We start from the raw sequence: 72,089 nt of genomic DNA, 5'->3' as shown, positions 1-72,089 counted from the left end.
TGATCACACTCAATTTAAGCAGGTGTTCAATATTTGTCACTTTGGATCAAGCTGAACAGTTTATCTTCATTGTATCTTGATCAATCAAGTTCAAGATCAATTTTAATCATCACTCGCTGTGTCTAGATCAATCAAGTTCTAGAGCAGTAAGATCTGCTTCTTGATCAATCAAGTTCAAGTTCAGTATCTTTTGTATTCTATCATTCCTAGTTCAACCAAGTTCGGGAATGGTATTGCTTTAATCAGACTTCATTCAGCTTCATCACTTCGAATCAAGCTAAACACCTCGCTTTTCATCTAGTTCGTGATCAATCAAGTTCAGAACTGGTATCTCCTATACATCAACTATTCTTTGAACCAATGCGCTGCTCGCACATTAATTCAAAGAGGGGCAAATGTAATACCCTAAAAATGGTCATCTAAACCATGGGCCCCTAATCTCGACAACATCACCAAGGTCCTAACGAAAGGCAATTAAATCAATCTTAAGCACACAATTAATTCTTTAAATCATCAAATGTCACATGGCAAATCAATCAACCAATATTAATTAAATATTTATTTAATTAATAAGATCATTCCAAGTAAATCATTTTAAACAATTATCTTATTTATTTTAATTGAATAACCTTGCATATTTAATTAAATAAATCAATTTGTCATTAAATCATCAAAAAGAGGAATTTAATTAAATAAATCAATTGAGCACAAATCTTCAAAATGGAAATAAATCAAAACAGGAATTAATTGACAAAAAAAGGAATTAAAAATTTGAGAAAAGAAATCAATTGGAGATAATCTTGAAAAACAAATTACAAATTGATAGATAATCTCAAAGAAAGCAATTAAAACAATTAAATCTTAAAATTGAATTAAATAGAGAATAAATCAGTTTTTTTTAATTTTATCTTAATTTTAGTTCAATTTCTTTTAAAAACTGAGAAAAGCATCCAATCACATCAATTCACCTGGATTGTGCTTCCTCTTGGAAAATCTTGACCGCTCATCATCTTTTGATTGTAGCCATTGGTTTCTTTTTGAATTTTCTATAAATTCAGGCTCATCTCTCATTTCAAGGAGGCTGGAGAATATATTGTTATTATACTATTTTTGATCTAGACTCATTGAGATATATTGCATATTTATTATTTCATATTGATTAAATCATTTAGCTTAATATTGCTTAAATCTTGTTAGATCAAATATTGCATCCATCTAGCATTCATCATGCTCATATAGATAAAATCCTTCGTCTTGATGTTGTCTAGTCACTAGATTGCTTATACAAATCTGAGAGAAATCTTATACTCGCATCTTTTAGAAGGCAATGGGTCGATTTGTTATGGTTTTCATATTCATATTTATATCTGTCTAACCATGCATGTAATGACTTGATTAAAGTGTTGTGTCTTGCAGATACAGATTCTTAGTCCACTTTTCACACACACAGTTACTACAAATGGGCTATATCTACATTGACATCTCAACTAAGCTGAAGCATGAGATAGGAGGAATAAACTAAAACTACAAACATAAAAGTAAATGGATATTTGATTTTAAAAATCTCTGAGAATCCCTAGAATATGCAAGACCAGTGCTTTATCCAAGGGCATAGAGTCATACATCAAACTGCAAACGAAAAACCTCTACTACAAATCCATCTTCATCATTAAATATTCATGCATTAATGCCTTGCATAAAGACATTACTCATCTCATTCACAAAATCATCAGATCTTGAAAATATATTTGATTATTTATGATTGATTATAGAATTTAAATTCTTCCTTGAAGAATACCCACAAACAATCACAACAATCTCCTTGAGATGACAAATTCTAGCCTCCTTGAGGATTTAATTTGTAACAAAGAAATATATATCTAAAGACAATTCTGTGTGAATTTATGCATGCCTTACATACATAAGAACCTACAACAAAAACACCTATAACAAGAAGATATACTCCATTGGCTAAAAAAAGACATTATATTACAAACTTAGAAAAACTCAGAATTGGAAACCAAGATTAAGGAGCCTTGCTCACCAAAATCTGGAACCCCTACAAAATGAGAAGACCTCAGAATAAGAAGGAAGATAGGAGAATTCAGATTTCATTAATGACAAGTCCTACTCCCTCTACCATCAGTTGCTCACACACTTGGCCTGCAGAAAATCTTCTCTAACAAATCCCTCTGAAATCATGAGTAAAATTCTCTTGAGATACTTGACGTGTGTTACAATTCACTACAAAAACAAACTCCTCGAATTGAGAGCTTTCCAATGATATATAACACTTGTATATTCAGGGAAAAAATAACCCCTCAACCATCAATCTCTCTGCAGGTCAGTCATTAATTTCTCTTCCAGATTAGTCAGGCACAATAATCATTTAAATCTTGGCACTTCTATACTATAGTTTGAAACTATATATTTAACTTTGAATTTTGCCTCTACGGCTTCTTTCTGCGCTCTACCACGTGTCACCTCTGGATTGGCTCTGGGGTCCCTGTCTTGCCACCTTAGCATGGCTTGGACTCACTGTCAGAATGAAGCTCCTCTTTGTCATTGGGTCACGAGGAATATTCTTCCAGGCACTCACAACCATGTTACAATGACAGCCGTTGATAGTCCCAAAATTCTCACTTGGACACCACTTGTCTACCACCTTGCCTTGGGCTTTGGCTTGACTTAGTTGCCCTGGTTTGCCTTTGGATCCAACTGGGCCCCACCTTAACCACCATGTCACCCCAGGCAAGACCCACCTTTTGGTCGCCATGTCATGGTGGATAACTGGTTAGCATTTTCCCATCACGGTGTAGCGACCACCATTAGATCTCTCCGCCCGACTATCAGATCTGCTCAACTTGCTCGACCATTACCTCTTCATCCATCCATGTCACGTGTCTCCTCCGGATTGCTTGTGGATCCACCTGTCTTGCCACTTTGACCTGCCACCTAGACATGCCACCTGGGCATGCCACTTGGACCTGCCTTGGTCACCAAGTCGTGATGGAATAACATTTTGGGCACTTTATGTCATGGTACAGCAAGAGCCACTGATAGTCCTGGAATTATACTCCACCATTGATCTTTCTCGGATCTATCATTGGATCTCTTGATTTGTGTGAGCCTTAGCCCTTCTCGCTAGCCTGTCCCAAAATTTGGACACCTTGAGATGTGTGTGCATGTGGGGTCCATTGGGCCACGAGCCACCTCTTGCCAAAATCCCTTAAGCTTTGACACTTAAGAAGTGTGCGGCTTTGTATTTAAATACAAAATACTCCTTTCAGACTACCAATGTAGGTTAAATGTTCTTGCCTGGTGACATTGTTTCTTTTGTAAACCGAATTTGGTGCCCAAGTAGAAATGCCTTACACAGGCCGATTGCATTTGTTTTGAACTTTCTTTTACATTATCTACCATGCAGTGGATTTGGTGATACACTTGCCAAATGAATTTGCCTGAAGGTTTTAATAGCCACGCCATACCATGGGCAAGGAGAATGCAAATGTCTTGTTTGAAATTGGCCTCTCAAATCATTAAAATTTTATAGGTCCCAACAGTGGCTCTAACTGGGGATGGTTGATTGCAAGATCAACACAAGAATTCAAAATCTTTGGTAGAACAAACCACCCAAAAATAGATCATATCTCCTCTTCTCAAAAATAGGGGTTCCTTATTCTACCCAAACAACATGGCACTTTATTGAAAACCACACAACTGAAGCAAAGCAGCTGTACAAAGATACAATTTTATTTACATATGGCCCCAGGCCATAAAAATGGAATCCATTCTTACCTCTATCAAACACATGATTCTAATTTCCATGAATCAAGGGTAAGCTGGAAGTTTCATTTATATTTGCCTGATCATAGATGCTACAACTTCTCATCAGCTCATCACATAAAAGATAGTCAGCATACCGGTAATCATTCTATCTTTGAAAAACAAAACCTGCCTCTAAATGTTGATCATTAAATGACACATAACTATCATATTGCTTACAATTATTTCCCAGTTGAAAAGAAAAGTAATCCAACTTACTCTGAAAGCTGGGAACATCAGGCACATGTTGACCACTAGTTTGCACAAAAGGAAAAAACTCATCCTTAATATTGTCTTGCAAACTAGAGTGGAATATTTCCTCATAAAATGACTGCATTTGATCTTGCTGATCACAATTTCTATCAGCACTTTGCACACATGAAAATACATCATCAAGTAATGGTTCATTAACCACTTGCAAATCTGGGAAAACAACTTTAGATTTGTCTTTCTCTTTAACACCAAGATCAACATAAGATTTAAATTCCAAATTCATATCAGCATATGAATCCACATCATTACATCTATCAATCTTATATGCATTTTCACCTTGTCTACTATACAAATCAACTATAGGGAAAGAATCAATATCATATGTATCATACCTCACACCCTCAAAAATATCATCAATATCAAAACATATACTAGTTGGGTATGAGAGATTGGGGACACTTATGGATGCATACCTCTTAAGATCAATAGCTAAGAGTTCTGAGATTTTTTCACTACTTAGTGAACCTTCTCCTTCATTTTCATTTTCCTTGGCTTTACCTTTTGTGCAGTAAACATTGTCCCAATCTGATGTAGGCATTAAATCTTTTGTGCACATTTATTTTGTCATTACCACAACTTGCATCTGCATCATTACCTTTATCATGCTGATCATAAAGTGATGCTATATGTTGCAACATGGTTTCATAACATTGGATGCAAACACTTTGTGGATTCAACTTAACAACAAGATGATCTACATTATTCAAATCTAAAACCTCAACAAGCTCACGATTATTTGAACAATAACTTCTATTCTCACAATTTTCTTCTTGCTTTGAATACACATCTGCACTATCATGCTAAGAACAAGAGTCATCTTTAGCATCATATCAGACATCTCCACTCATAGATTCATCTCCATCATCGTATCCAATATTATGTGCATTTTTAGATTTATTCATTTCAATCTCATCTATCCACTCTTTAATGTGTGCAACACTTTCTTCCCTCAAGGTTGAAGACCAATTGACTGAGTCAGGCTCATCAAGATCTAAGAATAATTGAATCCAAATAGACTCATGTGTTCTAACATCAACTGGAAGCCCATTTAATGCAGCAATAAATATTTCATAAAAAAACATATGATGACTCTTCCTTTCTCTTCCCTACTTTCCTTCTTAAAAACAAGATGAACTTATCTTGGATTCTTTGAAGATATATTTCAATCTCCCTATCAATTTCTTCCAAATTTGAGAAAAGTTTTTCAAATCTAGGAACCACATCTAGATCCATCAAATTTGAGAAATCTACTGAACCATTACTTGGACAATGGATCTTACTGTTTTACAAACACTTTTCAAAACACATGCAGTCGTTAACTTCAAAACTTGACATACTTCTCACAATATTTTTGACTGAAACTTTTCAAAACAGGAAGTATGTGAAGTGCATATTTATTTTCCTTTATATGGTGACTGTTTCACCGTATAAGGAACAAATAATTATTTCATCAATACTTTGAGGAATACCTAGAGTAAAATTGTTGTGCTGTTCACTCCACTTCTGACAGAAAATTTGAAGAACTTCTCCAAATCTCAAGTTCATTCTTACAGAGTCGTCACCTCCCTGAAGAGGAATGAAATTTAACCACTGATCTTCACTCTGAAACACTTTCAGATTTCTAGGTCTCACACAGCAGAGTCACATAATATTTTTTTTTTTAAAATTTCTCAGCAACAAAACCTTCCAGGGTATACACTTTCAAATCTAAAAATAACTTTCAGATTTGTAAACTTCTAAGACTCTTCTCCAAATTAATTTTGGCCACACTCATGGGTTCCCTAGTAGAGTCGCCATTTTTGTTGGTGACTTGGATGGGATAATCTCAACTATATATTACGCAAATTTTCCTTAACCAGAGATTATCAACAATTCATTCAGTCCCCAGTAGAGTCGTCATTTTTGTTGTTCTAAAAAATGAGCAAACCAATTTCACCTGCAATCTATCTATGAAATAGCCAACTTCATATAATGAAGAACTTCAAGACTTGGACAACATAACAAGGATTCGAATCCTTCTACTCTTCAAGCTCTGCAAAACCTAGGTGGGTGTACCTTTTATGCATTGACTCAGACCCATTACACACATATGATAGTATCAATAAAAGCAGATAGATCTCATAAGGCTTAAACAACTAGGAGGTTACTGTAGATGGGCTAGATCTACATTGACATGTTAACTAAAGTTGAAGAATGAGATAGGTGGAACAAACTAAAACTACAAAAATAAAAGTAAATGGATATTTTATTTTAAAAATCTTTGAGAATCCCCAAAATCTGCAAGACCAGTGCCTTATCCAAGGGCATAGAGTCATACATCAAACTGCAAACAAAAAACCTCTACTACAAATCCATCGTCATCATTAAATATTCCTGCATTAATGCCTTGCATAAATGCATTACTCATCTCATTCAAAAAATCATCATATCTTGAAAATATATTCCATTATTGATGATTAATTATAGAATTTAAATTCTTCCTTTGAAGAATACCCACAAACAATCACAACAATCTCCTTGAGATGACAAATTCCAACCTCCTTGAGGATTTAATTTATAACAAAGAAATATATATCTAGAGACAATTCTCTATGAATTTATGCATGCCTTACATACATAAGAACCTGCAACAAAAACACATACAATAAGAAGATATACTTCATTACTTGAAAAAAGACATTATATTACAAACTTGGAAAAACTCAGAATTGGAAACCAATATTAAGGAGCCTTGCTCACAAAAATATGGAACCCCTACAAAATGAGAATACCTCAGAATAAGAAGGAAGAGAGGAGAATTCAGATTTCATTAATGACAAGTCCAACTCCCTCTACCATCAGCTGCTCACACACTTGGCCTGCAGAAAATATTCTCTGAGAAATTGACAAATCCCTCTGAAATCATGAGGAAACTTCTCTTCAGATACTTAACGTGTGCCACAACTAACTACAGAAAGAAACTCCTCAGATCAAGAGATTTCCAATGATATACAACACTTGTATATTTGGGCAAAAAATAACCCCTCAACCATCAATCTCTTTGCAAGTCATTCATTAATTTCTCTTGCAGATCAATCAGGCACAACAGTCATTTAAATCTTCACACTTCTTTACTATAGTTTGAAACTATATATTTAACTTTGACTTTTACCTCTGCAGCCTCTTTCTGTGCTCTACCATGTGTCACCTCTGGATTGGCTCCGATGTCTTTGTCCTGCCACCTTAGCACGACCTGAACTCATCGCCAGAATGAATCTCCTCTTTGTCGCTGGGTCGCAAGGAATATTCTTCTGGGCACTCACAACCGCGGTACAACGACAGTCATTGATAGTCCCAGAATTCTCACTTAGGCACCACTTGTCCGCCACCTCGCCTTGGGCTTTGGCTTCACTTAGTCACCCTGGTTCGCCTTTAGATCCAACTGGGCCACACCTTAATAGCCACATCACCCTAGGCCAGACCCACCTTTTGGTCACCATGTCACAGTGGATAATTGGTGAGCAGTTTCCCATCGCGGTGTAGTGACCACCATCAGATCTCTTCACCCGACCGTCAGATTTTCTCAACTTTCTTGGCCTTTACCTCTTCATCCATTTGTGCCACGTGTCTCCTCCAACCCATTTGCAGATCCACCTATCTTACCACTTGGACCCACCACCTGGACATGCCACCTAGGCATGCCACGTGGACTTGCCTTGGTCGCCAAGTCATGATGGAATAACATTTTGGGCACTTTATGTCGCAGTACATCGACAACCACTGATAGTCCCAAAATTGTACTCCATCATTGATCTTTCTCGAATCTACTATTGGATCTCTTGAGTTGCACAACCCTTAGCCCTTCTTGCCAGCTTGTCCCAAAATTTGGACACCTTGAGATGCGCGCGTGCACGGGGTCCACTGGGCCATGAGCCACCTCTTGCCAAAAGCCCTTAAGCTTTGACACTTAAGAAGTGTGAGGCTTTGTATTTAAATACAAAATACTCCCTTCTCACAACCAATGTGGGATAAATGTTCATGCCTAGTGACCTTATTTATTTTGTAAACCCAATTTGGTGCCCAAGTAGAAATGCCTTACACAGGTCGATTGCATTTGTTTTCAAGTTTGTTTTACCTTCCATCTGCCACGCAGGGGATTTGGTGATATAGTTGCCAAATAAATTTGGCTGAAGGTTGTAATAGCCACGCCATACCACAGGAAAGGAGAATGCAGATGTCTTATTTGAAATGGGCCTCTCAAATCATCAAAATTTTATAGGTCCCAACAGATTTCTCCAATCTGCAAATCATATCTTTATCATCTATCAATGAAAATCCATCAGAATTCTCAATGTATACTTCTTCCTCAAGTTCACCATTCAAAAATGCACATTTAACATCTGTTTGATAAACCTTATAGTTCTTATAAGCTGCATAGGAAAGAAATAGTCTAACAACATCAATTCTAGCTATAGGTGCAAATGTTTCACCATAATCGATTCCTTCCATTTGAGAACATCCTTTACAAACCAATCTATCCTTGTTTCTCACAACTTGACCATCCACATTCATTTTATTCCTGAAAACCCATTTAGTTCCAATAACATTCTTATTTTTAGGCTAGGGAACTAAAGTCCAATTCTCATTCTTCTCTATTTGGTCTAATTCGTCTTCCATAGCCTTTAACCAATGTTTATCCTTACAAGTTTCAATAATAGATGCCGGTTCAATTTGAGAAATAAGACATACCTCTTCATTTGCCAATCTTCTTCTTGTCATAACTCCCTTGTTCCTATCTCCAATGATTTGATCTTCAGAATGATTTAATCTTACATACCTTGGTGTCTTCTGAACTTCAGGTTCACTGCTATGATCATCAGTCACAGTTGAATTTTATGGTTGTGCCGGTGTAAATGTCTCAGTTTCCTGTATTGGTTGAGGTATTATTGGTTCAGTTATGATTATTTCCACTGCCGGTTCCCTATCATATGATATATATTATTTTATGTACTGCTCATCCACTTTCACATTAGCACTCTGCACAATTTTATGCAATCTTTTGTTATAACATCTATATGCTTTGCTTTGAATTGAATAACCAAGAAATATCCCTTCATCATATCTAGAATCAAACTTTCCAATTGAATCATCTCTTTTGATATATCTTTTACTTCCAAAAATTTCAGAAATATTTAATAGTAGGTGTATGTCCAAACCATAATTCATAAGGGGTCTTACCGGTTTCACCTTTGTGTTAGGCCCAATATGGAAAGCTAATGTACAGAGAGGGGAGGGGTGAATCAGTACTTCAAATCCTTTTATCTACAATATCTCTACTGTTATGCATAAACCAAAAACTGTTGTAACATAACATAAAAGCTAAAACAAATAAGTAACAATCATACATGATTCAGTCCATAACACATATATTTTGGTTACGCAGAAACTCTTGGTTAGAGAGAAAAACTACGGTGGGGATGGCACCCACAACTTCACTACTGCAATAATAAAGAGTGCTCAGTTAGAGCTACATATTTAGCTATTTCTGATAGCTTACCCTGTTAGGAGTAACAAGATCTATTAGATCTACCTTGCTAAAGGATTTTACAACACTTTATATAAATGCTACATGTGGTTAGAGGCTTTACAATTTATAGACTTGAGTAGAGTCTTTTACCCTATTAAAGGTTTCTCTTACAACTTCAAAATATTACAATAAGACTTTACAAATATTTGCAACTTTACATCTGAAATGTTGTAGCAGATTCTATGTGCTCAAAATAAGATTACCTTTCCTATAGCATACCTCTATAACTCATAAAGTAACTCGGTAAACCCTTCTGTTTACTCTGTTCTTTGACTGTTCTCTAAAAACCTTCTCGGTGACCTCTGTGTCTTTGTAACAGTCATAATACTATGTGATTTCTCATGTATCACATAAGTCTTGCTTCATACACATATGCACACACATTTCTATCATTCACTTATGTCTCTAATCCTAAATTCATGATGTATAAATAGATTTCTTATGTCGGTGATCTGACTCATTGCTTCGATCTTACAAACATGATTTCTTGAATGAATAACCATGCAAAATATTTCATTGGTTAGATGACCTCAAAATTATACAAAATCTATATGTGCAATTTCTAATGTGATAATGGTTCTATGTGCCTCGATCTTGTAACATGTTTTCATATGTGTGTCCAAGTTCAATGAATCTGGTAACATGTTTCACTCAGTGTATATCAACTCGGTGTATTATCTTTGCTGCTCGGTAGATAGCTCGGTGTATACTAGGCTTTGTGACTGTTTTCCTTCTGTAACCGACTAGACTGTTCATACCGACTAAATATTTTGGTAGTAGTAACCAACTAGAGTATATAGAATGACTTTGGATATAAAACTAATGGAAATTTGATAAGTAGTAACAATCTCCCCTTTTGACATTAGTTGAGATGTTTGACAAAACTACTTTCAAAGTCATTACTCAAAAATCTGTATACTTTACAAAATTTGACTAAACATACAGTATATAGATTAGTCAATGAAATAGTATAATCAAATATACTCCCCTTATCAATATGCTATACAAAACTCTGATTATGTGTGCTCGGTGATCAATACTCTATAGTCACTTTCTTTCCTCTGTTCACTGCTCGGTTCACTGCTCTTGGATACTCTACTTATTCAGCTCATTCTGCTAAGTATACTCCCCCTGTATACTACACTCTAGTTGTTTGATACTTTGAATACTATACACTCCCCCTGTGTACTTTGATGCTATATATACTCTGATGATATACTCCCCCTTTTTGACAAACATCAAAATTTAGTTACGATTTGGAGGTGGCAACTAATCAAAAATGGATTTGTACTTTGTCTTGGCTTCAATGAGAACGACAGAAAGTGCATCCTTTACACTGTCCATTAAAGAATTTTGTGCATTAATATCAGCCAGTAATGAAATTAAGCCATCTAAAGTGCTTCCCTCTTGTGTAGTAGAGAGGTAAGTGGCTCCATTGAGCTATTCTTGAATGGATGAAAGATGAGGAAGGAATAATGTTTGAAGTGTCATTATGTCCATCCTGATCTTGTATTCTTCATTTCTTAGTTCCAATTGTTGATCCATGAGCTATTGTAGCTTAGTATAAAAATTCTAAACTGAATTGGGCTCGGGGGTCAACTTATTTGAGAGATCGGTGATCTCTTTCTCAATTGCTTCTGTTTTATTTTTAATATCCTTAATGAATAAAGAAAATGTATAGAGTTTCTGAAATAATGAAAGAATGTGCTTGAGTTGAGGGGACAACTCAACAATAAATTTGACAAGTTTTACCTTGCCAACAACAATGGATTTTTGTACTTCCTCTATCATTTTAGTAGTTAGCTCCTTGTCTTTTAGTTTCCTCAAGTATTTGGATGCATATACTCCAGATGTCTCAATCTGATTTAGGAGTTCATCCAATTGAATATGGATGGCTGCATCAGTTGATACTGTAGCTGAAGGTAGCATATCTGATAGTAAGGTCTTTACCTTTTGAAGTACTTTATTCTTCTTTTGTATGGCTAGTTGCTTCTCTTGTTCAGCCTTTTCTTTGCATAGTTCACATAATTCAGTGAGTGCTTGTCCTTTCAATTTGGAGATGTCTACATTGGGAAACACTATCAGTTTCAATAAATCTATTTTGAAACTATGCTTTATCAGCTTCTTCTCTTTACCTTTCATCGGGTGAACCACTACAATAGCTTGAGAGGCTTGAGGACCCTTGGTAGGTTGCTTGGTAGAGACAACACTTTGGTTAGTTTCTTTAGCCTCGGTAGTGTCCTTCGGTGTCTCGGTGCTTGGTGTCTCAGCTATAACATTTTCCGTGCTAGAAGGTGCTTGAGAGGTTTGTTCTTGTGAAGTACCTTTTGCTGTAGACTTTTGACCTTCGGTGCCTTCATCTGTATCCTGAGGAGCTTCAGTTGTAGTACGTTGATTGATCGGTGGGTAAGGCTGAACTTGTTCCAAAATAGATTCACTGGAGACAAGTTTTGCATAAGCATTGCCTTCTATCATTTCTTGTTCAGGTGCCTCTGCATCCATGATATCTTCATCTATTTGAATGGTGTCAACAGGGTCTTGCTCAGTGACATCAGGCTCTTGGTCGGTGACATCGACTATTTCCACTATAGATTTTTCACCAGCATTCTTTCTTCGAAAGATGTCCTACCATTTCTCTTTTGTTTCCTTCTCCACTTCTATATACAGGCCATTCATCAATTTCAAGGCCTTTTGTTTTACTGTAAATTGTGTTTGGCTATTTGTCAGATGTTCTTTTATTTCATCAACCGACATATCAGGAAAGAGATGCACTAGACTTCTTTCTCTGATTTGTTTCTCCGAGTCTAGGGCATATTGCCATTTGGTTTCAATATGTGCATATAATTCCTTAGGAATAGAATTACATACTTCTAATGGGACCACTCAGAATTTTAGAAGTGTGCAAATGATAGCTTCTTCAATTTGCCTCTTTTCAATAGCAGATCTGGATTCATATTTGACAAATCTAAATCCACCAAATCCACCATATTCCTTCAGATTATTACAAAAAATTTCTACACTATGTACATCTACCTTCTTGCTTTTCACAATCTGAAATTTACTTGCGTCTTTAGATTCGGTATCACTCGACTCTTTTGGCAAAATGAGTCTCCAAGCAGATTTCTTGTAAGTTCTAGTTACCTTAGGAATGATAACAGTCTTTTGTTTCTTACTTGGTGATGCAACAGATGCCCTTGTGTTAGGTCTCTTTGTTGGAGGAGTCGATAGGGCCATTGAAGTGTCCTGTTTCTTTCTCTTCAACACTTTTCCCTTAGGCAATTCGGTGCTAAGTATTATGGCTACTTCTTGGGCTTCTGTCTCCTCTTTGGTGATGGCTAGAATGCCTTTGATAGGTGTGGAGGAAGACTCTTCTCCGAATTTCTTAGTTAATGCCTTAATCATCTTTGATGCCTTCCTTGTAGCTTTGGGTACTACAATGCTCATCTTTACTTTTTCTTTCACCTCTTCATAGGTTCCATACCTCAGCTCGGTAGTATGCCTTGGTAGATCCAGAAATGCATCAATTTGCTATTGTGTGATATCAAAATCAATCTCATAACCCATAGGTGACAAAGATTGAATTTTTGATTCCACAGCATTCACATAACAGTAATCGGTGTCGACTTCAAAACATATTTCATCTTTGTATTTTTCTACTAGCTGGGGTGGAATCTGGTACCTGTTATGCATTTTCTCTTGGAACTTGCTAAAGTAATTTTCCATTATATCATTAAAGTTATCACCTAACTTCTTGATGAAGTCATTGATCTGATGGGTGATTGGTCAGTGTAGTTCCCAAACAACTTTACCGACTCTTGGAAAAAACTTCTCAAAGTAGAAAAACATACATACAAGTAGTGATCCAAATTTTAGAGTATTTGCTGAGTTGTTCTTCTTCGGCTTCCTGATTGTGTTCAGATTTTCAGACAAGTTCTTCAACAAAACTTCATACAAGTCAATTTTCATGCCTTTCTTAACAATTTTGTATGCTAAGTCCACTGCTGCATAGGGTACACTATTTTCCCTTGCCGATTGGAAGAAACAGTAACCAATTACTCTAATGGCAAATTTGAGTTCAGGATCAATGACATTGTTCAACTTCAGACCTCTGCAATCAAATTCTACTCCAGTCAAACTGATCAATTCCTTTTGTGATATCATTTTCTGTGCTCGGGCATGATCATAGATAGGATAACTGGTGATCAGATGAATGATTTCTTTAGTGATCTTAAACGGTTGCTCTTGTAGCCACATGAAATCATCATGCACTCAGCTTAGTACAAACTTGACCCACTGGGGTTTGAACACACGGGGATAGGTTAGGGCTTCAGTCAATCCCTTGATTTTGATGTGCTCATACTTGCTATCCATTTTACCATTTGTGCACAATTCATCATATGCATCTTTGATCTCAACATGATCAAGTTCTTCAACATGACATTTGGTGAAGAATCTCAAATCCTCGACTAACAAGACTCGATCCGGGATGAGTGAAAAGGCAGTTTTGTCATCTGGTTCAGATGCAATTTTGGGAGTCAAAGAGTATTTTAGTGAGGGCTTCTCTACATTCTTGACAACAATGGGGTCTTGGATCTTAGGTGCCATTTTGATTTCAGATAAAAATTGACACAGGAACCTTAGGGTTTGAGAACTTAACAAATGGCAGATGATTCACACTCAGCAGATAATAACAACTTAATGAGTTTGGTAAACCAGCTTAGCAATGTGATAGGATTTGATGTAAATACCTTAGATTTTGCTTTGAAGATGGTTTGATCACCTTGATTTGCTCTACTCTGCTTCTTGAAAACTTGGTGAATGAAAATGACCGTGAAAATACCTTTAAGTACTCAAAAATACCTTATCAGGCTCCGTGCAAGTTAGGTCAAATATATTAAATGCACTCAGTTCTACTTAACTTTCTTTCCCTTTTTGCGCTTTAACCAAGTAACCAAATTTCCTTCATATACTGACTTGACAGGCTTCCTGAATTCACCGACTTGATAGATTTCTTGTAAAGTGTTCCAAAAGACTTTGATAGAATTTCAAACTTATTACTACATCTTACTATGCAGATTTTGAATTCAGTACATACTAAAATAGGAACTGTTCAAGATTTAACCTTGTGAGAATGCAGTCCCCTCATACCTTTACCGATTAATTTGGAGTGGGAGCACCTAACTCGGTAGGTAAGGTGCTTTCTTTATTTGACACAATTTCCTTCTTTCTCCAAATCATCTTTAATTTCTCTTTTATTTCCTCAGTGTTTTCTCTAGGTTGATCTCTGCAATCTCCAACCAAGTGTCCAACTTTGTGACAATGAAAACATGCCATACCAGGATTTCTCCATGATCTTCGGTTGTTCATTCCAAACCTTATAAAGCAGTTGGCACTTATATGTCCATATCTTCCACAACATTCACACCATATCCTTGTATTGTAATCCCATGGTACTGCAGAATATTGTCGGTAAGGATCTGTGTGAGTTCGGTAATCTCTAGTATTTGCTCGGTGTACAGACCACATGTGGTTCTTTTGCTTAAACCAACACTTCTCGGTACTATGTCCATATCTATTGCATTTTTTACAAAACCCTTTGAATTTTTCCTTTTGATAATTGTTAATAGACGTTGTCCTACATTGATTAGATGTGTGACCATATTTATTGCAATTGTAACAATAACCATTGGTCTTAGTGGCATTCAGTTGCTTACCTTTTCTGATTTGACACATGTTGGCAGTATGACCTTGATTTCCACAGTAGTGGCAAATAGGCTTCTTTCTTTTGATGTTCTTCTTGATTCCATCTTGCTCTAATGATTCTCCTCTCTCAGTAGTGCAGATTCCCTTCTCGGTAGAGTCTTTTCCTTTGTAACCAAGTCCTCCTTCTTTGTAGGGTCATCTTGTATTTAGTTGCTCATCCAACATCTTTTATGCTTCATAACTCTTCTTCAGTGTTTCCTTGTATTTCTTCTTTGTTTCAAGTTCATTGCTCAACCTTGATACTTCAAGTTTCAATGCTTTATTCTCATCATCTTTCAGATTTGCTTCATGATGTGCATAACCTAGTTGATCTGACAGATTTTGTTGAATCCCAGTCAACCTTAAGATTTCATCATCCTTATCAGATACTAAAGCTTAAAGTTGTTGTTTCTCTCTTTCTAGATCTCTTACTTTGTCCTCGGTTGTCCTCAATGCATCAAGATTTTCAGTCATCTATGTGTTGAAATGTTCATATTCTCTTTTCTTTGCTTTTAGTTGATCAGCCAGTGCTTTGTTCTTTTCTTTCAATTGTCCTATCATTTCTTTAGTCTCTTCAAACATACTATTCTCAGATGATGTCTCAATTTGTTCCACTAACTCTTGAGAGTCCTACAAATCATCAGATAATCTTCTTCTCACTTTTAGAGATTTTTGCATTTGCCTTTGCATGTCTGCAATCACTTGATTAGCATGATCCATTTCTTCTTATAGATACACAATCCTCCGAGATTGTTTGTAGCCTTCCATTGATAAGATCTTTCTCTTTAGGTAGTTAAACCCTTTTCCAAGATTCAAGCTTTGATACCAATTGTTAGGCCCAATATGGAAAGCTAATGTACTGAGAGGGGAGGGGTGAATTAGTACTTCAAATCCTTTTATCAACAATATCTCTATTGTTATGCATAAACCAAAAATTGTTGTAACATAACATAAAGCTAAAACAAATAAGTAACAATCATACATGATTCACTCCATAACACATATATTTTGGTTACGTGGAAACTCTTGGTTAGAGAGAAAAACTATGGTGGGGATGGCACCCACAACTTCACTACTACAATAAAAAAGAGTGCTCGGTTAGAGCTACATATTTAGCTATTTATGATAGCTTACCCTATTAGGAGTAACAAGATCTATTAGATCTACCTTGCTAAAGGATTTTACAACACTTTATATAAATGCTACACCTGGTTAGAGGCTTTACAATTTATAGACTTGATAAGAGTCTTTTACCTTGTTAAAGGTTTCTCTTACAACTTTAAAATATTACAATAAAACTTTACAAATATCTGCAACTTTACATCTAAAATGTTGTAGCAGATTCTATGTGCTCAAAATAAGATTACCTTTCCTATAGCATACCTCTGTAACTCATAAAGTAACTCGGTAAACCCTTCTGTTTACTCTGGTCTTTGACTGTTCTCTAAAAACCTTCTCAGTGACCTCTGTGTCTCTGTAACAGTCATAATACTTTGTGATTTCTCATGTAACACATAAGTCTTGCTTCATACACATATGCACACACATTTCTCTCATTCACATATGTCTCTAACCCTAAATTCATGTTGTATAAATAGATTTCTTATGTCGGTGATCTGATTCATTTCTTCAATCTTACAAACATGATTTCTCGTATGAATAACCATGCAAAATATTTCACTGGTTAGATGACCTCAAAATTATACAAAATTTATATGTGCGATTTCCAATGTGATAATGGTTCTATGTGCCTTGATCTTGTAACACGTTTTCATATGTGTGTCTAGGTTCAATGAATCTGGTAACACGTTTCACTCGGTGTATATCAACTCAGTGTATTATCTTTACTACTCAATAGACATGAAATAACACTCGGTAGAAAACTCGGTGTATACTGGGCTTTGTGACTGTTTTCCTTTTGTAACCGACTAGACTGTTCATACTGACTAAATATTTCGGTAGTAGTTGATGAATACTAAGAGGGAGGGTGAATTAGTATGCCAAAAATCTCTGCACTAAAACACTTACACAGTCTAAAGATAAACCGGTAAAGTAGTCTAACAGTCAAACCGGTTACCACACATGCAAACCAAAATGCGAATAAAGCATTCACCCACAAAACCAATACAACCATAACACAAGATATTTGATGTGGAAACCCAACTAGGAAAAACCACGGTGAGATGAAACTCACAAGTCACTATTTGCAGAATAGAAACCAGACCGGTTAAGGTCTTACAATGTTCTTCACCAGAACAGATCCTTTTAAGAATCTTGATCTCTGTTAGGAGATAAGTCCGATTAAAGACTACCTTGTTAGAGGATTTTAGATTCACATGTGTGAACCACCTTGTTAGAGGATTTTACAAAGGCTTTGAGGCCTACCTGGTTAAGGGCTATAGACTTGTCAAAGATGTGAGTAATCAGCAAGTGTTTGATCTATCGGATAGCACAAACTGCTCGGTTAGATCCAGTATTGCTCATAGTTAATGCATTCCAGCAGTACTTCGGTCTTCTCTATCTCTCTCACAATTACAACTTGATCTTCTCAGATAAGATCATTCTCAACTTACACCTTAAACCCTAGCTCAACATTAACCCTTTCAGCAACAACTTAAAACCCTAGACATGATGTCCTTTTAAAGGAATTTGATTTCATGTCGGTCCAATAGGATTACATTACAATTTCCTAGGTTCAATGCATCTAGACATACTCAGTAACACGACACAAAAAGCACCATGAATGTGTCGGCATCGTCAAACAATCAGTGGATTGGTAACTCATCACAAAATGTTGGTTGGTAACTCATCACAAAATGTTGGTTGGTAACTCATCACAGAGTATTACTGGTTCATACAAAATACCAGTTGCCGGTTTGTTAAAAATGAAGACTGGTGAGAATGTGTTGTGCCGCTTTGCTCCCTCATACTACTTGGGATCAATGAACCACTCGAGGTCAACATACCGCTTTAGACCAGGAAACACATTCTACAAAATCACCACTAGTCTAAAGACTAGAATACAACATACCAGTTGGAACAAATACTGGTTGAGCACAAGCTCATACACATAAAGGGGATCTCAATACAAGTGTGTGTCCATCAATGACAATCACAACATAAACAGCAAAAAATGCCAACAATCTCCCCCTTTGGCATTGATGGCAACACTTAGGAAAATAAAAATTTGACATCTAGGTGTTTTACAACAAAACTTGCCATTAACAAAATTGCTCCCCCTAAGCATATACACTATCCCTTAATTAACATAGTGTATAGCAATTTTGCATACAGAGCATAATCGTCAGAGCATATATCAAAATTTCAAAACTAGATATTTCTCCCCCTGTGTCAGAAGATCAAAATTTTATAACCAAAAACTAGATATACTTCTCCCCCTTTGCCAACAATGACAAAGTACTACTGAATAACCCTATTTCCATATATATATATATAAGTTTATGACAATAATGAATAATACTTGTCAAAAACTGATTTATAGTCCTGCAAAAATTGTTTCATGGATAGAGACCAAGACTCAAGTAGGGAGGTTGCCACTTCCTTCTCTGTCTGCATCTGGGATACCTGTTCTTCCATGGCATCTACTGTGCTCAGTTCCTGTGTGACTGTCAGGGCATCTAGGTTCAGATAACACTTCTGAAGAATTTGAAATTGTGGAAGTAATGCCAGTTGAAGCTCCTACAAATCCCTAGACCGTACACTGATCTCTTGCTCCATCTTGGCTGACTGCATCTGGAACCGGTGAATGGTTTGCCCATACGCTGCAAGGGAATCATAAGGTGTCTTAAATGTGCCCGAGTAGGACTATAAGTCCGTTTGAAGCTTTTGCTTCTTGGCTAGCACATCATCACAAAATAGATGAGGTTGACAAATTTTGGTGAGTAGCAAGTTTCCCTCATCTAAGGCATTCCTTATGTCCTTTTGATCTTTCAGCAGTTCAGTCCTAGGCTCATTCATCTTTTTCACTAGAGCAACATTAAGAGCCTTTTGGTGCTCTTTCTTTACATTGGCCTCTGCTGCTTCTTCCAGACTCTACACCTAATCATCCACTATAGTACATAGAAGCTTGAGCTATGCTAGTGATGATTCAGTGTCAGGAAGATTAGTACCGAGGATTAAACTGGTAAGTGTGTCTACAGCTGCCTAAGTAATATCCTGTTCCTTTTTCCTATGAATGACTTCAAGGCACTCTTGGGCAACCTTGATGCTTTGCATAAGCTTAGACTCACTTGCAGATTGGAGATCAATAGGACTCAAGATAGCAGTTGGTTTGGCTTGGCTTCCGATTGCCTTAGGAGTCTCCATCTGTGTGCTCTTCATTGCTTCAAATGTCTTGTCTGCTTCTTCCTTCTTTTTCCTCTCCTTCTCTTCTTTCTCTTTCTCTTCTCTCTTTTTCTTCTCTTCCTCTTCCATCTTTTTCTTGTCTTCCTCTTCTTTCTTCTTCTACTCTGCTTCTACCTTCTTCTTTGCTTCCTCTTCCTTCTTCTTCTATGCTTCCTCTTCCTTCTTCTTTTGTTTTTCCTCTTCCTTCTTCTTCTTCTCTTCCGCTTCCTTCTTCTTCTTTTCTTCCTCTTCCTTCTTCTTCTTCTTTTCTTCTTCCTTCTTCTTCTTTTATTCTTCTTCCTTCTTTCTCTTTTCTTCCTTATCCTCTTCTTCTTTCTTTTTCTTATCATCTTCTTGCTTCTTCTTTTATTCATCTTTTCATTTCTCCTCTTCCTCTTTTCTCTTCTCTTCCTCTTTCTTCTTTTTCTCATCTTCATCCCTCTTCTTCTTCTCTTCCTATTCCTTTGCCGCTTGTTGTGTGTCCTCAGCTTGTTCACCAACCTGATCGGCTTGTTGCCCCTGTTCAGTTCTCTCAGAAGGTATGTCCTGAGTGACATCTTCTACATCTAGGGCATCAACATTGATAGTGTCGATTGGTTCTTCCACCAGGTTTCCTTCCTCATCAAAAACCTCATCCAGTTTGGAAATAACCGGTTCTTTTTCCACTTGGAGGTTGGCCATTCGTGCTTTGTGAGAGCTGATAGAATGAGCCATATGCTAATGAGTATCTCTTTCAACATCGTCAATTCTCCCCTCCAACAACCAGAGTCTTCTTCTTCTTGTGAAGAAGAGACCTTTATTTTGATCCAGGGCATCAAATAATTCTGAATTTGAGAGTTCAGGAAAATATTGTGAAAAGAATTTCTCCCTAATCTCCTATTCCTTTTCAATGGCAATGCGCCATTTATTATCTAATGCTTTAAATAATGAATCCTATGTCTGAGATTTAATCTCTGATGGTGGCTAGTAATTTTTACACAAATAAAGAATGATTTCCTATAGTACTTCATCTTTCTCCTCACTATTAAATTCATCATAATAGTCTACTAAATCATGAAGTAATTTTCTCCTAATATTTTTTACTGTTCTTTGACAATGTGTCAAAGGTTTGTATGAGGAGATATCAATATTTACTAGTGTAGACGTTGCCGGTTCATTCTTCTTCATCTTCTTTGTCTGTCTTGCCTTCTTCGGCTTTTCATCAGACTGAGTTTCTTCGGAGTCTGGTTAATTTGTCTTAGTCTTCCTTTTTCTTTCAAAGACTTTTGCCAGTGTTACCTCCAGTTTCTTCTTTTCCAGTGACCACTTGCTCACTCTTGGAGTTGCAGTGGTAGCCGGTGTCGATGCTGCAGGCACTGCCTTTGATTTCTTGGCTGCCGGTTCTTTTCCCTTCTTAACTGATGGTTCTTTAGCTAGTGCAATCCTCTCCAAGTAAGTTCTGGTCCTTTTAGCCTTTGGATCAAGAGGTGAGGCAATAAGGGTTGAGGCATACCCTTCCAGCATATCATACATAACTTCATATCCCATTGGCTCTACTTCCTCCATTCTTGGCTCAACAACCTCCATTAAGCATTTGTCCACCTGAATCATGAAATAGATGTCATCTTCATATTTCTTTACTATATCTCCTGAGATCCTTATCCTTTGGCTCATCTTCCTCCTGAACTCATCAAAATATTTGTTCAGTACTATGTGGGGGAAAAAGTGACACTAAGCAAACATGCCCTAATCTCACCTTTTGACACACATTTGTGGAATACGAAAGAGCCTAGAGGTATCACACAATTGGCTACTTCTTTTTGTGGAAGAGAGAGCCATGGGCTACCTATTAGAATTTCTATTCCTTTGTTGCAAATGATAGATAAAATGATGCAAGTTCAACTATTAACCATAAAGTGTAAGTATGAACTAGTAACAAGATTGCAGAATTGAGATTAAACAATGGAAAGCTGTAAACACAAGGACAAGATAACAATGCAGATGTGTACCCAGAGTTAAAATCTGAGTGAAAATGTTCAGGATGGGGGCGCGGGCGCCACGGTCCTGATTCTGCCCCTGAAACTGCTCCAGAAACTACTGTTTTGCAACCTGAAAAGCTGTCAAAATGCTGAAACTTGCTGTCTGACAGAAGGACCAGGGCGCCCAGCACCCCTGTCGTGGCAGGACCAAGGTGCCCCACGCCCCTGTCCTGGTCTTTTGCTTTGAAATTTGGTGTGTAGTTCTGTCTCAGTCTGCTTCCGTCGGATCTGCAACTTGCGGCGTCGTCCGAATCCTGAAACCTGCACTTATATCTGAAAAGGTATGGTGGGTGGCTATATAGGGTTTTGCCTTAGTCAAACCCCCGCTTTGGTGATTTCCACCTCCACGAATAGCCAAGTTGTATTGTAAAAGTAGTGTGTGCAAACCTTGTGTGTGTGCAAGATCCTAAAATGAAAGTAAGCAAACTAGAGCAACCTAGAAAGTAAACCCTAATTGCTTGTAAATGATAATGTAAATGCTCCAAATCAAGATGCAAAGTGATCTAAAGCATGAATACAAATGATATAATGAGGCTTATGCAAAGACATGAAAACAACATGAAATCATACCCAACCACAAGGGAGGGGTACAAGCCAATCTTCAGTCGGTGACCCCCTATTGCTCTTCAATGTCTTCAAAGCCCTAAATGGATGAATGAAATTGATGAATGCTTGATGGATGGATGTTGAATGTTGTTGAAGTCTTCAAAGATCTGATCTTTCGCTGCATAGAAGGCCCTTGAAACCAAAAATCTGGATCCTTTCAAATGAAGAAAGAGAGCTCTTATATATGAAACCCTAGGTCTTAATTTCAACTTTTGGCCGACCTAGAGATTGAATCTCCCGCCAATTTCTTGGGGTTAAGCTTTATTTTATGATTGGATCGCGCTCCTAAAATTTTGGGAAAAATGTCCGAGACCATGTGCACGCCGGGCGCCATGGTCCTCTCCGGGCGCCATGGTCCTGACAACTTTTCACCAAATTTTTAGGGCCATCGGATATGATGATTTTAGAAAGAATCCCAAAGTTACAGGTGATTTTGAGATGTTTTGACCCCCGAAATCAAGCCCCCAAGTTCAAAATAGGACCTAATTAGGGTTTTTGATTAAATGATGTATTGGAGGAATAAAATGAAAGGGGCACACTTTAATGAAAAGGGCCCAACTTTATGATATGGAATGATAAAATAGAACCTTAGACCTAATTAATTTGATTAATTAAGTGCTAAAGGGGAAATGCAATGCAAAATGCAAAATGCGCCAAGGCGGGTGCTAAACTAGGTGTGAAATTGTACCACCCTAGCAAGTACGTACAATTTACGACGCTACATTTAGCCCCCACTTTAGCGGTCATATGAACACTACATGCATATGCAAGCTAAAGTACAGAAAAGTAAACATTATTTGAAAAAGGATATATCCATAAGTCTGTCGAACGAAGCCCCCAGCGGTATCTGCAGTACACAGTTAGGAACCGCACCCTACAAAACACACGTTAGATCACAAAATCACCTAATGCTTACTAAGGAAGGTGATGAAAATTTGAGGGTAGCTATATGCCCCCCCCTATTTTGGCTTGCTAATTTTAGTGAGTTGAAACAGGGTATCATGTTTACCACTTCGAATTATTAACGAATATTGATGAAAAATGCTCACAAGAAGATTTGATATGAGATCAAAAACTAATGGAGAATCATTTGGTAAGAAAGAAGACTAAATCTCAATTCCAACACAACAAAGAGTGTGAGGATTTGAGAGTTCTCTAACACAAGATGAAGGATGTAAATGGAAACAAAATGCAAAGAGAAGAAAAGAAAGGAAAAAGCATGAATACACACATTGGTGATCCATGAGAAGAATAGTGAGAGAGAAAACATGGACTTCTCGCCCCTAGATCTTGTCTAGGTGATCCATGGGAAAAGGACATGGAAAACTAGCCCCTAGAGTCTGTCTAGGTGATCCATGTAAGGGAGGAGAGTGAGAAAGTCTAGCCTTATGCCACTAGTTCCACTCAACCTCGTGCATGTGTGTGTAAGGGAGGTTAGAAGCACCTCATAGGAGTCTATGCCCGAGTATGCTACAACCTGTATATGTATAGTACAAAAGCGTGACATCTCGCTCTAAGAGTCTATGCTCTGGTTCCAAGAATAATCACCTTGCATAAAAGAAAAATGGAGACATCTCACTCTAAGAGTCTGTGCTCTGGTTCCGAGAATGACCCATTGCTCAAAAGGTGTAATGTTTATGTCATAAGCAAAGTAGAACAAGGATACCTACCTTCATCACAAAAGAAGATACCCCAAAAATGCAACAATGTCATAGATCCAAGCAAGAGAGTTTTGCACTCTTTAAGCAAGGATAAGATAGTTGAAAAGGGATATCTTGTAGTATGTGTAAAGGAGATCCTTAGAGGAGAAGAGATCTTTGTACAAAAGACACCTATCCCCGAGAGGAATTGTCTTAGACAAATATAACATCTTCTAGAATAAGAATGCAATACTTCCTTCTTTTGCGAGGTGAAAGTGATTCTTAATGAAGGATGACGCTCTTTTTAACCCAATTGGGAGAGTGAATTCATTATGGATGTATTTTACCAAGTGCAAAAGAGGTTGTAGTCAAGGACTTACACCTCTTGTAAGAGAGAATCCTTGAAAAAACAACAACAAATGCATACAAGGAATAACATCAAGTAATAAAGTTCACACCATCCATGAAATAGGAAAAAGTGGATCCTTAGATAAAAATAAGGAAAGATCATTGCCTCCCAAGGATAAGGACAATGAGAAGGACTTACACAATCTTCTAGGGAGAGATTTAGACATAAGCAAAATGTACTGCACACTCACATGAGTTCATGCAAGCAAGACATTAGTGTATGTAAAATGCTCCTCACAAGAAGTGGGTAGGATAAGAAAGAGAATACACATCTTCTCCCATATCTAGGAAAAGAGGATTCTAAAGAAAAGATGATCAATATTTCCACACTATTACCCCAAAGGGAAATTTTAACCATAAAAAGAAGAGATGTATGAAATCACTCTTGTCCCCATAGGAACAAGAGATAACATAGAAAATTAGGCTATTATGTTGCTTCAAAAATATGATTGCACTTGAAATTGTACCATCATGAATGACAATGAGCCCCCAGTAAATGAGCTACCAATGTCACATAATGATGACCAACATAATAGCCATTAATGTTATTTAAAGACATGATAGATTGAATGAGGTATTTGAATATAACATGCTGAATGCTCAATTATAAGTGAGATCAAAAACATGTATAAAGTGATAAAAATTGAAGAAGAAAAGTCACAAGAAATCTTAGGAGAGGGATGAGTGTAATTTATTAGAGCCTTATCCCTGGAGGAAAGGACTTTATGATGAATAGGAGATAAAGATTCATAATTGGATTTAGAAATTTGAGGGGAGTCATAAAGAGATTTGTTCATCGCCAAGATTTCCTTATGAGGGGAATGAGAGTTGATAGAAGTAGAAGATGATTTAGTTGAAGTGAGATCATCATCACTACTAAATATAGCATTCACATTGAGAGATGGTCTTTTAGATGCTTTGGTGGGCTTAGAAAGGTTATATCCAAGTCCAAATGAATATTCATGCATGTTATGTTATAAAGGAACTTTAATCCCTTGTTCATTTGTGCCACAACCATTTCCACTATAGCCACTCTTAGCCAAAATATGAAAACCACGACCATAACGATTAGCCATTTCAGAAAGAAAAGGTGGTTTTTCATAAGACAAAGAATCAAATTCTTTAGAATTAGAGGTGTGAGGAGAAGAAGTTTGAGAAGCAGCCACAAAATTATTGCTCATAGGTTCAGGTAAGACTGATTGATCTCTAGTTTCTTCCTTCTTTTTAACTTTAAGCTCTCTAGGAGGAACCCTATACTCACCTACAAAGGTGGGATTAAAATCAAGAGATCCCCAATCATCTTCTGTGAGAACCTTCTCAGGGTCAAAAGCCTTTTCATGTGTAGATTCAAGTCGAGAAGAATCTTCTTCAGGAACTTCAGACTCATCCAAAGAATTTTGATTATCAGAGGGTGATGATTCATCCATAGGTATCTTGTTTAACGAGTCATCACTAGAAGAGGAAGGCTTAGAAGAACTCCCTTTGGAAGTAGATGTTTGCAAACAAGCTTGAAAATTAGTATCACCTATCAAGGTATATGTCTTATTATTATAAATAAATTTAACTTGTCTATGCAATGTAGAGGGGACAACTTGCATACTGTGAATCCAAGGTCTCCCTAATAACAAGTTGTATGTTAGATTTCCCGAAATAACATGGATAGGAGTAGGCAAAGTAACAGGTCCCACTATGATGGGTAAGGTGATAATACCTAATGAAGACTTAACCACATTATCAAAGCCTCGAATGGGATGAGAGTCAGGCTCAATAAGGGATGTATCCACATTCATCTTATGCAATAGATTAATGCTACACACATTAAGGCCAAAACCATTATCTATCAGTGTTTGTCTTATAGCAGTGTCATTTATGATAACCACAATCATCAAGGGATCATATTGATGTTGAATTTCACTAGTAGGCAACTCATCTTGAGTAAACACGATTTGAGCTTTAGGATTCATCACAGAGTTAACCAAAGACACTATATTACTAGATGTATTAGGTGGAGGAACATTCAAATCTTTCAAGGCATCTTGTAACATTCCATGATGAGCAGAAGAAGTTTGGATCAAATCCCAAAGGGATATCTTAGCAGGGGTAGCTTTAAGTTGTTCTATGAGATCATATTCCTTACCAAGAACTTGTGAAATACGTGGAGCTTGCAGAAGAATAGGTTGGGAAGGAGGAAGTGAAGTTGGGATAACTGGAGGAGGATTAGGTTGCCTATTGTTTCTTGTGGTATAAGTATGGGCAACCGCATGATAACTCTCTCTAGTCAGTTGCTTAGCATACTCATAAGGGCTCTTAGTAGAATAACCTCCTTGCATAGTAATAATAGGTTTCTTAGGAGTGCAAAAAGAGTCATTAGCATAACCACCTTGAACCACTAAGATAGGCTTATTTAAAGGTTGAGAATTTTGAGAAGGACAGGCACCTTGGACAGTGAAGAGAGGTTTGTTAGGTGTTTCATTCACATGTATCAAATTGATTGAGGATGGTTTAGAGGAATGAACAAAAGTGTTGGAAGAATTATTGATAGTCTTCTCTTGCACTAAAATCTTATCACGGATTAAATCAATTTTAGGAGAGAGACAAGGGGTAGGCATTGATGTTCTAGTAGGAGGAGTAATACTAGGAAAGGTCATATCATCCTCTATCATCAAAGGATCTACATGGGGAATAAACTCTCTAGGAGAAGAATCAACATTACTCTCTAAAGTCTCACTTTTGAGAGGGAGATCTTTGAAAGAGATGATAACCATATTTCTTTGAACTAGGGTTTCCTTATGAGTAGAACCAAGTTGAGGAGAGGGAGATGCTTTATTTTTAGAGGGAGAATAATTGAGATTCAAGGAAGGTGAGAAACTATCAAGGGAGTTTTCAATCTTGATTTCATCCCCTTTGGCTAGGGTTCTCTCATGGGGTAGAGAATAATCTACACCTTCTTCTAATGGTTCATCCCAAATAGGGAAGTGGTTGAAAGGAATGTTTGAAGTATTGTCAATTTCGGGAGAGGAGATAACATTGTTTATTAATTCCTCATCCTTAGGAGGGAGAGCATCAATAGATGTGTTAAACTCATCCTCTTTCCTCAAAATATGTTCAATATGATCTTTAGGGGAGAGAGAATTAAGGAAATTGCTTATTATTTCATCTTCTTTCTCTAAGGGATGCTTATGGGTAAGACAAACTTTAGGAGAAGGGTAAGCATTTATCATTAATTCATCGTCTCTAGTGGGAATTTTGTTGGAAAAGGAAATGCCATCACTAGGGAATGTAGGGATCATGTCATCTTCTTGCACAAAAGGATCCTCATGAAGGGAGTGCTTTTTAGGAGGAACATGAACATATTTCTCCAAAGATTCATGCTTAGGAAGTAGATCTTTGAAAGAAGTGTTCATAACCTCTTGTTGCACTAACATGCCCCCATTGGAAGGACCAACTTTAGGAGAAAATAAGTCAGTGTCCATCAATACCTTTTCACTTAGAGAGGCATCATGTAGGGAAGGTGAAGTAACATTAAGAAAGGTGTTTATGATATCATTCTCTTCCTCTAGGATAGCTAAATAGGAAGGGCACATTTTAGGAGAGTTGTTAAGATCACTCTTAAAGTCTTCATCCTTAGAGCATGGGAGATTCTCAAAGGGATTGGAAGAAACTCTTTTAGGCACTAAAATGTTGTTATAGATGGGGGGAGGTTCTTTAGGAGAAGGAAAAATTGAAACAAGGGAAGCTAACCCATTATCACATCTATGAAATGAATGCATCATGACAACAATTTTCCTTTTTCAAATGATAACACATGCAAAATAGAAGGAAATGTTTAATTTTAACCAATGCAAGCACTTAGAATGTAGATTTAGAAAATGAAATTTATGATTCAAATGAGTTCCTAAATCAGATTTGAAATTATTGATCACAATTAAGCTATCCACAAGTTCAACAAAATTAGGGTTTTAGCAAAAATTTCCTCTAAATTTTTGAATCTTGCAAGAAATTAAAACTTGTAAATAGAAATTTGAATTTGAAATAGCATAAACACTCAAATTTGAAAACATAAATCAGAATTAGAGAAGATTGGAGTTCACGTCGAGTTCACCAATATGTGTGGGGGAAAAAGTGACACTAAGCAAACATGCCCTAATCTCACCTTTTGACACACATTTGTGGAATACGAAATAGCCTAGAGGTATCACACAATTGGCTACTTATTTTTGTGGAAGAGAGAGCCATGGGCTACCTATTAGGATTTCTATTCCTTTGTTGCAAATGATAGATAAAATGATGCAAGTTCAACTATTAACCCTAAAGTGTAAGTATGAACTAGTAACAAGATTGCAGAATTGAGATTAAACAATGGAAAGCTGTAAACACAACGACAAGATAAGAATGCAGATGTGTACCCGGAGTTAAAATCTGAGTGAAAATGTTCGGGATGGGGGCGCGGGCACCACGGTCCTGATTCTGCCCCTGAAACTGCTCCGAAAACTGCTGTTTTGCAACCTGAAAAGCTGTCAAAATGCTGAAACTTGCTGTCTGACAGAAGGACCAGGGCGCCCAACGCCCCTATCCTAGGGACCAGGGTGCCCAGCACCCCTGTCCTAGCAGGAACAGGGTACCCCAAGCCCCTGTCCTAGTCTTTTTCTCTGAAATTTGGTGTGTAGTTCTGTCTCAGTCTGCTTCCGTCGGATCTGCAACTTGCGGCGTCGTCCGAATCCTGAAACCTGCACTTATATCTGAAAACGTATGGTGGGCGGCTATATAGGGTTTTGCCTTAGTCAAACCCCCGTTTTGGTGATTTCCACCTCCATGAATAGCCAAGTTGTATTGTAAAAGTAGTGTGTGCAAACCTTGTGTGTGTGCAAGATCCTAAAATGAAAGTAAGCAAACTAGAGCAACCTAGAAAGTAAACCCTAATTGCTTGTAAATGATAATGTAAATGCTCCAAATCAAGATGCAAAATGATCTAAAGCATGAATACAAATGATATAATGAGGCTTATGCAAAGACATGAAAACAACATGAAATCATACCCAACCCCAAGGGAGGGGTACAAGCCAATCTTCAGTCAGTGATCCCCTATTGCTCTTCAATGTCTTCAAAGCCCTAAATGGATGAATGAAATTGATGAATGCTTGATGGATGGATGTTGAATGTTGTTGAAGTCTTCAAAGATCTGATCTTTCGCTACATAGAAGGCCCTTGAAACCAAAAATCTGGATTCTTTCAAATGAAGAAAGAGAGATCTTATATATGAAACCCTAGGTCTTAATTTCAACTTTTGGCCGACCTAGAGATTGAATCTCCCACCAATTTCTTGGGGTTAAGCTTTATTTTATGATTGGATCATGCTCCTAAAATTTTGGGAAAAATGTCCAGGACCATGTGCACGCTGGGCGCCATGGTCCTCTCCGGGCGCCATGGTCCCAACAACTTTTCACCAAATTTTTAGGGCCGTCGGATATGATGATTTTAGAGAGAATCCCAAAGTTACAGGTGATTTTGAGATGTTTTGACCCCCGAAATCAAGCCCCCAAGTTCAAAATAGGACCTAATTAGGGTTTTTGATTAAATGATGTATTGGAGGAATAAAATGAAAGGGGCACACTTTAATGAAAAGGGCCCAACTTTATGATATGGAATGATAAAATAGAACCTTAGACCTAATTAATTTGATTAATTAAGTGCTAAAGGGGAAATGCAATGCAAAATGCAAAATGCGCCAAGGCGGGTGCTAAACTAGGTGTGAAATTGTACCACCCTAGCAAGTGCGTACAATTTACGATGCTACATTTAAAAATGTGTGGGGGAAGAAGTGACACTAAGCAAACAGGCCCTAATCTCACTTTCAACCACACACTTGTGGAATACGAAAGAGCCTAGAGGTATCACACAATTGGCTACTTCTTTTCATGGAAGAGAGAGCCATGGGATACCTATTAGGATTTCTATTCCTTTGTTGTAATTGAAAGATAAAATGATGCAAGTTCAATTCCTAACCCCAAAGTGCAAGTACGAACTAATAACAAGATTGCAGAATTGAACTTAAACAATGGAAAGCTGTAAACACAAGGACAAGACAAGAATGCAAATGTGTACCCAGAGTTAAAATCTGAGTGAAAATGTTCGAGATGAGGGCATGGGCACCACTGTCCTGATTCTGCTCCTGAAACTGCTGTTTTGCAACCTGAAAAGCTGTTGGAAAAATGTTGAAACTTGTTGTCTGTCAGGAGGACCAGGGCGCCCAGTGCCCCTGTCCCAGGGACCAGGGCGCCCAGCGCCCCTGTCCCAGGGACCAGGGCACCCAGCACCCCTATCCTAGTAGGACCAAGGCACCCCACGCCCCTGTCCTAGCTTTCTGGGCTGGAATTTGGTGTGTAGTTCTGTCTCAGTCTGCTTCCGTCGGATCTGCAACTTGCGGCGTCGTCCGAATCCTGAAACCTGCACTTATATCTAAAAGGGTATGGTGGGCGGCTATATAGGGTTTTGCCTTAGTCAAACCCCCACTTTGGTGATTTCGACCTCCACGAATAGCCAAGTTGTATTGTAAAAGTAGTGTGTGCAAACCTTGTGTGTGTGCAAGATCCTAAAATGAAAGTAAGAAAACTAGAGCAACCTAGAAAGTAAACCCTAATTGCTTGTAAATGATAATGTAAATGCTCCAAATCAAGATGCAAAGTGATCTAAAGCATGAATACAAATGATATAATGAGGCTTATGCAAAGACATGAAAACAACATGAAATCATACCCAACCCCAAGGGAGGGGTACAAGCCAATCTTCAGTCGGTGATCCCCTATTGCTCTTCAATGTCTTCAAAGCCCTAAATGGATGAATGAAATTGATGAATTCTTGATGGATGGATGTTGAATGTTGTTTAAGTCTTCAAAGATCTGATCTTTCGCTGCATAGAAGGCCCTTGAAACCAAAAATCTGGATCCTTTCAAATGAAGAAAGAGAGCTCTTATATATGAAACCCTAGGTCTTAATTTCAACTTTTGGCCAACCTAGAGATTGAATCTCCCACCAATTTCTTGGGGTTAAACTTTATTTTATGATTGGATCGTGCTCCTAAAATTTCGGGAAAAATGTCCGGGACCATGTGCATGCCGGGTGCCATGGTCCTCTCCGGGCGCCATGGTCCTGACAACTTTTCACCAAATTTTCAAGGCCGGCGGATATGATTATTTTAGAGAGAATCCCGAAGTTACAGGTGATTTCGAGATGTTTTGACCCCCGAAATCAAGCCCCCAAGTTCAAAATAGGACCTAATTAGGGTTTTTGATTAAATGATGTATTGGAGGAATAAAATGAAAGGGGCACACTTTAATGAAAAGAGCCCAACTTTATGATATGGAATGATAAAATATAACCTTAGACCTAATTAATTTGATTAATTAAGTGCTAAAGGGGAAATGCAATGCAAAATGCAAAATGCGCCAAGGCGGGTGCTAAACTAGGTGTGAAATTGTACCACCCTAGCAAGTGCATACAATTTATGACGCTACAAGTACATCAGGGTAACCGGTTCCGATAGCTTGTATGCTTTCCTTGATTTGTTTGGTTGCCGGTTGGTCAGGAGACCATTGGACATCTCCTACTCCAGGAAAGTGGCCTTGGAAATAGAAGAACAACCCTATCAGTAGTTGTCCAAACTTAAACTTCAATGCATTGTCCTGCTTGATCGCCTTTAGATTCAACAAGAGTTGCCTCTGCATGCCAGTGCATAAGTCAAAAGATGTATCCTCTTTGATCATCCGATAAGCGGCATTTACCATTGTAGCCGATATAGAATTAATCCTACTAGCTGAAAACATTTTGTATCCTATCACCATGCAGGCGTATTTCACCAGATCATCCTTGATAGGATTAACCATCATACCTCGTGAGTCACTTGTTGAACCGATGAGCTTGGTCATATCGATTTTGCTTACCTTTCTTAGGGCTGACACTTCCCCTATGTTGCAAAAATCGGTGACTGGATGAATTGCCTAAGGCATAATATCATGCGTCCTCTCCAGGTACATATTGTCACCATGGACTCTGCTCAAGATGATCCTGATGTGATCCTCCGTGAAGTCTTCCAGAAAATATACTACATTATAGAGTTTCTTCTTCTCTAGAATGTGAAACTCCAGTTTGATCTTTTTGTCTTTGCTACAAAACAAACCTAACTGAGTGTGAATAGCTAAAGACCCTAGGTCTTCTATTTTGCAATCAATATAATCAAAAATTCCTTCTTCAACTATGACTCCAGCCAGAACTTGTGACAAAGCATTATATTTAGACTTCCTCTGAATAAAACTTTCTGACTCAATTGATGTACTCGAACTATTATGAGATGCGGAAGCCATTGTAGAGTATTTCAAGAACACAAAAAATACCTTTCAAATGCGAATTTAGGGATTCCTGATTCTGCTTCACTCCACTCTCCGTCGGATGCCAAATCACCGCTTTGTGTTTTCCACTACCGCTTGCAAATTGTATTTGAATCTCTTTCAAGGTTATTCAATTTCTTGAAATCTAAGCTCAAATCACCTTTTCTTCGCTCTGCACTTGAAAACTTTTCTTCGCTCGAAAACAGATAGTGAGAAATGATTTGAAAAATGCATTTATACATGTCTCTCACATGCCATCATTAATGCTCCTCTATTAGGGCATAAACCCTAATTTGCCTTTTTTTACCATTTCTAGTCTTCTACCAAGTGATAGGTATCGCATACTGGTTAAGGTCTTCTACGGGTGTCAACCAGGGGTTCAAAAGAATTTCGCCATTTGTTCCCCCTAAGCCTTTAAGGCTTAGTTTGTCGGTTCTGATATTTCCACACTAGGTGTAGAAACCGGTTCCTCTTCAAACATTGTTGGTTTCTTCCTCCATATTTTCTTCATGTCCCCTTGAACTTTTTCAACATTGATTTCTCCTTCCTGAGTGACCTGTATATCATCAGATATACCTTTTCTGCTTCTGCAGAATCTTGCAATGTGACCTGGTTTGTTGCAGTGATAGCAAACAAGTCCAGGTGCTCTCCAAGGTCCATTGTACATGTTTCCATTCTTCCTTCTGCATGTTGCAGTAGTGTGACTATGACCATGACAGATCATACAACTTTCTCTCCATTTGATTGCCACTTGATGGCCACCGCTTCTCGATTGATGATTGAAGACATAAAACCGATTGTGGTTCCGGTTCACAAAAGGTTCAGGACCAGTTCCTTGGGTCCTCTATGGATATCTTCCAGTGTTATCCATCACAGACCTGCATTCAAATTCTCTATGCCCAAAATTGTTGCATGCATAACAATGACCATTGAACTTATTGGATCTAGGTACATTGTTGATAAAATAAGGAAAATTATTGTAGGCTTTTCTCCTACATACATTGGCAGTGTGTCCTTCTTTAAGACAGTTAAAGCAAACAGGTTTGAATTTTTTCTTACCTTTTCCTTTGAGTGTCGATTTCTTCTTTGATTCTTCAGCATTTGTTCCTGAAGATTCTCCTTCCTCATGTCCAGAGAAACGAAGACCATTGGTATTCTTTGCCAGTCTAGATGACTCAAGCTTTTTCTCTAGCTTGACAATACTTTTGCTAAACTTAGCAAGTATTTCCTTTGACTCAAAGAGTTCTTTGGAAATAGCAGTGTTTGTCTCCATTAGACTTGCATTTTCTGAGATGGCTATGTTCAGTTCTCCTTGCATGTCTTCTTTTTCCATTCTGCTCTCATGAAAGCGAGCAGTTAGTGCACTAATCTCTTGTTTCAACTTGGAGATCTCATGATCTCTATCCTTTATTCGATCTTTAGCTTTTCTCCGGTTCTCAAGCTCTTGACTAAACCTAATAGTCAGTCCTTCCAACTCCTTTCTCAGATTGGAGTTTGAATCATTCAACTTATTTACTTCAGCAATCATGGCTTCCATGTTAGCTTCATCTTCAGAACTACTTTCAGATAGTTCCATCAGCGTTTTTGCATGTTCTCTCCTTTTTGCTTGAGATGCCTTGTATTTGACCATAAGATCATCATAGGCTTGCTCAGACTTAGTGAGCCATTGAGTAAGTTCCCTCATGGTGTATTCCCCCATATCTCTTTTCAAGTGGTTAAACTTATAGAAAGGTAGGCTCTGATACCAATTGATGAATACTGAGAGGGCAAGGTGAATTAGTATGCCAAAAATCTCTACACTAAAACACTTACATAGTCTAAAGATAAATCGGTAAAGTAGTCTAACAGTCAAACCGGCTACCACACATGCAAACCAAAATGCAAATAAAGAATTCACCCACAAAACCAATACAACCATAACACAAGATATTTGATGTAGAAACCCAACTAGGAAAAACCACAGTGAGATGGAACTCACAAGTCACTATCTACAGAATAGAAACCAGACCGGTTAAGGTCTTACAATGTTCTTCACCAGAACAGATCCTGTTAAGAATCCTGATCTCTGTTAGGAGATAAGTCTGATTAAAGACTACCTTATTAGAGGATTTTAGATTCACATGTGTGAACCACCTTGTTAGAGGATTTTACAAAGGCTTTGAGGCCTACCCAGTTAAGGGCTACAAACTTGTCAAAGATGTGAGTAATCAACAAGTGTTTGATCTATCGGATAGCACAAACTACTTGGTTTGATCCAGTATTGCTCATAGTTAATGCATTCCAGCATTACTTCAGTCTTCTCTATCTCTCTCACAGTTACAACTTGATCTTCTTAGATAAGATCATTCTCAACTTCCACCTTAAACCCTAGCTCAACATTAACCCTTTCAGCAACAACTTAAAACCCTAGACACGATGTCCTTTTAAAGGAATCTGATTTCATGTCGGTCCAATAGGAATACATTACAATGTCCTAGGTTCAATGCATCTAGACGTACTCAATAACACGACACAAAAAGTACCATCAATGTGTCGGCACCGTCAAACAATCGGTGGATTGGTAACTCATAAAAAAATGTCGGTTGGTAACTCATCACATAGTATTACCAGTTCATACAAAATACTAGTTGCCAGTTTGTCAAAAATAAAGACTGGTGAGAATGTTTTGTGCCACTTTTCTCCCTCGTACTGCTTGGGATCATCAAACCGCTTGGGGTCGACATGCCGCTTTAGACCGGGAAACACATTCTGCAAAATCAACACTAGTCTAAAGACTAGAATACAACATACCGGTTGGAACAAATACTGGTTGAGCACAAGCTCATACACATAAAGGGGATCTCAATACAAGTGTGTGTCCATCAATGAAAATCACAACATAAACAACAAAAAATGCCAACAGTAGTAACCAACTAGAGTATATAGAATGACTTTGGATATAAAACTAATGGCAATTTGATAAGTAGTAACACTTTGATGTGAACCCTATTGAATGTCTAGACTGTTGTACTCACTTTTTCTCTGCAGTAGATGTGAGGCAATTTGGATTCCATCATCATAGATCTTTCTACATCCAAAATGGTTATGTTCTTTCTTTCCACTACTCCATTCTGCTGAGGAGTCTGAGGTGCAAATAATTGTCTCCTAATTCCATTTGTCTCACAATAACTTTTAAATTCATGAGAAATGAACTCACCACCTTGATATGATCTTAGACATTTGATTTTCAATCTAGCTTATGTTTCAACCTTTGCTTTAAAGATCTTAAATTTTTGAAAGGCTTCAGACTTCTCCCTAAGAAAAGTCACCCACATCATCCTAGAATAGTCATCAATAATCAACATGAAATACCTATCACCTGGAAAGCTTCTAGTCCTTGCTGGACACAATAAGTCAGTGTGAATCAAATCAAGTACTGTCACATGCAAAATTCATCTTAAAAACAAGTATTCAATTAGGAGAAAAGGGAAATCACGAATCCTTATCTAATCAAAGAATTCTAACAAACAGACAATGAAATAACACAATCAAGCAAAATAGGAACTATAAATGAAATCAATTAAAGACTCCCTATTCTATGACTGCATATAACTTCCATTTCTCTTATCTTCTCTGTGGTATGATGGCCCTCAGATATTGTGCTAGCAACTTGCAAATGACACAAAGATTCAAAGTTCATGATTCAAAGAATTTGTCCAGGATTGAGGAGGATTGAAAATGGAGATTGAATGCTCAATTTATAGAAAATTGAAGAGGATTGATTGAAAGGTGGAACAAATTGATCAAGAGGTGGAACTCAGGTGAGCTCACATGAAAATTGAGAGTTGAACTGTTGATTTAGAGGTGAAACAAAATAGATTGAATAGATTAATTGAGTCAACTGATTTAGAAAAAGCTAACTAAGAGAAGAAAAAGTATGATTGGAAGAAATAAAGAGGATGACACAAAAAACTTTATTTAGAAAAAGCTAACTAAAAGATGGAAATAGAGATTGGAGAGATAAAGATTTAATTAATTAATTGATTGAATTAATTAATTTAGCATGTACTTGCATTTTAACTTAGATTTTCAATTTAATCTTTGCATGAGATTTATTCAAATAATTGAATTTATTTTAAATTCAATTTAGTATTTGAATATATTTAGAACTTGACTTTGATTTTCAATTTGATTTTTGAAATCATGCACATATAATTGAATTTAGAAGAAATTAGAAGAATTTGAAATTAAATGAAATTAGAATTTGGGGATTTGGAATTGAAGAATTAATTAGTTAATTAAATAATTTAAAGAAACTATTTAATTATGTAGAAATGGAATTTAATTAAATAATAAAGATTATTTAAATTAAAGGATTAAATTACAATTAATTAAATAATAAATAATTAATTAATATTTAAAAAAGGGTTAATGATTAATTGAATAGAGATAGAAATTGAAAATTAATTTATTTAAATAATAAAGATTATTTAAATTGGGAAATTAATCAGAATTAATTAAATAATAAATATTTAATTAATATTTAGAAAATAGTTAAAAATGATTAAATGATGATAGAATAAGAAATAGAATAATTAGTAAGATGGCGAGGAAATATGAATTTAGAAGAATATGATTAATTAACTTAATTAAATAATTAAAGAATTATTTAATCAATTAGACGAATAATTAGTACATGATCAATGACATATTTTTAGGTGTCTACAAGTACATCTTTAGATTTATCATGTATTCTCTTAAAAGAAGTTCTAACTTGCTTTCCCATTTGACATTCCTTACATACCGGATTATGAGGCTTCATAATCTTAGGTATATCTCTAACTTCCTTAGTTGAACTGATCTTAACAATACAATCAAAATTAACATGACACCACCTTTTATGCCATAACCAACTCTCATCAATATGAGCAATCAAACATGTCTTATTACTAGTGTTCAAGTGAAAGATGTTACCTCCAGTCTGAGTACCGGTTGCAATCTCCAAACCAGTCTTGTTAATGATTTAATCAATTAGAGGAATAATTATTACATGATCAATGAGACATTTTTTAGGTGTCTACATTTGCCCCTCTTTGAGAAAATGTTGAAATGACATTGTTTCAAAGAAAACGAAAAAATTTCCTGCCCCAGTATGCCCCGGTGATACTTAGGGTGTAATGCCCCCTCGGTAGATTGTTTATGCATTAAAGATATGAATGATCTCTCGAAAAAAGAAGAATGCGAGATGAAAGAATATTTATTTGATTAGAGATAGAGATAGGTGATGTGAAGATGATATTGAGATAGAATATGAGAGAATGAACCTTTGAATGAAATAGAATAATGTTAGATGATAGAAAATGATTTAGAAACAGATGATGAGAGAAGAATCAGCAAACTAGAAGTAAGAAAATGAGATGAAATGAGAATGATTGATTCATGAACCTGTGTCATTATTTATTGCGCAATATACTCATCACTGAGCCTTATTATTGAACAATGGAGCTTAGCACATCAAGGTATAAGGAACCAAGATGTAAAGATATCTCATTGAAGAAACAAACACGTAGCAGACAAGGAGTGAACCCTCCATTCTAGGATATAGACTAGGGGTCAAGGTATGTGTGGCATTCACAAGTTGAATGCTATTATCATAGACACCCACTAGAGAAATTTCCCTAGAACTTCATCGGTTCACACCACAAAAAACAAACAAAGAAAAAGATAATGCCCATCATGGCTCCTCTAGTCACTTGTGGACATCCTTGAGTAGCATAGGAACATAATCTGTCACCAAATGATAAAAGATAAAGACTGACCCAGACAAAATTTAGCAGCTATACTGACCTTGCGCCTTTGTTCTTAGTTGCTTGTTGTGATGGTTGATAATGTCTGATCTCAGAAAGTTGCGGACCCCGTTTAAGAATGACCTATTTGATTTCGAGTGTATCCTCTTTTGTTTAAGACAAGATAATGATCACTTTGATATGGATATGATATGATTGATAAGACAATTTGATTAGTTGATTGCAGATGTTTGACTAGATAGTCGTATCCTTTCTTAACTTTGTGCAAAACGTTTGCTAGATATCTGCTAGGGTATTTGTTTCTTGCGAGATTTTATTGCAAGTTTTTTGATTGATTTTAGATTTTTAGTTCTTTTCCAAGAGCTTTTTCGATGTTTTTGGATTATGTAGATCGATATTTGAATGTTTTTTGGATTTATTTTTTCAGGACATTATATGAATCTTTTTGGTATATTTTTTCAGAACGTTATATGGATGCTTTTGGATATTTTCGAAGGACGTTATACAAATGTTTTTGGATTTTTGAAGGATGTTATATGAATGTTTTTGGTTGATTTTTTAGGACATTTTCTAGATGTTTTTGGTATTTTTTCAGTTATGCCTCCAGTGTGCAGACTTGTATGACATGATGATCTACAGAATGCATATGGAGACAATGAATTTTCAGCATGACCTATGCTAATGCAATATGCATGATGAATATGCATTTCCTATTCGAACAAGGTTGAGTGTGTTTGTTTAGCCTTTTGTAATACACCAATTGAATTGGAGGTGCAAAAAATTTCATTGATAAGCGGTCAATCGATCCTTAAGGTCCTTTGGAACATCCAAATTAACACACTTAGTGTCTAGGATTTACAAATGGAGAAGCAGAAAACTTCCCCATTGGTTCTTGAAACTTTGATCTTCTTTTCCCTATGTGTGTGTAGATGAGTTAATTCCCACTCTTCTATTCACTAAAGATCCTTAGCATCCTATATGACTAGCTACATGGATTATCCTAACTTAAAAAGCATCCCGAATAGAGCCTTGCTGCCAGCAAGATTTAAGAGCTCCGACGAGGTTATAGACTGCAATTTCTCAAATATTTCTCCATTGCCAGTAGGTGTTCATAGCCCTGATGGAATTACTTGCATGTTCCCATAGTCAAGCTTTCGTCGCACTTTGTATGCATGATATTTTAGTTATATATCATTACTCTTTTGCCTTGAGATGAATATTTGGCAAAGCTCTTTTTCTTTTTATTTTCTTGCCTTGACTTGTAAGTAATGAAACCTACTTGGGTGTGATAATCACAGCGGTGCTGAAGTAGAATTTTAGATTTATCACTAGTCATATGATCAAATAGGTGTCTCGAATGAATTAGAGATTTATTGTGTTTGAGATATAGCAATTGATAGATTTTGGGTAAACAAGTCTCAAATAGTGAAATCACTACCCAACCATAAGTAAAGCATTGTCACAAGGTAATGTTGAAAATGAATGACCTTAGGACCTCAAAGACTTCATGTCCGAATATCTAAGAAATGAGATGACCCTTGTTTCTCTTAAATGAAAACAAATGATAAAATTGGATAGTTTCCTTGCTTTATTGATGCGGCTATATGAAAATCAATATGATGTTCTTAGAAAGAGACTACATGCAATGCAGTGCTTTGAATAAAGTGATATGCAATACAGAAAGTAAAACCTAAACTAACCCAAACCTTAGATATAATATCATTTAAGGTGCATGTTGTTCATAGGGTTAGGGAGTTTTGTGTAGGTAGTTCATTGGTATTTGTTTGAAGAGTTGGATAAAGATGTCTTTTCTAATAGGATATAAGGACTCAGCTAAGTGTACATGTTCAACATCTCCAATGTTGATTTTATTAGTTTTTGGGTTTTGTGGATAATCAGAGGGAAATATAGCTTTGGAACCCTGAATTCAGCTATAGCCTTATCATTTTTAAAGAAATCCAACTGTGGTAGGTTCTCTTGCCCCCAGTTTATCAAGTGTGGGTGTATGATACAAATTGATTTTGGTTTTGAAGTTATGACATGAGCGGGTGTTATGCCTATTTTTATTGATCCACTTGAAGAGTGTGATGAAGCCAACCAGGTGTCAATCTCATTAGCTGGTGTTATGCTTGTGGATGATGAAACAATTTGGGTGTTGATTTCATTAGTTGGTGTCATTCTTGTTTTTGTCACCACATTGACATGTGATAATGGCTCACATACAATTGTTGACAAGTTTCTCTATGTAGTATGATCTAGATTGGTTATTTCATTGATAAGGGGTTCATGAACAACTTGTGTAGAGGGATTGGGATCATGAGGAGAAATGGCAAGTTCATTTGAGAGGGAATATTGTGAAGAACATGGAGGACTATAACATGGAGATTAAGGGATGGAAGGACCTTGATCAGGATTTGGAGAAATAATGGGATCTCATTTAGGACATGAAGGTAAAGGTATGATTTGATCTTGGTTTGTAAAGGGATTATTAGGGAGGATGGAAGGGATGTCTTGATCTTGCTTAGGAGGTGGATGTTAGATGGGACTCGAAAGGACACTTTGTTCTTGAGATGAAAGGGTGTCATTATGAATGGAATAGAAAAGAGAAAGGGGATCATCATAAGATTCTTGGTCAATGGGATCTTGATCAAAAATTGGGTAGGATGGAAGTGGTTGTTCTTGATCTTTATTTGTTTTAAGACTCATTTCTTCCGATTTTGGATCATCCTCTTGACACGAGGAAGGAGTTTGCAAATGCATGGGAGATTGTTGGAATGTTTCAACATTTTGGCCTGATCAAGAAGGATTTTGAATGAGATCCTTTGAATCATGACTTGAATTAGATTGGATTTGTACGATGGATAGCCATTGGGAGGTTGTGTTATTAGATAGAGATGGCATGGATTGGTCTTGTGTGACTTCAGGGGATGATGAAATGGTGGATAGATATGGTTGATTTAGGATTTGGTTGAAAGGGATTTGATTTTGGTTGAAAGGAGTATGATTTTGGTTGAAAGATGTTTGATTTTGGATGAATGAATTTTGATTTGGACTTTGGTTGAAAGGGGTTTGATTTTGGTTGAAAGAGGTTTGATTTTGGTTGAATGAATTTTGATTTGGACATTGGTTGAAAGGGGTTTGATTTTGGTTGAAATAGGTTTGAATATGGTTGAATGAATTTTGATTTGGACTTTGGTTGAATGGGGTTTGATTTTGGTTGAAAGAGGTTTGAATGTTAGGTTGATGTGAATTTTGATTTGGACATTGGTTGAAAGGGGTTTGAACGTTGGGTTGATATGAGGTAGGAACAATTTTTTTGAAGAATGATGATTGGCATGTTTGAATGGTCTCACAAGAAGAAGAAGGTTGGTTTGATATTGATCCCCTCATGGTCATCACTTCTGTCATCATTTTTTCTAACCAGCCCCTATGGTTGTTAAGACTAGTCATGTCAATCACTTGTTGTTGTTAAGATTTGATTTGTTGAGCTAAGGTTTCCATGGATGGAAATGGAATAGGAATGGAAGGGATGAATCCTCCACCTTCCCTATGAAATGTATAATTCCAATCCATGATGTTTTCTTGTTTGGTTTGGACCTAGGATCACAACGTGTGAGATGTTTTCTCCATTTCTCTAGATGTGATAATGTTTTATTGAACTTGACCAACTTGCTTGAGTTGAGGTTGAGTTTGATTGATCCTCTGATTGTGTTTTGGACGTTTGGGGTATGACTTTCTGAGATGATTATGCAAATGATGATGAACTAAGACAGACATATATGAGTTCTAGACAAGGACGTATATAAGGATGATAATGAGGGCTCTATAAGGACTATACAAGGACTTAGGATGATAATGAGGACTATGTAAGGACTAAGGACAATAATAAGGATGTAAATGAGGACTATGCTAGGACTTAGGATGATAAAAGGATGTAAATGATGACTTTGCAAGGACTTAGGATGATAATGAGGATGCAAATGAGGACTATGCAAGGACTTAGGACAATAATGAGGATGTAAATGAGGACTATGCAAGGACTTAGGATGATAAAAAGATGTAAATGAGGACTTTGCAAGGACTAAGGATGATAATAAGGATGTAAATGAGGACTATGCAAGGACTACCTATGGTCACAAGTGTATAAACTTTTGAGTTTTGACGTTTCAAAAATGGACTTTGTTTTCAGTAATTCTATGTGTAGGACAAGTTTTGTGGTTTTCCAAGTCTAAGAACAATTGTTTAGATGTAGATATAGCTGACTGAACTAGTTTTTCAAACAATCTCAGAGAATTCAAAGATACACCGGATAGGGCCTGAAATAGCCCAAATGACTGAATCAATACTCGTCTGATACAATGATACATAAAAAGCATAGAATACAATCTTAGGCTAGAAATTGAAAACCATTCAATGAGGCCCTTGCAATTAAATACCAAAACAAGATGGATAGATAGAGAGTCTGGCAACACTGGCTCCACTCCACGATACACACTTCTTGGGCATGCCAGTCTCTCTTACCCCGAAGATCCGAAGATCTTATCATCGAGGGATTTCTATCTCATAATGTAAGGTACATTAGAGGTATCTATGGGGTATGATCCGCACTTCCGAAATCACTAAATGTAGGATTTCGGGCTGTTAAGTTGGTTCTTATTGGAGGATTTTGAGGGGTCCCGTTCCAACGACACATTCTTAGAGAAAGCCACTTAAGACTTTAGTTAAGCTTATTGGTGTAGGGAACGCCCCCACATACATCGAATTCACTCAACACTCTAGCTGACTGACTAGTATATTTATATAGAGGCTCAAAAAAATGCTTGAGAGTATGCTGGGAGAGATGATATCCCCAACGCATCCCAATTCGAAGTGCCTCTGTGGGGTGATGAAATCCCCAATCAAAGATACCCCTCACTATGTGGAATAAAATAAAATTGGATGTCGTTGTCACCTCCTTCCTTTCTCCCAAGACCCCGAAGGGGGGTGGAAAGTTAGTTAATGCAACAGTAGGTCCACCCCAAACATGATAAAAATTATTTAACTTAAGAAAACCAAATATGGTTTAATCTAATGTAGCATGATTCACGTTCATTTTATAGCCCAAATTTAGGTGTTGAATACGCATGTGCATGTCCATTTTAAACACCAAATTGAAATATGAAGGCATGCATGTCAATTTTAACCGTTGTTGATTTTAAGCACCAATGTGAGATTATGAGTGCAATCGATCTAATACTAATCTGATCCTTTTTGTAAATTCACCACAGGCTGCAAACAAATGATTAGCAGTAAAATAAAATCAACAAAAGACAGAAAATAAAAAATTGACAGAAACAAATACATGACAATACCTATGCAATTGTGTGACATTGACAAAGCTAATGCGTGAACATAACATAGCGTATGCATAATTCTGATAGCTCAAATGCATGACAATAACAGATCAATTGTGTAATCCAAATAGGACGATTGCATGATAGACAAGAAGATAACACAAAAAAATAAAATTAATCTAAACCCGATCAGAAACCTGCAAAACCAATTGTGAGGCCCTAGCTAAATCTCTCATCGTCCATTCAATATTAATTAGATCATATTTAACTTGATATGAGAGAACTAAGTTGTTATATCTATCAAAGGTTGTTTGATCTTCCCAATCTTGTATCTGCTTTTCTGCTTGGAGAACCCTTTGATAGCATTTGACCTATCTTCTTTGTTCCTTTGTCCTTCTAGCACCTGAGATCCTAAATTGTACCTTTCATGCCATAAACTATTATAATAAAATCATGCAAAATAATTTGTTTCTAGATTTACTCAATTTTAGAGAGAATTAAACATATTAGAGAACAGAAAGGATGTGAGAATAGAAACAATCAAAGATCAATTTTTCCTACGAATGCATGACCCTATTTGGTCAAATGCGTGACCCCAAAGGGTCGAATTCATAACGTTGTCTATGCGATTGCGTGATGGAAAATCTGTTCTCAAAATCCATACAAAATCTGTAAAAATTTAAAAAAACTGTATGACCTGCAAAAATTACATAGAGAACAGAGAACGTAAATTAGTTGTTTTTCATGTCAGGTTCATCAAAATGTCCCATGCAAAATTCATCTTAAAAAAAGTATACAATTAGGAGAAAAGGGAAATCGTGAATCCCTATCTAATCAAAGAATTCTAACAAACAGACAATGAAATAACACAATCAAGAAAAATAGGAACTATAAATGAAATCAATTAAAGACTCCCTATTCTGTGACTGTGTATAACTTCCATTGCTCTTCTCTTCTTTGTGGTATGATGGCTCTCAGATATTGCGCTGGCAACCTGCAAATGACACAAAGATTCAAAGTTCGTGATTCAGAGAAATTGTCCAGGATTAAGGAGGATTGAAAATGGAGATTGAATGCTCAATTTATAGAAAATTGAAGAGGATTGATTGAAAGGTGGAACAAATTAATCAAGAGGTGGAACTCAAGTGAGCTCACATGAAAATTGATAGTTAAACTGTTGATTTAGAGTTGAAACACAATAGATTGAATAGATTAATTGAGTCAACTAATTGAGAAAAAGCTAATTGAGAGAAGAAAAAGTATGATTGGAGGAAATAAAGAGGATGACAGAAAAAGCTTTACATAGAAAAAGCTAACTAAAAGATGGAAATAGAGATTGGAGAGATAAAGATTTAATTAATTAATTGATTGAATTAATTAATTTAGCATGTGCTTGCATTTTAACTTAAATTTTCAATTTAATCTTTGCATGAGATTTATTCAAATAATTGAATTTATTTTAAATTCAATTTAGTATTTGAATATATTTAGAACATGACTTTGATTTTCAATTTGATTTTTGAAATCATGCACATGTAATTGAATTTAGAAGAAATTAGAAGAACTTGAAATTAAATGAAATTAGAATTTGGGGATTTGGAATTGAAGAATTAATTAGTTAATTAAATAATTTAAGAAACTATTTAATTATGTAGAAATGGAATTTAATTAAATAATAAAGATTATTTAAATTAAAAGATTAAATTATAATTAATTAAATAATTAATATTTAAAAAAGGGTTAATGATTAATTGAATAGAGATAGAAATTGAAAATTAATTAATTTAAATAATAAAGATTATTTAAATTGGGAAATTAATCAGAATTAATTAAATAATAAATATTTAATTAATATTTAGAAAATAGTTAAAAATGATTAAATGATGATAGAATAAGAAATAGAATAATTAGTAAGATGGTGAGGAAATATGAATTTAGAAGAATATGATTAATTAAATAATTAAAGAATTATTTAATCAATTAGATGAATAATTAGTACATGATCAATGACATGTTTTTAGGTGTCTACAAGTACATCATTAGATTTATCATGTATTCTCTTAAAAGAAGTTCTAACTTGCTTTCCCATTTGACATTCCTTACATACCGGATTATGAGGCTTCATAATCTTAGGTATATCTCTAACTTCATTAGTTGAACTGATCTTAACAATACAATCAAAATTAACATGATACAACCTTTTATGCCATAACCAACTCTCATCAATATGAGCAATCAAACATGTCATATTACCAGTGTTCAAGTGAAAGATATTACCTCTAGTCTGAGTACCGTTTGCAATCTCCAAACCAGTCTTGTTAATGATTTTTGATTTTCTATCTTTAAACTAAAGTTGGAAACCCTTGTCCACCAATTGACCAACACTCAAAAGATTATGCTTTAAACCTTCTACATAATAGACATTATCAGTATTATTCTTGCCATCCAGAGAAATTGTACCTCTACCTTTGATCATACATGCTTTGTCATCTCCAAATCTAATTTGACCACCATTGCATTCTTGAAGGGACATACATTTTCTCTTATCATAAGTCATATGATGTGAGAATCCACTATCAATTACCCATTCATCCTTATCTTCAACTTTTGCTACGAAGGCTTTTTCTTCATTCATGATAGCCAGTTCTGGTTCATCTTCCTTTAAAGCATAGAACACCCATTCCTTTCCATTGTCGGATCCACTGGAAGAGTCTTATGTTGGTTCATCTCTAGAGTCATCACTTACTCCTTCCTCATCTGCTATGTAGCATTGTTTACTTTTCTTGAATCTATATCTATTATGGTTAAGCTTAAATGATTTCTTAACTCTTTCCTCAAACCTTGCATTCCTTTCAGGACATCTAGATGCAAAATAAACCAATATTATTACATGCAAAATATTTAAAAGGTTCTTTTCCTTCATACTTACTTCCTGTCGGACCTTTAGGTACTCTTCTAGCCAATAAGGATTCAAGTTGCTCAAATTCTTCATCTTCTTTCCTCATGTCTTCCAATTCTTTTGCATATAGGACTTTCCAATCACTTTTTCTGATGGATGATGATGATGATGCATGAAAAGCAGGTTCAGACTTTACAACTACAGAAGATCCAAATTCTTCAAGCTCAAAAGCAGATAATTTCCCAATCAAAATGTCTCTGTTAACTGAAGAGTTTTCCACTATTCTCAACTCATTAATTGCAGTTGTGTTCATCTTGTAATCTGGTGGGAGGTCTCTCAAGACTTTGGAGACTATTTCATCTTCACTCAGAAATCCTCCACAACATTGAATTCCCATAACAATCTCATTTACTCTTTCCATAAACACAACAATTCTTTCATTATCTTCCATCTTTAAGTTTTCATATCTTACTCGGTAACCATCAAGTTTAGCAATTTTGATAGTAGGATCACCTTCATTTAGAGTTTTCAATTTATCCCACATAACCTTAGCTGATGATTTAAAAGTCAATCCCATGATCTGGTGATCAGTAAGTGCACACAAGAGGGTTTCTCTAGCTCTGCAATCATTTTCAATATTCTTGTCCAAGTCTGCAAAAGCAGGATTGCCAGATGCCAAATCATAAGGTGTGTATCATTTCTCAGTGATCTCCCAAATATCCTTGCCAAGACATCTAAGATGAGTCTCCATTTGAATTTTCCATATCACATAATTTGTTTCATCAAGCTTGGGATTTCTCTTCTGAAAATAGTTGTCGATGGATTTGAGGTGTTAGCTGCCATAGGATCTACCTCAAGTGGTTAAGCTTCTGCAAAAGAGGACCAAATCTCTAATACCAACTGTTAGGATAATTGGTGAACAATTGAGAAGGAGGGGGTGAATCAGTTATTAATAGATTATATCATTGAATCCACTTAATAATCTTTAACCAGATTAAGTACCGGTAAAGCAGAAATAGATACTAGTAAACAATACAACTTAACAATTAAATAGATAATAAATGCAAAGCAACCATACCACATAACACCATGATTTGTATGTGGAAATCCCAGAAAGGGAAAAACCACAATGGGAAGCCTACCCACAATCAGATGATACTTCTGCAGAAAGTATGTGATACAATGAGGGGCCTACACATGCAGGAAGGCACACTACCTAGAGCGTACTAATTACAAAAGAGTCTCACTAACTACAGAGAGGTTATAATCACCTCAAGATAAATGGAAAACAATCTAGAGTAATGAACTGCTAGAGATATCATCTACCATGCCTAATTATAGTCTCGGTTAAGGTCAATATCAGAGGCCTTTGACCTCTTCTTTAATCCCAATTCGATCACCTATGATTGACCAAATATTCTTCGCATATGATATTGCATTTCAAGACCACGGATATCTTTTCATTCCCATCCTATCTTCTACAATGAGATCTTACATCATTTTATACCAACCCTAAGGCCTAAACCAATTAGGTTGACCACCTAAAAGATATTACAATAAGATCATTACATAAATACATAGTACAATGATATGTCATGTCGGCTTAAGACCAAAACAACAATAATCAATCCATAGAACATCCTGAAACATCCCGTTAACATGTAGAGAACATATTATCATGATATCGGTCCATAACCTAGATAGGCACCAAACCTATTATGGGTCCACCACACCAAAGCAATGTCTTCAAGAAGTTGAAGCATGATCAAAGAACATCTTCAACATCCTGAAATCAATGTAGAAGCCGCACCAACACCACTTATGCATCCTGTCAAGATTTCTCAATGAAAGCTCTGTCGGTTAAACCTTAAACCAATGCCGGTAAGGGTTTACAAGAGTGTATGATAGCATCCAATTACCAAGTCAATACCAACTGACTAAAACATGCTCAAGGAACATGTAACACATGAAATCAAACATACTCCATTGATCCAAACATGCCGGAAGTGTTCAACAAATAGTTTCTTCTACTAGTAACACTAAATCTTCTATCGGTAAAAAAAACCTCTCTATCAATAAACAACCATAATATCTAGTGTTGACATCAATGACAAAAAATCAATGCAACACATAATCAACTCATTCATAATGTCAACAATTCTGAAGTATGTGAGACTCAATCACAATCTTGACTAGATTATTGGAGATAAAGATGTTGGAGTGTTAACCAGAAGAAGAATTAGAGAGAGTTCTTGCATGATCTCCACTATTGAGCCTAAAATTGCTAAGGAAGCATTTGGAGATGATAATTGGATCAAATCTATTGAGGAGGAGCTTGATCAAATTTAGAAGAATAACACATGGACCCTAGTACCTATAAGATCGGTGAATAAAAATGTGATAGGTACTAAGTGGGTATTCAAGAACAAACTAAAGGAAGATGGTGTAGTAATCCAAAACAAAGCTAGATTGGTTTGCAAAGGTTATGCACAAGAAGAAGGAGAAGAATATGGTGAGACTTTTGCACCAGTTGCTAGATTGGAAGGTGTCAGGACTTTACTTTCATTTGTAGCATATAAGCGATTCAAAGTATATCAAATGGATGTGAAGTCATCACTTTTTAATGGAATACTGGAAGAAGAAGTATACATTGAGAAACCAGATGGTTATGATTTGACTGATGAAAAAGACATGGTATGCAAATTGCACAAGGCACTATATGGGTTAAAGCAAGCACAAAGGGTTGTTAGATACTTGATTAGTCCCAAAGACACTAAGAGGGGGGGGTGAATCAATGTCTAACCGGTAAAAAAAATATTTGAACTTATTTGAAACTTTATAACCCAAATTAATATACTCGTAAGAAAGTAATAATGCAATAAAGAGAAACAAAAGTATAACCATCAATGCACACCATAACATAGATATTTTTGTTGAGGAAACCCGGTAGGGGAAAAAGCTCGGTAGGATTTGTGACCCACAATATTTACTCACTAGCCAATATGAATAAATATTACTTATACAATAGGGGCATGTACATGTAGAAAAGGCCAACAGCCTAGAGCTTACTGTTCAATACAAAAAGGAGTCCCACTGACTAAAATTGAATAGTTAAATCCAATGCTACTCAAAATAGCATCTGTAATACTGGATTCAGTACTAGTTTAAGCTTGGTCAAATACCTCTGCCATAAACCTTTCTTCGCTCTACTTTGCTCTTATTCTCTCATAGAAATAATTACATCATAATGCATATACAGTTATGCGCTCTCATATACTGCTTACATTCATTTCCTACTTACATTTCCTTACTTACAAAATGACCTACAAGATATCATACATATATGAGTCTTTACAATACATCATGTCAACTATACAATATAATTACAATACAAAATAATATTATTTGCATGTCTGCTTAGAGTGCCGGTGTGATCTATTGTCAGTGTAGACTGGATGCTGGTGTGAATAACCTTGTAGTGTCTACTGGTGCCGGTAGATGATGTCTATTGCTGGTGTAGCCTATGAACCATATTACCAATTGGTTGTCATCAATGACAACATCAACTATTCTCATCTAAGTGTATAATGCCAACAATCTCCCCCTTTGGCATTGATGGCAACACTCATGAGAAAAATCCAAAAACTAATATCCAAAAATGAAGTCCAAAAACTGAATGTGCTCCCCCTAAGCAAATGATCTCCTTCTATACATTTTTTGAATACACCCCTCCCCCTTTGACATCAATGACAAAGGATGTCAAAAGAATCAAAGAATTCAAAAATCTACCTAGAAACTTGTAACCGATTATGTACAATCTGAAAAATGTCTACTAAAACCAAGTTAAGACCTTGCAAAAATTTTATACTGTCAAAAATTATGGTCTCTGTCTATCGGATCATCCCAGCCAGATAATGCATTTGTTGCTCTAGTGATCTATTTCCTTGAATAGATGCTTTGGTTAGCTCATTCTGGTGTGTTAATAAGTTGTCCAATCTAGGACCAAGTTTGTTCTTCAACTCCCAGTTTTTTATCCTTAGCCTTTCTTTCTCTCTTTCCAATTTCTCAATCTTCCCTTCATTGATTGCCACTTCCTGATCCAAAACTAAAGTAAGTTCCAAAGAACCTATCATATTATCAGCTATATCATCAATTGTTTTTTGTGTCTTCCTTATTTCCTTATCAATATCCTTTGTTAAATGGTGAGGCTTACATGCTTCCCTGTACAACTCTTTGTATTCCAAAATGGTGGAATTTAGTGTCGGTAACAAAGAATTGATTTGTCCAGTACATTCCTTAATTGTCTTGTCAAAGAATTCATCTTTCTCCTTATTCACCCTTTCCTTAATAGTCTCTTCATTTATTTTATCCACAGTTTGAATATTTGAAGAAATGAATTTGGACAATGTGTCCAATTTACTCATGGACCCAACAATGTGATCAACTTTACATGTTGGTTCAATCATCTACAAAATTGGTAAAGTATCATCAATAGCCTTAAATGCTAAGGCATTGCATTCGATGATCTTCTTTATTGAATCTATAAGTACATTTGTAACATTTGTTGGTCTATAATCCATGGTGGAAGTGCTAGGAGGAGTGCTAGGTTCTGCAGTTGGTTTGTTATCTTCTTTGGATGTCTACACATTAACCTTAACCTCTTCTTTATTCACTGTTTCTCCGTTATTCTCACTTTTGTTTTCAACCTTATTTTCATCCTTGCTGTCATCTTTACTGTCTGCATTGTTGACTGTCGGTTCAGATATACTCTGTTCATGTCCCTTTTCTGCTACTTCTTCTATCAGTATTTCAGTGTTAAGTTGAGTATCATTGGGTATGGATTCTAATTTATTAACTTTAGCTGGTATCTCAATATTCTGTTGAGAGTGAACAATGTTGACCGGTGACTCAAAGATCTCAATATTTGTAGTTTCAACTTTCTTTACCTCTGCAGTTTCCTTATCCAACACAATATTAAAGTCCCGAGTGTCCACATTCATAGTAAAAAGAATGTCAGACTCTGGATTGGTGTCATATTTTTCCATTTCCTCTACCTTCTCTTAAGGTTGACTATCAGTTTGTGTCGGTGCCTTTGTAGTTATTGGTGGGGTGTCCTATGCCGGTGGAGGAAGGTTATCCTTGACCGTGATATTAGCTATACTTCCAATTTTCCCTTTACCTTTATCTTTCTGATATACCTTAGCAAAAGACTTATCCTTTTTCTGTCCATCCTTCTTGTCTTTCTTCTTTCTCTCAACAAAAAATATATCCCACTTATCTGTTGTTTCATCTGCTATTTCTTTAACTCTATCGGCCATAAGACTAACTTGTCGGTGACCACTCACAAAAACTGTCCTATTGGCTTCAGATATTAGATCATCAATTTCCTTCTTGGAATTAATAGGATGCATAACTAATAGAGCTTCTACCTTTAATTTCTTGTCAAGCTCCATGACAGACATTCTTAGCCTCTAATCTTAAGTATAAATCATTAGGTAGATCATCTACAACTTCAATAAGAACTTTCTTATAGATATCAAGATATAAAATAATACTTTCTTCTATTTTATCCTTATTCGAATCCTTGAAAGAATGATAGAATTTATTTACATTACCAAGGTTACCATCTTGGGTGATTTCATTGATCAACTCTTCTAGTGTAAGAGTATCTGGTGCCTTAGGTTCAGGTTTCTTCTTTGGAGTCACTTTCTTCTTTGGACCACTAGGCTCTCTTACATCCTGTTGTTTCTTTCTCTGTGTCCTTGACTTCTTGGGAGATGAAGCTAGTCCTGGTGAGGGTTTTCTTTTTGACCTATCACTCTCTTGAATCCGGCTACCTGATCAATGTCAGAATCAGATGTTGTAGCCACAGGTGAAATGTGAGCTACCGATTGTTGTTCTGATTGACTTTCTAACACACTAGCAACAATACCGCCAAGATTCATCAATCCTTCTTTAACATCCTTTACCATCTTAGAAGCATCTTTCATTAGTTTCTCTCTTTTCTTCCTCTACTTCATCATAGCAACACCACTTTCAATAGTTTCAACATTACCAAATATTTCCTCTGTTGGTTCCAATGGAGCATCTAGGAGTATTTTAGCATATGAATCCAAGATGTGTGAATCCACCTCATATCCCATTTCAATAATCCAGATAGTTCTGGGTCTAATTGCCTCCATCCAAATTTCATCTCTTTTCACTACAAAGCATATGTGTTTATCATATTTATTCACAATGCTTTGGGGAATCCTTTCCCTTTGTCTCATTTTAGCTTGGAAATTCTTGAAATAGTCTTTCACCAACTCATCACCATCATATCCCATACAAAAATTGCCTCCTTTATCTATTTTCCAAAAGAAATATCATAGGCAAAATCCTTATGTCCTATACCGAGAATTTCTTTTGAAAAGTAAAGCATTAAACACACTATTATACTTCCAAATTTGAAGGTTCCTTTCTTATCTCCTTTGATTTTGTGCAATGTCTCTAACAGTTCATCCTTTAACCATTCACAGATGTCAATTTTAGCATTGTTTAATATCATCTCATGAGCACTATGAATGTAGGAACTAGATATAAAATTCAACCTATTAGTATGGGCAACCTTATAACCAATGACCATACTTGCAAATTTAACATTGTTATTTTTTATATCATTGACCCTAAGTGACCTGTTGTCGAATGTAGCTTTGATTAAGCTCATAACCTCTTTGTTAGGGTTTTTCTTCTTCTTGTTAGGCCTAGTGTCGGTGGATGGTAAACCAGTAATAGCCCTTATAGCTTCTTTAGTGATCTTAAAAACTGAGTCCAACCACATAAATTCACCATGAACCCTGCTAAGAACATAGCGGATGGTGTAGGGATCCTCCCCAATCAAGCTCTGATTAACCTAGTTGACCATGGTTGACCCTATTAATAAATGTTATAATTCAATAGGATGGGCTATGTTAGATGGATAGATTGGTGAGAAAAGTAATTGAACCAAGTTACAGAATCTTTTCACCTTGCGGTGTATATTTTGATGTGTTATAGATTTGAAATCCTATATAATCCATTGATTGGATAATCTTGATTTGACGTATGTAAGCCTTTTGAAATTGCAGAACTTTATTATGATGTTAGAACTATGATGCATACCTTATGAATGGTTGAAATTTGTGAGGATTAAGATAATGTCGTTAAGTGAATTGGTTTATGTGTATTTCATTGGATATATGGTAAATTGATTTGTATGATGACAATCATATGCAAAGTGATTTAATTGTATTCCTTTTTATATGTTAAATTTATATGTGGTTATTTGGGAATTACTAATGTGTAATTGAGATGCCCAAGAAAATTATCCATGTGACCATGGAAATAATATGGAGAATCAAGCCTAGACCTTTGTGCATTTGTAAAACCAGGGGTTGTCTATTTAGAAAGACAACACCCCGTATGTATTGTATTTTATTCATAAATGTAAATAGATTGCATGTGTGTTAAATTGTATTTATTAATTTGTTTAATCCAACAAGAGACAATTTCCATGTGTAAATTAAGTAATGTATTTTATCGTGTCACTTGACACATGTGCTGAATAGTGTTTTGATTTTGACATGTCTCTTGGAGGGAAATTGTTTCAACCAAAACCTTTTTAAAATATTTGAGTGTGGTCCCAAATTTGCCTTGGGTAGAGAGTCTTTGGAGTGGACGACTCAGGTTTGACCCGTAGGTTAACTTCAGATGGGTTTCTAAGGGGTCAAATGGACTCGTAGGGTTAGTTTATGGGCTTTTCCAAAGGTCCATAGGGTATACCTATGGGTTAGGGGTATTTTTAAGCATGTAACCACTCCCATGTGACTGATTTGACCCCTCAAAAATTATTTTTCCCAAGATGAGTGAAAATCCAACTTGGAGGATTCCTCCTAGGTTAGATAACCTTCCTTTCTTGTGTCAATTTCTCTTCCCCACTTCCTCTTACATTTTTAGTTTCTAGTTTTAGTAACCTTTAAGAGTTTGGGAAGACCAACCAATGTGAGCTCTCACTCTATCCAAGAGGTTGGAAAGAGTGAGAAAAGCCTTCTTAGGCAAGGGTTATAGACTTATGATGGTAATCACCCACTCTCCATCTTTGGAGACTAGATCTTGAAGTTTTGAAAAGTGTAGTATAGGAATTTTGGCTAAGGGTTGAAAGAAAAGAAGTGTGGATTTGGGAACCTCTACTCCAAACTATCCCTTGTAAACCCTTGACAGATTCAAGGTTGGTTAAATCTCTTTCTATGTATGTTGGAAAATTGTTTGAAAGATTGTATGTATTTAGTTGTTTTCTTCCTTTGTGTTTCTATTTGTGAAGAAAGATGTGTGATCTTTCCCTTATTTTTGGTTAAGAATTTTATTTGTCTTTTGGGAGTATTCAAGGCCAGCTCACCCTTGGGAGGGTAGAGTTGCCTTGGAGTGGAGGGTTGTTTGACAATCTTAGAGTGAGAGGCTCTTTTTGGAAGAGAGTGGTCTCAAGGGATTTTTGTGACCCTTGATGCATAGTTATTGTTTATGCATTTGGGGGTCATAAGGGGAGATATTATGGCTTGTATGCCTTGGGGCTCATAAGGATGTTGGGACAAGTTTGGAACTTGTGATGTGTTCTTGGTTGCCATGTGATGGCTTGTGTTCTACTATTTTGCAATTTCTCCTCAAGGTACATAGCCCACCTTCACCCATGTAAAAATCACATTATGTGATAATGTTTAGCCTTGGGATGGGAATATGTTTGTTGAGAGTTTTGTCATGCTTGTTTGTGTATTGCTTGTGTGTATCCCATTTAGGTCTTTTTTCTCCAAGCTCCGGGGTGGCTTCTAGTAAGCCTAGGTTGGGAGGTGAGCCTCCATCGTCACAACCTTAAAAGCTTTGTATTGCAGGTTTGCTTGGAAAATGAAGGAAAGAAAAAGGCTATGAGTTGATCCTAATTTTATTTGTATTTAGTTGCAAAATGTATATATTTGGGAAGCCCTCATTTAGTAGAAATGAGAGGCTAAGTTTGAGTTCTACCTTTTGTAAAAGTTACCAAATGTATTAAATGTAATTATTTGTCTTCGTTTCATTATGAAATAAAGATGTAAATTTACTTGAGCATATTCTTGCAAAGAAAAGAATAAAGAAATAGAGTTATTTCCTCTTGAGATAGTTTTTTTATTGATACTTTCTTGTTGCAATATATTAGGAAAGAAATTTATTTATGCCTTATTAAGATTTTGAAAAGAAATGGAAATAGTTAAAAGTTAGTAGTGTTGTTGTGCAAAAAAAAAGGAAGTGTAAATCTAAATGTTAATAAAGTAGTTTTTTTTTAAATAAGAAATGAAATATTGGTTTACATTTATAGTTTAAACTCAAAGAAAGCATAAATAGATATTTTAAGAGTTATTATTGAAAATACATCATATCTTGTTGTGTATTGTTTAAATGGAGTTTGGAAAATGTTATTTGCAGTTGTGAATAAAGATAATATTGTCATGATTTTTCATTATGTAAAAGCATGTTAGTGGAAAGTAAATGAATCTAAAGATCATTATTTTTAAATCAAAAGAAATCTATATGTAATAAAGGAAACTAAAATTTATTTCTATTTTGTTTATTTGGAATTAGCATGCTCTATGGAAATGTAGATTTAACCATATAAAAATATAAGTATAAATATTTACATGATTTATACTTTAAAACTATTGGAAAAGAAATCTAGTTAGTGCATATTGCCTTGTAAATTAAAAATCAAGTATATGCTTAATAGATTTTTATACACATCTTAAGAAAGTTAAGATTGAGGTTCTTGAGAAGGGGATGGATGAACATCTCTTCCTCAAAGAAAAGGCTCTACTCTCTGAGTATGAAAAGACACTCTCAAATGAAGAGATCTTTTGGAAACAAAAATGGAGGGAGACTTGGTTGAGTGATGGGGACCGAAATAGTTTTCCATAATAGTACTAGGCAGAGGCGATGGGTCAATCGAATTTCTAAAATTATGAATTTCCAGGGTTCCATCTTGTCTGAATCGGATGATGTTGCCTTCGAGGTAGCAAGGTTTTTTGATAAAATCTTAAATAATATTGAAGGCTCCAACCTCAGAGGCCAACTCAATATTATCAAGAATCTTCCAAAACTCATTAACGATGACCACAACAAAATCCTGTCAAATAAATTCTCTGAGGAGGAGGTTAAATCTGTCCTTATGAAGATGAATCCCGACAAGGCCCCGAGCCTAGATGGCTTTCCCATTAGATTTTTCCAAAAATGTTGGGGTTTTATGGGGATAGAGATCACAGATGCCTTAGAAGGTATTAGGAACTCTAGTAAGATTCTCAAAGAAATCAACAATACCTTCTTAGCTCTCATCCCCAAAAAAGAGAATCCTAAAAGCTTTAATGACTTCAGACCAATAGCCCTTTGCAACACTCTATACAAACTCTTAACCAAAACCCAAGTAGCTAGACTCCAAAATCTTCTCCCCGTTATCATTAGTGAAGAACAAACTGGCTTCATAGTAGATAGATCAATCTATGATAGGGGTTATTATAGCCCAAGAGGCCATTCATTGGGTCCAACTCAATAGGGCCCCAAATTGTTGGCATTATGTGAACTGGTATGTGGACATAATGACATTGTATGTTGTCATTGATATCAATATGTTGAAGAGGTATGAACCGGCATATGTGAGAACCGATATAACACTATGAACCGACATTTGTGCCAAAGTGAAGCGGTGTGCTTGTTCAAGGTGAACCGGCATATGGTTATGGGAACCGGCACATGGAAGCATTGTAACTACTGGTTGATAGTCTCAACTTAAGGGTTTCCAGTTGAAGTGCTTCAAGCTTGTATGGCTCAACCGGTGACATTGTGTGATGAGTTAGCATTGTAATGAAGAACATATCATGTTGCCACGTTAGCCTTGTGTGCGTGAAGGATCTTTCCTAAAGGGGATTGTTCCTATTTACCTCAGGAATGTGCGAAGTCTGTAAACGATGATAATGTGTGATGGGTTATTAGCCGCCATGAAATCAGTGGAAAACAAATGATGGAGAATGTCTTGAGATTGGGTCAAGACTGTTGCATTCAATACAACATGATCAGTGGTCAGGATTGAACCATTTGAATTCCTTAACCTAACAAGTCTAGGGTTTAGGGTTTATGCTACCGACCTGTCTGCTTTCCTATAAGGTCGATGTTGTGACTCTTTTAGAGGTTGTTGGAAAAAGTTGTGTGTGAGTATCCAAGAGAAGGGATACGGGATTCTTTCTAGACCAGAGGAGGGAAGTGATACCTGCAGAGTGTAAGTGCAGAAGGTGAAGAGGAGCTTAAGTGGATCTACATTCGCATTGAGTGTTGTTACCAGATCATTGAAATACCTGTTGATCTCTAACCACCTCAACAGTTGGAAAATCCCCTAATAGGGTAGCCTTAAACGGCTTCCTATAAATCCCTTAATACAGTAACTCAAAGTTATTGAGATCTAGAAAGCTAGAGAGCTCTAGAAATCCTTTAGCTATTGAGTTTTGGAAATCCTCTAACAAGGTAACCTGTAACAAGGTTTAACCCTTAACCAGGTGATCCCTAATAGGATCGGTTCCTAACAAAACCTATTGTATCTGTCTTTAACAGGACAAGGCTCCTAACAGAGCAGACTTCCAAAGAGTTCAACAACAAGCTTGTGGGTATTCATCCCCACCGTGGTTTTTCCCAATTGGGTTTCCACGTGAAAAATATGTGTGTCATGTGTGATGATTTTATCTTATGATGCTTTGTTATTACTTGTTAAGCATATGATGTTTATGTGTTTTATGCCTGTCAATAAAACATGTTGAACTAGTTGTTGTGAAGATATGATGATAGATTACCTGTTCATACATAAGGGTGAAATGGTAGTGTCGTTCTGAGTTAATTAGAAATCCAAGTGAGTAACCAGTTTATGATTGTTTTAGTTGTTCTGGGTTATACTAGTTGCACTCTATTTCAAACCGGTGTCACTATTTGCCAGTCATTTGAAGTAATCCCTGTTGAACCAGTTTAGGATTGTATTTTGTCTATACTGATTCACCCCCCCTCTCAGTACCAATTTGGTACTATTTTCTCATCATTGAGTTATCAATTGGTATCAGAGCGTCCTCCAGGTCCTCTGTGTTGTAAGCTTAACCGCTTGAGGTAAAGATCCTAGTCAAATGATGAAGAGGGAAGGTCCAAAGTTTAACAGGAAAAATTTTGGTATATGGAAAGATAGGATGAAGATATTCATCAGAAGCATGAGTGATCAACACTGGAGTTATGTTGAGAATGTCTATGTTGTCCCTACTGATACTCTCACCGATGACCAAAAGAGAGAGATATAAGAAAATGGGCAAGTCATGGAAGCCCTTATTAGTAGTCTATCTGACATTGAGTTTATTGATGTTCAGGACAAGGTAAATCCCAAAGAGGTATGGGATGCTCTTGAAAATATCTATGGTGGTGATGAACATGTAAAACAGGCTAAGGAAGAAAGCCTGAGAGGGAATTTTGAAGATATGCGGATGTTTGAAGGTGAGACCATTCAGCAGTATGGAATAAGAATCAAAACAATTGTTGGAGAAATCAAGAGTGCAGGTGGTAAAATAGAAGATTCCACTATGGTAAGCAAAGTCCTGAGATCCCTATTGCTGGTCTATGCAATAAGGGTTGCCGCTATTCAAGAGTTGAGATCAATAGACAAGACTAAGGTATCCTTGGACTCCATCATAGCCAAGTTGACAACCTATGAGCTAAATAGTTTTGATGGCAGTGTTCAAAAGATTGAATCAACTTTTAAAGCCTCTGCTATACCATCCAGAAAAGGAAAAGAAGCTAGCACTAGTGGTGAACCTAGACAGAGTAGAGAAATGGATGATGAGGAGATTCTGATGGCATTTGAAGCTCTCCTTGCCAGGAAGCTTCCTAAAGGAACTGGTAAATACAAAGGTAAGCTACCTTTGAAATGCTTTTCTTGTAACTGGATAGGAAATATTGCTATAAACTATCCTAATGGCGATTGTAGACACCTAAAATTGTCATGTCTAATTAAATAAATATTTTATTTATTTAATTATCTAAGCCTAATTCTTCTATTAATTAAATAAATCTTTATTTATATAATTAATTCATTTATCTCTTCCAGCCTTATTTCTCATTTAAATAAATACATTTATTTATTTAAATTATCCTTTTCCTAAATTAAATAAATATTTTTATTTATTTAATTATCCCACTTCTTTTGTTAATTAAATAAATTTTTGTTTATTTAATTAATTCATTAACTTTTTCTACCTATGACACATGTCATTCATCTCTTAATTCCTACACTACCTACCCCTTTCATTATTTTATTATTTCTTTTACCTACCCTCTAATCATAGCCGACCTCTTTTTACACCTCTCAATCTTATCCCTCCATTTCATATAGTGTCTTCTATATAAGGAGATGTTTTCTTCATTATCAAACCCTAATGACCTAATTACTTGATTAATTGACTACACTACGATCCTACTTGCAACCACATTCCGTTCTTTGTTGAGCTCTTGTGCATATAAAATCTGAGAGCAAATATATCAAGCAAGATCAATGGAGATAGGAAGAATGGAGATCAAAACCCTATTGGACATGTAATGGTATAATCTTTGTGATTTCGTTTGATTTGCATTGTCTTAGGTAATCTTCATATGTTATGGCAGATCTTTGTTGTTGTTAGGCTAGGGTTTTTGTGGTTGAATTCATTTAGCCTTTCAATATAGTTATTATTGTTATCCATTTTCACCATATACATTTTGGCACGCTCGGTGGGACTCTTGTCCCTTTTTGCATTTAACATCTTGTTGCAGATTTTGTATTTTGAAGTTCATGATTTGACGTTTTCGACAATATTTTCAACATTTTTGCGTCTACGCACTTTCGGATCGTGTTTTTGATTTCCTTGCACGTCTGCAACATCTGGGATCGCGTCTGCGATATTGGCAATATTTTATTTTGCAGGTTCTAGGAAAGCGCGTCTGTGTTGTAAAGGCACGTCTGTGATGTTTTTAGCTGCGTCTATGTCCAGGAAGTGCGTCTGTGTTATGTAGTTGCATCTGTGCATCACAGAACCGTGTCTGCATCACAAAGGCGCGTCTATGTTGAGGGTAACCGCATCTGTGTTCACCAGTTTTGAATTTTGGGTTTTTATTAATTCAGTTTTCGGATTTTGCATTTAGGGTTTCAGATCTGGTTTATTTTGAGCTAACATTTTTAGATCTAGCTAACAAAAGTGGTGCAGCTTGTCTTGAAGGCTAAATCGTTTGGTCGAAGACCCCTATTTTCACAAAGTCTTTTTGGTTTAAAATTTACCTAACTTGTGTGCTTGCAGGAAGGGGTGATTATTTCAAACAATCCAAACTACTAACAACTCTTTGTTGCAGGTCCTTGGCAAGGGTCTTTTGAATTTTTATTGTGTGCCTTGTTTTCATAGACTAGCAAACACTTCAATTGGTGCACTAAAATTGAATCATTGTCTTTTGTGTCTTGAGCAATAGGCTCTTTTTGTTTAATCTTTAGAGGGCCTGTCTTCCCGTGTGGTCATTAGGACTACTAGTGAGAAGAGAATGACCCAAGTGGTAGCGAGGAAAACCCACCTCTTCCGAACCACTATAAACAAATGTATTCATGGTGAAAACTATGAATAACGTGTGCTGATTAGTTCATACCGACACTATGTCTCCCCATAAACCTGTTTGATCAAATTTATTTGATCAGTTGTAGGGCATAACCCCTACCAACTAGGAGCCTTTTGTATTTACAGAGCTGAAAGTGCCGCATGTATGGCCACACGAGCAGATGCCCTTACTAGCACCATTTTGTTTTAGAAGCCCAAATCCTTCTAGTTGTTGGGGCAGGAGGTCGGACCTCTGGTAGCGGCCCACACACATATGGTTCTTAGTAGAGATACAAAGTTTTCCACAGGGAGTTTTCGTGGGGACTGATGCTTGGCTGACCCGAGAAGTGAGTGCCGAGGGTGGAGCCAGTGAGGTCAAGCATCTAAGTATCTGCTCTGAATAGCATAGCCTCAGGGGTAAAACCCCATGTGGGATCAACAACTATTGTCTTGGCCAGCCATAAGAATTGTGCTTGACTTATGTTAAACATTCAAAACATTCAAGACCAAACAACAAAACATTGTGTCTTTTGTGTCTTCAAGTCTATGCAAAACATTTTTACATCAAACAACACACTTTTCTTGGAGTCATTTTGAGTCTAGACACTTGCAAACATTGATTCCTCAGCAACATTGTGTCCTCTTGTCACGAAAAACAGTCAAACAGTCAGATTTGGTCACAACAAAACAACTTCACAGATTGGAAAAATTGCACAAAATTTACAGAAACACGTTTGTGTCGGGCATAATAGCATCTTTGTTGTCTAGCCACATCTGTGAAGGGCAGAAACGTGTCTGTGTCCACAAAATCAACACTGCACTTGGCAAAAAATTCTCAGAAGCGCATCTGTGTTAAACAGAGTAGCGTCTATGTCGGGAAACCATGTCTGTGAAGTATACAGGCACGTTTGTGTCCAGAATTGAAGAAACCATTGCAGTCCAGCAAGCAAACCCAGTCAGTTTAAGAATTCTTGAGCTTCCTAGGTCATTTCTCTAGGGTTTCACTTAGCATTCAACCTGTCCTTGGGTCTCACAAAGTCCATCATTGTTTTACATCTCACTTTACATTCACAATTGTCTAAACTTGAGTCAAAAGGTCACTTGCTTGTCCTCATCATACTTTGTCAACACACTACATACAACAACACTTTGCTAAGTGGTCCCTCATCAAGGTTTCTTCCCTTTGGGTCTCATTTGGTCTTACTTAGAGTCAAGGTCAACTTACCTCATCAAGAGAAACTATCCTCTCTTTGGAAGTCACACCTACTCTACTACATACATACCTTGTCTTACACTTTGGACATTGCAAGTACACCTTAGATTCATTTACATTCCATCCAACTCTTGGTTTTCCATACTCTTTCCATTTTTCATCTAGTCTCAAACATCTTGGTCAATACCTAGTTCATGGTTGAAACCCATCTTCAAAAATCTAGGAGAGAAACTAAACAGGCTCAAGAGTCCGCAAACATGAGTTCTTATGAGTATGACAACTATATCTTTTTCAATTCTGATCATACTACATTACCTGACATGGATGCCTATAGAAACATTCCAAATGTTGAGAACATGGACACCATAAACAACAATGCTACACAAAATGACAATGTGGACAACTTTTCAGTACATTTAGCAAATGTGGAAGAATCCATTATGAATCCCCATTTCAATTGATTGGTTGAGGAAATAATGAGGAGGGATAGACAATACTTCTTACAAATGATGGCACAAAGTGGAGCCAAGATACCTCATGATTTTGACATGTCTCAAATAATGGAAAATCGACCTTTGCAACAAACTCACTCCAACATGGATCAAAGGAGACCTAATAGTGGAGGAAATAGAGGACCACACATGGTACCTGAATCACCATCAGCTTTGCTTCAAAAACTAGAGGTCCCACATACACATGGTCAAACATATGATACTCACCTTCGCAGACCATTATGGAAGTCTTATGGAGAAAAATATGCTCAATCACATATCAATGCTAAGGATCAACCACCAAAGCAATGGGATATTCAAAGGAATGCTCAAAATCTGGACACAAGGAAACCTCATGTCAAATTTGGGGGCAACACAATAGAACATGACATGCCTGTAGAATATGGTATACATGCACAAAATAGATATGGTGTTCCTCAACATGAATCTATACCAAGTGGTCCACATACACAACATCATTACGGACCTCCTCCATATGAACATGTGTATGATCAATATCATCCATATATGCAACATGCTCCTCCTCCAATTGGTGCCTCAAACATGGGGTATGGTCATGGAAGTCGATCTCCACCTAAGAGCAGTTTGAAACAACAAATTAGGGACTTACAAAAGAAAATGGAGGACATAAATACACCAAAGCCAACATACACAATGAGAGACATATGTCCTTATCCATTTGACAAGAGCATTCCAATGCCTCCTTTTCCTACACACTTTGTGATGCCTAAATTTGATAAGTATAGAGGAAAAGGGGATCCTAAGGCACATATAAGATAGTTTTTCATAGCTTGCATTGAGGTAGCAGCAGAAGAGACATATTTGATGAGATTATTCCCACAAAGCCTAGGTGATCAGGCTATGGAATGGTTCTCCCAACTTCCACCTGGCATTAAGTCATGGGGTGACCTAGCAGAGGCGTTTATTCAACATTTCTCCTACAATATAGAGACAGACATATCAGTCACTACTTTGTACAACACCAAGCAAAAAGAGGGAGAATCTTTTGCATCATTTTTACAAAGATGGAGAAATCTAGCTAGTAGATGCTCTTGTGAAATTCCCCAAAAACAAATGGTAGAAATGTTCACACAAAATGTTAACAAAGACATTGGCTATGATCTAAGGAAAGCTTGTTTGTCCACCTTCAAGGACATCATTGAAAAAGGCTTAGCAATAGAAAAGGTCCTAATTGAACAAGGAATCATTAAGATATTCAAGGAAAACGAAGATGACTTTAAAGGAAAAGACAAGCCAAGATTTTGGAATAAGAACAAGAACACAGTCAATGATGGTGTTGTTGATGCCAACACAGTGCGACCCAAATTCATTTTTTCTAGATCAAGTTCTACAAACAATCAGGTGAATACTCAAACAACTTCCAGATCATGAAGGAAGTACACTCCATTGGGAGAACCACTTGAGTCAGTTTTCAAAAAGCTAGTGGCAAACAAGGTAATCACTATTCCAGATTTTCCTCCATATGAACCAAAGGTTAAACCAAATTGGTGGAATGATGATGAGTATTGTAAATTTCATAAGAGCAAGGGTCATAAGACAAGAAATTGTCATCGACTAAAGAACATCATACAAGATCTCATTGATAGAGGTGACATTGAGATTGAGGGACATTCGTCTAACAAGAACATGAGATGTTTAAGGAACCATTCCCAAAACATGACAAGGGAAAAGCTAAAGCCACAGAGGATCAAACTAACTATACCAGAGCATCTTACAACTATGATTCAACCATCAATCACATCTCGATGGACAATTATGTCTCTACCATTATCATCAAGGACAAAATGTCTGAGAATTCTACCCAGAGACCCAGAATTGTCCTAAAAGGTGTTGGATCTTCTTCGGAACCTACCTCTGAATGTAATGTTACAACTCGTCGAGGTAAAATCACTTTGCAAGGTGCTCCAGCCAAGAACACCGCTTCTTCATCAACCAAACCTGAGTATGACCTTGTAGAACAACTAGGGAAGACACCCGCACTCATTTCCATCCTTGTACTATTACGCATATCTCCCACACATAAAGCTATTCTTGACAAAATCCTGAGAGATACTACCGTTCCTACTAATCTAAACATGGACCAGTTTCAAGCCATGGTGGGATACCTTTCCATTCCACATTCACTTACTTTCACAGAAGCCAATGACGCCTCCATAAGTCAGCCACATAATGCACCATTGCACATTGAAGCCTTCATACACAAACATCGAATAAAAAGAGTCTTGATAGATGGAGGAGCAGGTCTAAACATCTACACATTAAGCACTATTAAACAATTGGGATATTCTGATAAAGCTGTGAATTCCACAAATCAAATCACCATTAAGGCATATGATGACGAAGAGTGTTTATCCAAGGGCACAGTCACCTTACCTCTCAGAGTTGGGCCAGTTACAAAGGATGTGGTTTGTCAAGTCTTGGATTTAAATCTTACTTATAACATTTTGCTAGGACATCCTTGGATTCATGAAATGAGGGCAGTCCCATCCACATATCACCAATGCATTAAGTTTCCTCATAATGGAGTGGAAGTAACGGTTAACGGTGATCCTAATCCATTCATATATTGCAATAACCTGAAATCAAAGACTGAGACCATCATTCCTAGTAATCGGGAGGCTGTTCCTTCATCGGCATACATTGATCCTGAGTCATTAAAACCCTCGACCTCAAAACAAAGTGAGCTTAAAGGCAAGTTTCAGGACAAAGGCATAGGGGAATATACTTTCAATCAAACCATGTACTTACGACAAGTCATGAATTCCCCAAAAGATTATGGAAGACCACATCCTAACAAGCAAGTATCCATCATGATGCTCAAATGGGACCCTACTACCTTTCAAAGATGGGGTGAACTAGAAGAGGAAGATATATATAAAATGCTTTTCAGGGACAATGAAGAGGAAACACAAGACCACATTAACCTACCATGTGAGAAATATGGCAAAGGCTTCAAAATTCTGCAAAAATTCGGGTATGATGGAAAAAGCCCTCTGGGGTTACGAAAGGAAGGTATCATTGAACCTTTACAACCTGAATTGACTTTCAAAAAGGAACGCTCGAAAGGACTTGGTTTCTTAACTTCCAAGGTCCACGCCAAAAGGACAGAAGAAGCCTTACAAATCAAAGCTGCCAAAATGCAACAAGAGGATCGCTATTCCACAGATTCCAACAAATGGGAATGGGGTTCAGACAAGTCTTCTAGTGACTACGAGCTCATCGAGACATTCAGAGAGCCAGATGAACCCACAGAAGAAGAGGAATTTTATAACAAGTTCAGAGTTGGTCAAGAAACAACCCAGGAGGATTCCACACAGTCCTTGTCTCAAGGTTCTAGGTTGAAATCACATAGGATGAGAACACCTATCCCGGAGTGCGCTACTAGTGATGATAATTTGGATTCGCTCGTGATCGAGACTGATGAGGAGAGTGCCATTGATGACCTTGATAATTACCTTGACATACTCGAATATAACCACATCTTCACTCTTAGCTCCCCTAACTTTGAAGACATTAACGACCTTCCCCTTTTTCACCACCAACTCATTGACTGGGATCATGAAGGACCTGCAAAGTTTGATACATTCCAAAATGATGAAGCTTTTATCAACTATCTGGGCATACAAGATGATCTTCCCCCTAGAGACCATAAAGCAGGATACACTATAGAACTCAATAGCGTGGCATATTTTGGTGAGGGTGTCGGACCTTCCAGTCGCAAAAATGTGAAAATAAGAACAAATCAAGGGTCTTATGGCGAAAACCACAATGTGGCACTGTTTGACCCCAAAAAAGTAAAAAGAAAGGACGTATCTGAGGGCGAAAACCTCTCTGAGGCACCCAAAGATGGAAGGCTCGACATTCTCCCAGCATCATATGAGGAAAAGTCATCCATGTTGGTAGAGGAGACTATTAAAACAAACATTGGTACAGAAGAGGTTCCACACAACATATTCCTAGCTCAATCATTGACAGAGTCCGAAAGGTCGAAATTCATAAGTTTCTTCAAAGAACAACAAATCAACTTTGCCTGGTCATATGCTGATATGCCTGGATTGGATCTGGATTGGTAATGCATCACTTGACAGTCAAACCAGAGGCAAAACCAGTGAAACAGAAACTAAGAAAAATGCATCCACAAGTGGCACTACTAGTCAAAGCAGAACTTGAGAAGTTATTGGATGTCGGATTCATACACCCAATCGATTATCCTGAATGGATCTCCAACTTGGTACCTGTTAGCAAACTAGATCACAGCATCAGAATATGTACAGATTTTAGAGACATAAACAAAGCTTGTCCAAAGGATGACTTCCCATTGCCAAACATTGACCTAATTGTTGATCTCACAGCAGGTCATGAAATGTTATCACTGATGGATGGATTCTTTGGTTATAATAAAATAAGGATCGCGCCCGAGGATCAACACAAAACGTCATTTACTTGTCCGTGGGGAACTTTCTACTGGAATGTCATGCCTTTCGGGCTAAAGAATGCAGGTGCTACATATCCAAGAGCCATGACTACTATCTTTCATGATCTCATGCATGTAACCATGGAAGATTATGTCGACAACCTCTTGGGCAAGTCAATAGATAGAAATACACATTTGGACATACTTTCAGTCGTCTTTGATCGGTTGGAAAAATACAAAGTAAGATTAAACCCTAAGAAATGTGTCTTTGGAGTATCCTCCGAGAAACTCCTAGGATTCATTGTATCCAAAAGAGGAATTGAAGCTGATCCAGCAAAAGTCAAGGCCATCTTGGAGATGCAACCACCAAGGAATATCAGTCAACTTCGATCCTTACAGGGTAGACTTCAGTCCATCCGAAGATTCATAGCACAACTGGCAGATAAGTGTAATCCATTTCAACACCTGCTACATAAAAACATCAAATTCAAATGGGATGATAACTATCAACAAGCTTTCTAGATGCTCAAAGTTTGTCTTCTAAATCCACCAGTTCTGATGCCACCAGTTCCCAATCAACCATTGTTATTATACATATTAGCTACTCCAACAGCATTGGGGGCACTCTTAGCACAACAAATTGCTGAGGGCAAGGAAAAAGCAGTATACTATATCAGTCGCACATTGGTGGGATACGAGCTAAACTACACACCAATTGAGTGCACATGTCTCGCCGTGGTCTTTGCTTCGCAGAAATTACGACATTACATGCTCACTCATAAGACTAAGTTAGTTGCAAAGATAGACCCATTGAAATACCTTCTTAACAAAGCAACACTTACTGGGCGACTAGCTAAATGGGTAATGATACTGAGTGAATTCAACATCGAATATGTGGACAGAAAAGCAATAAAAGAACAAGCCATCACAAATCAATTAGCAGATGCTCCCATGATAGATGATGTTCCTCTAAGTTCCAAATTTCCAGATGAATCCATTTTGACAATGTCACATGCGAAGCCATGGCAACTGTACTTCGATGGCTCATACACACAGCATGGGGCAGGAGCTGGCATCCTCTTTATAACTCCTCAAGGAGATTCTATACCAAAATCATACCACTTATCATTTCCTTGCACTAACAATATAGTGAAATATGAGGCATTAACAACAGGATTACAAATTGCAGTTCAATGGAAGATCCAGGAACTTCGTGTTTTTGGGGACTCCCAACTTGTCATCCGTCAAGCAACTGATGATTACCAAACAAAAGATGAAAAATTAATGCCTTATAAACAAATGGTGGATGAACTAAAATAACACTTCACAAAGATAGACTTTGAGCAGATACCAAGAGAGCAGAATCGCACTACAGATGCCATGGCTACAATTGCTTCCCTGATTGATCTACCTCCAAACGAGACCCGCTATGAGTTCTTGGTGGATAACCTTTTGGTCCCTTCATATGAGAGCATTCTTACTAAGACTATATGCATTGTCGATCCCGAATCCCAATTATATGGCTCCATTTTCACATACCTACGAGACAATACTTTACCTCCTGATCTATCAAATAACCAACGTCGCACTTTCATTCGCCAATCCTCTCGATATGTCATTTTAGCTGATATCTTATACCGATGAGGTCTAGATGGCACTCTTCTTAGATGTTTAGAAAGTGAAGAAGCTCAGATTGCATTACAGGAAGTGCATGAAGGGATATGTGGTCCGCATGCTAGTGGTCCTACCTTGGCCAAGAAACTCATCAAGACTGGATATTACTGGCCCAATATGGAGAAAGACTCATATCAGTTTGTCAAGAAATGTAAGCAATTCCAAATTCATGGAAACCTCATACATGTGCCAGCACAAGAACTTCAACCACTTGCATCTCCTTGGCCCTTTTGTCAGTGGGGACTCGATCTCATAGGCAAGATTCACTCTCCTTCTTCCAATGGTCATAAATTCATTATCATTGCCATAGAGTATTTTACAAAATGGATTGAAGCCGTGCCTCTCACACAAGTTACTGGAAAATAGATTGCTACATTCATCCTTAACTATATCATTTGCGGATATGGTATTCCTGTTTCCATTATCACTGATAACGGGCGTCCCTTTAAAAATCAGGATGTTCGTGAACTCTCTGACCGCTTCCATATTTCCCATTGTTTTTCCACACCATATTACCACCAAGGTAATGGCCAAGCTAAGGCGTCTAACAAAATAATCCTTAAAATCCTAAAGAAGACAATCGACGATGCTGGTCGTAATTGGCATATCCAGCTTAATCCTGCACTTTGGGCCTACCGCACAAGTGTCCGCACACCTACAGGAGCTACACCCTATTCACTTGTCTATGGCACTGAGGCTATCTTGCCTATTGAGGTTGAGCTACCCTCTTTACGGGTTTCTCTGCAAAACATCATCAGTGATGAAGACTATAGGGTCTCTCGCTTACAAGAGCTAGAACTACTGGATGAACGAAGACAAACTGCTTTTAATCATCTCATGTCTTACCAACAACGAATGAGTCGCAGCTACAATCACAAGGTCAAGCCTTGCACATTTGAGGTAGGTGACTTGGTTCTCAAAGAAAATCCTAAAAATCAACAAGACAGAGAGAAGAAGGGCGAGTTCGAACCAAATTGGCTTGGTCCCTACATTATTATAGCAGCATATGGATCTGGTGCATATCAGCTCTCAACTACAAAAGGTGAACCTTTGGAGGATCCTATCAACAGCATGCACCTTCACAGGTTCTACACATAGCTCTTTGGAATATCCTAAATTCAAAAATACAAAAAAAATAAAAAAAATTCAAAAATACAAAAAAATTATTATAAAACAAAAAATTGTTACTTGGTGAAAACCTGGCAAACAACCTTGTGATACAAAAAACATTGAAAAATTGAAAAGAAATAATTTCGTCCAATGGTGAACACCACTTCGGTGGCGCCCTGCGCAAGTACCATGGTGAAAACTGGATCACCAGCGCCATGTGTAGAGACATTGCTCCTCCCTCCTTCAGGATTCACTTTCATCCTTTCACTCTGCACACACTCACAACCTATTCGTTCATAATAAACTTACACATTCCCATCATGGCTTGTTATTGATCTACCCAAGATTGGTTAGCCATTCATAATAAACCTCCCTCTCCATCCATAATAAATCAGATCCTATCTGTAGCTAAGGCAAAATCCTATGTCTAGTAATGGGAGTGGAACTGAGAACATCACATGTTTCGAGGAGTACAGTTTCTTCCAGCTTCCTTCAGTCTATCCGCGCACAATCCGCAATAAAGCAGTGTCTGCATCACAGATCCGCAATAAAGTTTCATCTTCTTCGCAATAAGGTATCCATTTCATGGATTCAGTCAGTTTCAGATAAGACACAGCAGCGACAATGGGCTTCAACAAATCAAATCTTTCAACAGACTCAGACAACATATGGTTCAGTGCTATCTATCCTTTTTGTGAAAGTAAACATTGTGACCACAATCAAATAAGACTTATACAAGTGACAAGAGACATTAAACTTGAGGACTACAGTGGATGTTGGTGTTGAGTCTTGGTTTTCTTTTTGGTGACATGTCTTTTAGCTTTTCCGGGATGTCTCTGACTAGAGATTCTATCTCTAGGACGTCTTTGACTAGAAAGGCGAGGATGGGGTATCGTCACCTATTTTGTTTTGCTGTCTGTGGATTGTCTCTTAGTAATGCTATGACTTGTCCAAGGATATGAGGACACTGTGAGTCTAGTGTGAACTGGGGCATTCCTTGTTTGTGACTGTCTTATCTCCATGCAAATAGGTACAATGACTTTCTGGGTCGAACATATGCCTCGATTGTCATAACCTATTTGCCATAATAAAGCTCAATGATGATAACGCACAAGAAGCTCTTTCACTTTCATATCTTCTGTCTTTCATCCCCCTTTCTTGATTGACTTCCATCGTCCTTCTCGAGTCCGCGTAGCCTGCTATCACATGACTGAGTATAATGACACACCAAAAACATTCGCATGTCATGTAGTTGCACCTGCATTGCCACATATAAGCATTTCATACATATATATATCACAATTGCATCACATCCTACACACAACACATATTAGCACATTTTACATTCTCATCATGTAAATAGACATTTGCATTATCATATTCATTTGCACTTCATACATTCACATTTGCATCATGCATAACATGTTAAAACATAAAAGAACAAAAATATTGCATTGCATCATATACATAATTGCATCCATAGCATAAAAACAAACATTACATAAGAACACCTCATCACATAGGTACAAATGTATATCGCTGCCGCAAAAATGAATCGTCTCGTATGTATATATAAAAGTGTCATGATACAATGATGTCAAAAAATCATATGGCTACAAAAGCACCCGCAGGTGTCTACAATATAAAAATGGTACAAA

The sequence above is a fragment of the Cryptomeria japonica genome, chromosome 1, assembly GCF_030272615.1.
Source record: "Cryptomeria japonica chromosome 1, Sugi_1.0, whole genome shotgun sequence".
Taxonomy (NCBI): domain Eukaryota; kingdom Viridiplantae; phylum Streptophyta; class Pinopsida; order Cupressales; family Cupressaceae; genus Cryptomeria; species Cryptomeria japonica.
The sequence above is the reverse complement of the archived record's forward strand: the minus strand, read 5'-3'. Positions refer to the sequence as shown.